This window comes from Saccostrea cucullata, unplaced genomic scaffold (genome assembly GCF_032062105.1).
Source record: "Saccostrea cucullata isolate Sc308-1 unplaced genomic scaffold, CSIRO_AGI_Scuc_v1 ctg1020, whole genome shotgun sequence".
In the NCBI taxonomy this organism is placed as follows: Eukaryota; Metazoa; Mollusca; class Bivalvia; order Ostreida; family Ostreidae; genus Saccostrea; species Saccostrea cuccullata.
In genome coordinates, this window is record NW_026931054.1 from 114876 (window position 1) to 175823 (window position 60948).

The following is a 60948-nucleotide window of genomic DNA, read 5'->3' on the forward strand; positions in this document are numbered from 1 at the left end:
TGCTTGTGATGCTTGTATACTAGACTTGTATGTCTATATATCCTGGTGTTGCAGGAAAAGATGAATGCATGTTATCAGTTAAAATGCATGAACATATATAATTATAATTGATTGCATAAATTTGAATACCTGCCGCAATATAGAAGCAATGTTGCTGCAATAATTTTACTTTGGTAAGGGAGTTTGTTCAAATCATGACCCCTGGGGCAAGGATGGGGTCATAATGTGTGATTAAGGTTTAATATAGAAATACATCAATTAGCAAAAACCTTTAAAAATCTTCTTAAGAACAGCAGAGCCATGACTGGTCATATTTATATGGAAGCATCCTCAGGTAGTGTAGAATCAAATTTTTTTCAAATCATGACCTGGGGGTAGAGTGGGGCCACAATGGTGATCAAAGTTTTATGCAGGAAAACATAGGAAAAATCGTGAAAATTCTTCACAAAAACATCAAACCATAATTGGTCATAAATTATAAAAGCATCAAAAAGTTAAATTACTAAAGATCTAAATTTGGCCAACCAGGTATGGAATTCCATATACGACAGCCAACTGCTCACTGCTTACTGCCAACTGCTCACCGCTTACTGCCAACTGCTCACTGCTTACTACCAACTGCTTACTGTTTACTGCCAACTGCCATACTTTTTTGAATAAATGTTCATATCTATTTTGATATTTGTGTGAATTTTCAAGAAAAAAAAAACAGGCGCGGATCCAGGAGTTTTTTTTTTAGGAGGGTTCCACCCTAGTACGAAAAATTCATCCCAGAAATTTCTTGACAAGAAAAAAATAAATAAAAAAAACGTAAGTTTCCTCCTTTCCTAAACGTGAAAAAATTATTTTGGCGGGGACAGGGGGATGGGTTTGACTTTTTATGCTTCATATCTTCATATCTATGATTTTTCTATGACCATGAGAGGGCGGGGGTCCAATTGTCACCTTTAATTGGTTTTGTTTATACACTACACAACTGTACAAATTCCAACGGGATGGTACGAACACCCCCCCCCCCCCGGATCTGTGCATGTTAAACATTATTTAATTGTATATATAAACAATTAATTAAAGAGACATCAATCTTTAATTTGAGAAAACTTTTCACTTTAGAAATTGACGGAAATGGAAAATTATTTCAAAACATCTTCCCCCGCGAAACAACAATCTTTTTTCAGTTTTTATTCTTTCCAAAGGTTTTGTGTCTAACGAGGAGGGATGGGGGGGGGAGTTAAAGATTAAAACAAGAAATTTAAATTTTCAGATAAAAAATTAAATGTACTAAATATCACGTTTATCAATCTCATATGTTGAATTTAACATAAATGAAAACATACGGTGAGATTTAAGAGTCATTTATCCATTTTCCCGAATATTTAATAACCTGATGACGTTTTCAGCCTGATTTCAATTGCGGATAAAGGAGTTGTAAATAAAAGCAATTGTATCTTTTTGTCTCTGGTTTTTAAAATAAGCACTTAATACTTATGAACTTAATTTTCTTTGCATTCAGATAAGTTGTAATGGCCAAACTGCCATTTATATTTAATCAAATTAAATGAATGGAAAATGTGGGCGGAAATCGAGAGTTAGTACATGTATGCGTAGTTCTCACAATAATAACATTTAATTTTGGAAGATTTAGGAATTTTTAAACTGTAAAGGCGAGGAAGGAGTAAATCGGAAGAAGGAGAACTAGTATTTTCTCTAAAATACAAAATATTTAATTCCTGAATTCCGTTGCAGGCAAATGATTTGTTAGCTTTTTAGCTCACCTGAGCCAAAGGCTCAAGTGAGCTTTTCTGATCACATTTTGTCCGTCGTCCGTCCGTCCGTCCGTCTGTCTGTCTGTAAACTTTTCACATTTTCGACTTCTTCTCAAGAACCACTGGGCCAATTTTGACCAAACTTGGTACAAAGCATCCTTGGGTAAAGGGGAATTTAAATTGTTAAAATGAAGGGCCAAGTCCCCTCAGAAGGGGAGATAATCAAGAAAAGACAAAAATAGGGTTGGGTCATTAAAAAATCTTCTCAAGAACCACTGGGCCAGAAAAGCTGAAACTTATGTGGAAGCATGCTAGGGTAGTGAAGATTCTAAATTGTTCAAATCATAACCCCCGGTGGTTGGGTGGGGCCACAATGGGAATCAAAGTTTACATAGAAATATATAAATAAGAAAAATCTTTGAAAATCTTCTTCTCAAGAACCACTGGGCCAGAAAAGCTGAAACTTATGTTGAAGCATCTTGGATAGTGTAGATTTCAAATTGTTTAAATTATGATCAGTAGGGTAGGGTGGGGTCACAATATGTATTACAAGGGGGAAATCTGGTAAAGAACAGAATGGCCAAAGCTTCTCAGGTGAGCGATGTGGCCCATGGGCCTCTTGTTTTGGAAGCGGGAAAAAGGGAGGAAGTCACAAACGACAAAAGAACAAACTTTTAGAATGGTCTTGGGTAACATTTGTTGGTATATGTATTTATACTAGAAATATTACTGAAAGTTAAAATAATGTATGACTTTTGCTTAATGAAAAATATCTAGTAACATTTTTCGGTGTGTCTTTTTAGCCTAGGAAAAGTACCAATCTTTCTGTATGAACTATGCAATAAAATGTGTTCAAAACAAAAAGTACTTTATATGTTGGAATTCTTATATGTCTTATAAAATCGTTTTAATGGCTAATGTTAGACCTGTAAAAACATTCGTGGTGGTGGTGGGCGTACCCAATACATTTCCAACATGTACTATTTACAGTTGACTAAGTGGTCCCTCAATCAAGACGCCTGTGACCTTTTTTTTTAATTCCTTGTCAAGGGAAATATATACCCAAGATCCTACAAAAATTTTGCCCCTCCCATTTTTTTGACCTATTGAATTATTTGCCTGCAAGGAAAATGTGGGAATTAGATATACTGTATTTAAAAGGGAATACGGTATTCTTTCCTCCTATATTTATTTCTTCCTTGCCTCCACTGTTTGAATCCGCCAATTGGTGTTATTATTGTAATCTAGGGTTTAATAACGTATTAACGATAACAAAACAGGCAATATCATCTACGAGCAGTGGCATTAAGCAGTGAAAAGTTGATAGTAAGCAGTGAGCAGTTGGCAGTAAGCATGGTAAGCAGTTGACTGTCGTATATGTATGGAATGCCATATACGACAGCCAACTGCTTACTGCCAACTGCTGGATGCTTACTGCCAACTGTCAGCTGCTTACTGCCAACTGTCACACATATTTGAATAAATTTTATATTTGCATCGATATATGCATGAATTTTCACAAAAAAAGGGGGAAAAAGACACGGATCCAGGACATTTTTTCCAAGGGGGTCAGCCTGGTAAAATTGATTTGCATAAAGTGACCAATATGTTTTATCTTATGTAATATTCAATATATGCGGTTGATAAAGTACATTGTTTATTATTTTTTTTATTTGTTTTCCTATTCGAAATAGGTAATAAAATTGTTACATTAAAGTTTTAGAATTCAGAGAATTTAAAACTAACTATAACAATCTAAGTCCATTGTGAAAAAATGACTATTTTCTGCTTTTAATCTTTAAAGACCCCCCACCCCCCGGAGACAACAAAACCTTTGAAGAGAGAATTATAATAATGAAAAAGATTCGTTGTAGCGCAGAAAAGGATGTTTTGAAAATAAATTTCCGTTTTCCATTATATTCTATAGTTAAAAATTTCCTCAAATTGAAGATGTATATCTCTGTGTGTTACAATGTTTCACATGCATAGATTTTTTTAGGGGGGGGGGTTAAAATTTGTACAGTCATACGTTAGTAAAACTAAACAAACTACCGGCTGACCTTGGACCCTCCACTTAGAAAACACCGATCAAACATTTATATCTCTTTGTTTGTACAAATAAAATTTGTTTTACATGCATAAATCTAGAGAGAGGGGTTTTGAACACCCCTTTGAAATTTCTGGTAAAGTTATTTAATGCACAAACAAAACCAACTAAAAGTTATTTAATGTACAAAATAAATCAACTAAAAGGGACCTTACACCCCCCCCCCCCCAAACCGAAAATGTGGATTCGTGTTAAGTTGTTATGAAAAAATGTCATACTCATGAAGGTATGACGCATTTAAGAACCCCCTCTCTCGGGCCTAAATAATTTTTCGCATTTAGGAAAGGACTTTATGTTTTTTTTTTCTTGTCATTAAGATATTTCTGGGTTGGATTTTTTTTTTTACAAGAGTGACCCTCTTGGAAAAAATTTCCTATAAATTCGCTCCTTCTTTTAATTGACATAAATATCAATATAAAAATAAAATTTATTCAAATACGGTGGCAGTTGGCAGTAAGCAGCTGACAGTTGGCAGTAAGCAGTCAGCAGTTGGCAGTAAGCAGTTGGCTGTCGTATATGGCATTCCATATATATGGAATTCCTTTTTTCCAAATTAAAATGGCAGTTTCCAGTATGGTTGTCACTCATAATATTCAATCTAAGTTGACGAATAGATTAACAGTAATCTTATATATATTAAGTAAAAATTCTCTTTTGTTCAGAAAAAAGGTGGAGATTTGTTGCAGTAGGCACAACCCATAGCACGTAGAAATTATTTTGATCGGGATCGACATTCAATTTCCCGCAGTACTCTGATAATGAATTGATTTTCACAAAATCCAGCGACAATCGCAGATATCATGACCCTAAATGGATGACAAAAGCCCAGATTGGAAAGAAACTAATCAGACGAACAATATACAGGTATTATATCAAACATAACAGAGTCCAGGTTCACATATATTTAAGTGAGAATTGACGTTTTTCTGCACGTCTGCTCTGCATATTATGATGAGATTTGGATTAGGAATACACAATTTTTAATGTTTATCTTTTGATAATTTTGACACGTTTGACAATTAATGATAAATTGCAATACAAGAAAGAAGATATAGGGATACAGAAGGTTAAATACACACACAGAAAAATTAATTGCGTTTTGATGCTAGATCTGGTTTAAACTAGTCTCTGAAATTAACGGTGACGGGTGGGTTCGCCCTGATTATATGTTCGCGCCGAGTGGTTTCGCGGAGAGTGGTTTTGCCCCCTTTAAACTATAGGTAATAAATTTAATGTTCTTACAAACAGCGGTTATTAGATAATTAAATAACATTCAATGAATTACATGTAAGTTACACTACTAGCCGCGCTTCATAAAAAATCCTTCGTGACAAGTTATTCAGTCTGATTTACACACTAGCAAAATTCATTCCTGACGCATGGAAACACTTTTCTAAATATTTAGAGCGATCTCAATCGACTAACGTGTAAAAACAGAGGAAATTCGGAATGAAATCTGTACGTATACGCCAGGCAAATTTTTATGTGAAACATTCCCAGAATTCCTTTATTACCCAATGTATGGGCAGCGGAAAGGGCAAAAATTACCATAATGAGAAAACAAACAATTATTTTAATGTCAATGACCATAAGACTTAACAAATGATATACTATGCATAATCAACAGACCTATTTGCAGAACAAATATACATTAAAGCAAAACCAACGACCACGTACGTAACAAACATATATGAATGCAAAACCAACGATCATCTTTGCAGAACAAACGTACATAAAAAGAAGACAAACGAAAAAAAATTAACAAACGTGCACGCGGTAAATCTAGTCTTCCCCACATCCGGCTCCCGACGGTCCGGGATTTTTTTTATCCGATTTCTTTTTTGTCGGTGCACAGAAACTCTTCACACTCCTCAGGCACTTTTCTGGGTTCAAATAATATATTTTAATATATAAAAACTTTAACAAATTTGCGTATTTATTACTGAATCAGCAGTATCATCTGCCAAAAAGCGGTATATCTAGTACTTGGCTATAAATGCGAAAACCACTGAAAAAAAGGATACCTATGTTTTGGAGAATTGCAAAAAAACCAAACTGTGGTATATTTTTTAAAATAAATGATAACCCTCATTTATATGCCAGATAATCTGTATGCACAAAAATTCCCCACATATTTTTTTTTCGTATAGAACTCTTTGCCACATCATGTTTATGTTCCCAGGCTCTACAACATGGACGTGGTTCTACCTCGGATCCCCCTTTAAATTTTTCCTTTTTTTGGTTAATTTATCTTAAACATTTCAAATGAAAGAAAAGAATTTCCATAAAATAAAAAATACATATATCTCATTCTCCTGAAGGCCGTTTCGTCATTTTTTTTCCCGTTGTTGTTACCTAAATTGGTTTTCCCCAATTCTTTAAATATTACAAGAATCTATATCTTTTAATTACAGTGAAATCATATGACAGGCACACAGCAACATTTCCCAAAGAATTTACATGTATTTTAGGAAAAAAATGGTACTGAAAGAATTTGAACCTGACCCACCCCCCCTCCTCCCCCCACATAACTTACACACACGAAATAGGAATAGGGCTACATGTATATCATTTTAGTTTCATATCAGCTAGATTGAATTTTTTTCTCTGGTTGACCCCCTCCTTTCAAAAACGATACTACGTCAATGTATAACAAGCAATACTTTCATTTTCCATGGTTTTACCACAAGTACAATGTTAGATTTAAGCTATTTTCATGAAAATTTTGATAAAAATCTTTTTAGAAATCAAATCATTTTGATGATATGAGTTTTTCTCATTCTCCTGAAGGCCGTTTCGTCAGTTTTTTTTTTCCCTATGTCCTATATTGTTAGACATGCATAAATTGTGTTTTCCCCAGGTTAATGTTTTTGGAGCAGGTTCATTTTTTAAATATTACAAGTACATGTGTAACTATTATGATATCTTTTAATTACAGTGATATATCATATGACAGGCACACAGCAACATTTCCCAAATTGAAGAGTAAGGTCAAAAAGGGGTTATGTAGTGCATGTATTTTAGGAAAAAAATGGTACTGAAAGAATTTGAACCTGACCCACCCCCCCTCCTCCCCCCACACACACCCTCACTTACACACACGAAGTAGGATTTTCGAGTTAGGGCTACATGTATATCATTTTAGTTTCCTTTTTGTTTTAGCTTGTCAAGTTTTTAAAATCTTTTTTTCAGCTAGATTGAATTTTTTTCTCTGGTTGACCCCCTCCTTTCAAAAACGATACTACGTCAATGTATAACAAGCAATACTTTCATTTTCCATGGTTTTACCACAAGTACAATGTTAGATTTAAGCTATTTTCATGAAAATTTTGATAAAAATCTTTTTAGAAATCAAATCATTTTGATGATATGAATTTTTATAGAATTCAAATGTTCTTTTTTTTATTAACACCACCAATTTCTACTGAAATACTAATTCCATCTTTTTTAGAGGAAATATCTTCTCAATATCAATATTTTTAATACATGTCTAAAAATTTGAAGTTTTAAGTTTTAATAACTTTTAGATGAAATAAGATTTTTAATATATTTTTGTGTGAAATGCTATTGAAATATATAAGTCGTAATATTATACAGAATACATTAACTTCAAATCTGTGTCCGTTTTTGGTTTTCATATTTATAATGGAGTACTAAATTTAACGCTCTTTGGCAGGTGATACTGCTGACTCAGTAATAAAAGTTTTAACATATCATTGAATTCATTTAAAAAGAAAATGTGCCAATATATATTGATATTTACAAGTAAGATATATGTAGTCACCTAACATGCAAATGTTTGCCCTGCAACAAATTTTCGCGTTTCACGATTGTGAGGTCACAATTATAAAATAAATGTTTTACGGCGTGACCGCAGTTGTACCATCAAAAACACTTGAAAAATTGATCAGCCACTTCAAACATCAAGGTGCACGAGACATCTCGACTAGATGTGACATCACAAGACGTCACGGAGCTTGTCGGACCTTACGGAGAAAGCCGAGCGACTGGTTGAAACTTAATAAGCCTAGTGCAATTTTGGTCGAAAAACATTGTAGAGTTATTTTTTGTTTCTTTGAAAGATTTCTACAAAATGAAAGCCTTTTATGCTGTACGTTATTATTTATTCATTTATTTATTCACGCAAAGGACATTGGTATGGGCAGCGGAAAGGGCAAAAAAATGTTGGCCGTCAGTGTGCATTCAGGCGTGAAATGATTTCCTATTACTTAAAATACATTTTCCCACATTTCTGGGCATTTAGAAAACAAAGGAGAGAATGACCAATTTGGCACAAATTTCTTCTTTCTCAAGATCTGTGTTGAATGTTCTTGCATCTCAATGTTATTGTTATCGTATTCATCTGAATATTATAATGTGCCAAATTGGCCAATTTTGGAGATAATTAGAATTGACATCTGCATTTATGCATGAATCCTCAAACAGGGGTGATTTATATTTTTTTGAACACATCTGCAGTTTCTTTTTTTTTTCCTGCTAAACATTATATCACATAAAAGAACCAAATGATCACAGTTTATTTGATTAAATACATAATTACAGTGGAAATACATACGATTCGGAACGAAATTTTAAAATGTTATTTGTCTTGTTTAACTGGTGATTCAGATATCCAGATGCTTCACATATCCGGACAAATTGACTGGGAACCAAAGCGTCCGGATAAATGAGGGTCCACTGTACTTTTGTCAGTTTTGCATCGTAGTAAAAAACTTGTAGCCATAAGGCCAACATTTTTTTTATTAAATGATTTATGGGATTTTTTTTTAAGTTCAGTCGGGGGATAAATAAAATAAAAAAGAGATGGGAAAAAGTGTTCAATTTTTTTTATTTTCAATTAGTTAATAAAAATTGCCATACACAGTATGCAGTGTGAAGCTTAAAATATGATAAGCGCAACACAAAAATTAAAGTAGGCTATAAAACCTTATGAGAAATGGAGGAAATCTGAGGAATTTTTTTATCAAAATATTCAACACAAGTACATGACCACCACAACATGACAAAAAAGATTCAAAGAATTTTATCTTATATTTGTTTGCCAGGAAACAGAATTGGAGAATCTAGAGAAAGAGGACTTGAGCAGTACAGCTTCCAAAAATGAGGATGTTCTCAGTAATCGCAGCTCCCTTGGAGATCAAAGCAGTGAGCATTCGGTACATGACACCGTCAACTCAGTACTCTACATGCCCCCTGTGGGTCCTCAACAGTCAGACAGCTCTCCTCAGAGCCCTGGCCACTCACCAAGGCCTATCCTGACGTCCCAGCAGTCTATTGTCTCGGGAAGATTTACACGGACCTCCTACATCAGCGGGGACACGGTCAATCAGAGCAGCCCCTCTAGACTCAGTCCAGCACACCTTCATGCTCTGGAAACGGAGGAGGAGGAGGATATCATTGAAAATCATGTATGTATCCCTGTGTTTGAAATGAGTATTACACATTTACTGGTCTAATATTGCTTCTTGTCATGTTAAATGAAAAGAAAAATGGATAGACAATTTGTAGTTTTAAAAGATCATGCCTCACTTTGTATCTAGGTTCAACATTAATTATGTCTAATCTGTACGTAAAGCACCTGTAAATTTCAGATAATATCCATCCTTGTAAATTATTGATTTTTTTCTGTAATTCAGGAATATGCTAGTTCGGATACAACTGTTGATGATTCTACGGAGTATGTTGAGAGTGCACAGCAAACCGTCACCTCCTTTGGGGCAATCTCCACTGACACACAAGACAGTGCTCGATACGATGATGCCCCATTTCCATGTGGAAACATCCATTTCTGGAGCGAAGCTCACCAGCTTGAAGAACACACGGTATAAAACTTACATGTGTTCCAAAATTAAGTTGATAATGTAATGTGCTATCAATTTAAGTCTTTAAGATTATTCAAACCGTATTACACGGTCATTACCTCGACTTTTTCTGCAGTCTTACAATTATTTGTATTTAAGGGTGCATATCCCACAGCAAGAAATAACCGTATAACTGGTTTTTAATGCGGGTGCAAATTTTTGCGATTTGATCCTGAAATAGGTATATTTATTTTTTGCGATTTTAATTTTTGCGATATCACTTTGACAATAAAGTCTATTTTTATTGAATTTTATGACTAGACATTTAAACAATAAAGTCTATTTTTATTTTTTATGGAACAAACCAAAGCAATTTAAAATACAGGTGACTATATAACTAAGCAAATTTACTCCTGATCTCTCGAACTTCTATCTCTCGAAATTCTCGAACCAAAACCTGGGTCCCGTTACACACATTTCATTGAATTTTACTCTCTATCTCTCAAAGTTTTGATTGCGCTTGTATACACGCCAATCAAGCGTAAAATAGATGCAGTCTGAACTTACCTGGAAACAATGAAGGCCTTGGGCTGTTAATTTGGTGTTTACATAGATGACACTACACCTGTGGGTCGTCCGTGTGTTGTTATAATTATTGGGTTATTATTCACAGGGTAAATTAGAAATAAAGTCACAATTATTTTAAAATTGAAACTGAGACGATAATTCTTGAAATTAATTTATAGAAGTTCGTTTCAGTAAGTTCCCATAGACTATAAACTTTCGCAGTATGGGAAATATTACACAAGAAATTCTTTTCTCAAGGACAGAATACCGATTAAGAAAAATCTGGTAAGCACCGGTGAAGGACCCGATCAAGCAGCGGAATAGCGAAACTGACAATTGCTATTCAGGTTTCATATAAATAAATCATGAAATACAATGTAGGAACAAAAAAATATTAAATTTTTAGGAATTCGTTTTATTTATTCGAAAAACAATCATTGTTGTTGATATCAAGTAAATTACCTGTAAAATACGATTGAAAATGTGCAATGGCATTATTTATATACATGTATATACTTCCGGTATCTGTAAAAGTAGAACTTCGATGATCGCAACTGAAAATTCCGGATTTTATTTACGTATTTTTTGCAATTGAATTTTTTGCGATTAAGACTTGATAGCAGAATTTCGCAAAAAATAGCACCCCGTAGAAAAATCCAGTTATACGGTATTACTTTTAAAAGCATCTTCATGTTAATAAGGCTTAAACTGATAAAAGGTTAAACAAAATTAAGTTAACTTGTCATTATTTTTATCATAAGTACATAATTTATAAAGGATTTTCTACAATTTAGCCCAAGAAGCATTATGTGACAGTATCGGCTGACACTCCTAGTGAGGCGGTGGCTCACTTTATGGGGACATACTGGAAAATGAGGAGTCCCAAAATTGTCCTGTCTGTCATATCAGGAGTCAAACATTTCAGGCCATGGAAAAATGCCAGACTTAAGGAACAATTTCAAAAGGGGATAATCAAGGTAGTATTAATCTGAGGGTTATTTCATTTTAAGCTCTTTGAGATGAAAATGTGAATGAGCTTTTTAATCACATTTTGTACGGCATGATCCATCTGTCAAGCTGTCTCTATAAAAAAAAAGTTATAAAGAAGACACAAGCTTGCCTAAGAATCAAAAGAATTTTATCATTTTTGGGTCTTCTTCATAAACTTAGCTGACCTCAAAGGTTCTCAGGAAAAAAGTATTGCCCTATCTTCTGTAAATTACTTTGGTATGGATCAATTTTTTTTTAGGCTGCTGTCACACATTTCGAACGGATTAAAGTTGTTTTTAGGCAGCTTATATAATATTAAGTATGGATTTAACTTGTTGGTTAGGCAGCAAACATTTCGTGATTTATCCGATTTTTAGGCAGCAAACACTACAGAGATGTGGATCATAACAGACGGGGTGGACACTGCTGTGTCTAAGATGATAGGGGAGGCAATCAAGGAGGAACGGGCTCGCAGAGAGTGTAAACAGTTACAGCTTAGTCAACTGGCACACTTCAAGGTCCAGCAATTCCAGAAATTAACCGTCATAGGCATTGTTCCCAAGAATGTTATCACCTACTCACAAGAGTTCCAGGGAAATGTGAGTAGTGAACACACTCAGAAAATCTCGTAGTCAAAAAAGTAATGCAGAACAATCAAAATAGGCATTTTCAGTTCTAGTCACAACATATACAAAAAAAAAAGAGTTGTTTTAAATTATGTAAAGTAAGTTTGATATTCTACTTCTAGAATTTTAAAGATAATGATTTATGAACAATCTTTTGAAAATGGCTTTTCATAACATTATTATTTTTGTACCATCTAGAATAAGGAAATGGGCATTAATATTAAGAATGTGGGCATTCTGCCAAACAGTGACCTTTATGAACTGAATCCAGACCACACCCACTTTATCATCGTGGATGAGGAGGACACGGAACGGATGTTCTTTACAAATATCCGCTGTCAGCTGGAGCAGCAGTTCCAGTATCACGTGGGCAGACGGAGGCGGCTCAGGAGACTATTCAGCTACGGTAAGCTGGATCAGACATGTCATATAAACTCTATAGATTAAGCCATGTTATAGTAGCAGGTTAAGTAGTTCAATATAATGAGGAAAGCTAGAAATGAACACTATTTATCAACATTTATATTAATGAACACATATTGAGATAGGTTTAATTGAAACACACACATCTGTTTGCAGAAAAATCAACTTTAACAACAGACTGTTGATGATATCGGAATGGATTGATTGGTCTAAAAGTACAAAAAACTAAAACTGTTCTCGTAGATATACATGTACTTGTGATGTAAAAGTAACTATGCTATAAAAATTCAAAGGTCTGCTGTTCTTTTATTGAATAAAATCTACACATTTTTCTTTGGTCACAATGTCCGTGATCTTGTCATTTGTCATCTGTAAAACCTTTGTAAGACTCTTACAGGTGATGCCATCATCAGTACACAATCAGTTAAATAAAACTTGAAGTAAATGTATATTTTCTTGATTTATAACACAAGTCACAGGATGTGAAGGAACTTTGAATTAGATCTGTAAATTTTTAGGCCAATTTCTAGAAGGTCAATGTAAGGTCAAGATCATTGAAAGATTTCTAACAGAAGTTCAGTTATCATGTGAATTCCTTATGTTTTACAGGATCAGATGATCAGCATGAATTACCCGAGCCAGTCATAAAGAAGATGGTGCCTGTGGTAGGTTTGTTAGTACAGGGGTCACCAAGGGGAGTAGAACATGTGTTGACCTACTTAACTGACAGAATGCCTGTTGTCATCCTAAAGGGAAGTGGGGGAGTGGCTGATCTTCTGGCCTATGCCTTTGAGGAGCTCGTAGAAAGGTGAGGCAAACTGCCAAATATATTAATGCCACCCTCAACAAATATCAACAAGAATGAGTTAATATTTAGCTTTTGTGTGTTAAATATTTAAATAAAGTAGAGAATTGTTCAATACAGTCAAACCTCATTACCTTGAACTTAATGTGACTGAGGAAAGAAAACTTTGAGATATCTAAGGATGTGAGATATCCAGGGTAAAACATAAAAAGAATATGTTTTGGGACTATCATGCTCAAAATATTGGTTTTCTAGATACCTAAGTTCAACTGTATGTACATCTTAAAAGAATTTTACAAACTTGAAAGAAATAAATAAAATTGAAAGGGAAGCTAAAAAAAAAACCAAATGCGCAATATGCATTGAACATGAAAGAATTTGATTGAATCTGCAGATTGAAAGTTTTTGCTTAAAATTATTTTGAAGGACCGATCCTGACTTTGAAGAGCATTTCCTGAAGCCAGAATTAACAAGAATGATCGCTAAGATTTATCCTGAAGATTTTAAAGACAATGACATTGCTCGCACAGAGTTCAGGAACAAAATCTTACAGTGTTGCCATCTAGCAATAGAGGTAGAGTTTTACAGTTACTTTTTTCTGTTCAAAGTACATTGTAAGATGCAATACATGTATTTATGTAGGGTAATCACATGTTTCTATGTCCACCAAGAGCATTTTGAGTTTTTTGTGTCTTCTTTGTGTCTTCTTCCATCATTCTGTCAATCTGTGTTAAAATTATTTTAGAAAATTATTAGTACCGATAATCAGGGAACAAATGGTTGCTGAACCTTAGATCATTGTACATCTTGATATCCAGTACATCAACAACTTACATCCGAGTCTATTAGCAATCCTAAGTACATCAACTTTGATATGATTATATCTAGATACATGTATTATTTGATAGCCCAATTGTTGTTTAGATACTGAAGATTACCTTAGAAGATGGATTAGGTAAATTACATTGATGCAATTTTTTTTAAATATTTCAGGATGAACAGATATTTTTCACCATAGTGAACACACAAGGATGGGATGCAAATTTAAAAGACCTGGATAAATATCTCCTCAAGGCCTTGTTTAATTGTATATTATCTTTATTTCTCAGTATGAGATGTGTTTTGCTGAAATAATGTTCTTGAAGCATTGGATGGTTATGTGTTGTTTTTTTGTGTGAAGTTGGCTTAGATGCTACTTTTTCATGATTAGGTGAAAGGCAGACCAAAGTGAAATGGAGAGAGAAAGTATTCAAGGACTTACAGCTGATCCTGGATTGGAACCGCCCGGACATGGCTTTATCAATGATCTTCCATAGAGATGACTGGGGGAAGGTCAAGGTGGGTAGTATAATCTATTTTCTAAAAGTCACTCTTCACTTAATCTTTCAAACAATAGATTGATATTTCAAAAATAGTGGCATATGGTATACTTTTTTATGTCATCTGAAATGAAATTTCAGAGAGAGCTTTTCTGATCAAAGCTTGTCTATCAGTTAAAGGATGCTTGAGTTTCTGCCATGAATCCATTCCTATTGATATGTTATAAAAGGGAAATACTTAACATATTGAAGTTGGACGGCAATTTAATTTAGTTTCTTGCTCACCTCGACAAAGTTTTAGAAGGAAGTCCATTCACAAGGGAAGTAACCGTACAGTTCATCTGAAACAATCTATGATGTAGGTCAAAATAAGCTCTGTGATGACTAAACTTGCATAGCTGATGTATCTTGAATAATGTTTTATTTTTCTTATTTTACAGGTTGATAAAAAATTATTTGAGCAGGCTCTCCTGAAGTTAGACAGAGAAGAATTTGTAGAGATTTTTCTGGACCACGGCTTTCTCATTCACAAATACCTTAACCACAAGAAATACAAGCTTCTGTTTGAGAAGGCTGAAGACAGGGAATTTTTTGTCAGTGTTTGTCTGGAAAAGGTCCTGGGGCAGATTGTGGTAAAGACTTGGCTGCTTGAAATTTTAATTTTTTGAATCTACATGTACTTAAGTTGATATTTATCTACCTCACTTTAATGCATTAGCCTTTCTGATCACTCATTATTTGTCTGTCCATCTGTGCATCCAGTCCATCTCTTTCAAATTTTTCAACTTCTGTAACAAAACTCGCAAAGCATCCTTGACTCAAATAAGTATTTAAGCCCATGGATTTCATGTTTATTATTTTGTTTTCTTAATAATCATATTTAAAATCATGGATTTCACTAACTTTGTTTCTGATACAGCTGTAAATGCTTTGTAATTCCAGGATATGGATCAAGAATTGGATGCCAACTTCCTGGTGAATGACCTGAATCGACTTATATTTAAACTGCTAGGACTGGTAGATTTTGTTCAGCCCTATGAGATGTCCATGAACTCAGTGGGACTGTATGTACTAGACCCTGCAGTGGCTGAGAGGAAGGTATGATACCTCCTGTAGAGTAACATTCACATCCCACCATATTGTAAATGTATTGGATTATGCATTTTACGTTAGGAATACATGTGTATTTTACTCTTAGACATCCAGTTGACAAACCACATGCATGATTATAATGCTCTAAGCTAATTTAAAAAATATACATATAAACTCTTTTTGGAAAATAAAAAGATTAAGAATAAGGTGTCCATGGGTCTTTTGTTTGAATATATTGAAATGTTCATATTAAAAAATGAAAGGTGACTTTCAGGCATTAAACTGGTTGACAGTCTGGGCTGTACTAATGAATCGACGTAAGCTGGCCAAAGTACTGTGGAACCGCTGTGATGAACCAATAGCTTTGGCTCTGATTTGCAGTTATCTTTACAAAGAGCTAGCCAGAAATTGTACAGAACTTTATCTACGAACAGAGATGGAAAGGAACGCCAAGTAATTCTGACAATTGATCATTTTGTTTCCAAAACCATGAAAACATGGACAGATATCTAAGTTAATCTATATTTCTTTTATCTCAAGCTTAACAGTAACTTGGTAATGTGTAGCTTTTAAGCTACATGCAAATACTTAACAAGGCTTGATGTTCTTACATAAACGGTTTAAAACTTCAGACATTTTGGAGATAAAGCCCTGGGTGTTTTGGATATTGGGTACATGGACTCCAGTGAACAGACCTACAGTATGCTAAGTACTCCTCTCAAAGATTTCAACAACAAGACCTGCATTGAGATTGCCCATGATGCTGGATACATTGGTTTTATTGCACATCCTTGTTGTCAAAAGTGGTTGACTAGGAAGCTTTTTGGAGCTATTCAAGTCAAAGAACTGGATCTAGGCTTTATATCACTACCCAACTGGTTCAAGGTAAGTAGTTACTGCATAAATCTTACTGGGTATTTGATAATAAATATCAGTACTGTAATACTCTTTTAGTACAAACACGGATATTGTGAATTTATGGATATAGCGAAGATATCATGGATCCCCAGCTATATAAATTCAAGAATTCCATATATGGATATAACGAATTACAAATATTGCAAAGTAATTTGATAGGTCCCAGTGACTTCGTTTTAACCAAGTTTTACTGTACTTTAATGGCAGCAGTTTTCCGTTTGAGTACTTTTATGTACCTGATTGATTAAGGTGGCATGGATGATACTTCTAGTACATTTCTTTGTGCCAGTCAGGTTTCAGATGTTGCATTTTCAGTTAATAAATTCAATAAGGATGACCAGGTTAAAGTCTTAGTAGCAGATCTCATTCCAAAGAACTACATGTTTGTGCCCTTTCTAGACCATAGATTCATGTATGATGCATTTAAAGATACCAGCATAGTGAAAACTAGGCCTGACCTACATTTTTAGGAGCAGGCCTCATTTTAAAATAAATAAAACTTTTTTGGAATTTTTGCATTAAAAGCATTGCCTCCCAAGAACATACTTGTTCCCCTGGTCAGGTTATTTGGATTTGTCAGCTTCTGATGTAAATATTATAACATGTTAAATTCATGTCACAATAACTTTGCTTTTTAGCTCACCTCAACGAAGTTGTCCGCATCCCAGGTTAAGTTTTTTGGAGCAGTTTTCTTTTAAAGTACTTCTATGTCCTATATTGATTAGACATGCATGGAAGATGCTTCAAGTGTGTTTTATTGTACCAGTCAAAATTTCAGATGCTGCAATTTCAGCAAAGGAATGACCAGGTTAAGGTTTTTGGAGCAGGTTAACATTTTTGGTGCAGTTTTCAGTGTTGGTGTCATTTCCAAGGAACTATAAGCCCTATGTTGACCAAACTTACATGGATGATTCTCATTTCCAAGTAACTATGAGCACTATAATGACCAAACTTGCATGGATGATACATCTAAGGACGCATACTACCAGGCTTGCTTCGGATGCTGAATCTGACCTACATTTTCTTGAACAGGTTAAAGTGTTTTCAAGATACTATAGCACTATAATGACCAACCTTGCAGGTTTTACATCTGGATTGGGTTTGTTCCTAAGGCAATAAGATGGAAAAAGAAAAGAGGCATTACATTCAAAGGGGATACAGGTAAGTTAACAGAAGTGTTTTTGTCATCTTTTGTATGATGTAGGCCACTGGAGTCAGTTATTGACGTGTTACTGTGTATTTTTATCCATTTGGAACCATTGTGTCAATTCAGGTGTTAACATGCGCTAAATTAATTAATTAATTTAAACAATTGATAAACAACAATTAAACAATCTTAATTCTTACCAATATTGGATCTCTTCAACTGGACAAGTTATCAGCTGAAAAATATCAACATTACTTTTGTCTTTGTCGACTTTATTGCCCTTTGACAAAGTGGTGCTAAATTAATTAATTTATTTAAACAATTGATACTTAAACAATCTTAATTCTTACCAATAGGTTCTCTAGTTTTAGAGTAGGAAAAGATAATAAACATAAGCTATTAGAGGAAAAAACATCATCTATATAAATGAGCCTTTTGTTGTTGGGTAATTGATTATTTCAATAAAATTTGATAAACAGGTAGTATGGATAGACCTCGTCAAGGTAATTGATTCTATTTGATTGATGAATTGAATTAACTATCACTTTTCAGATTTTGATAAATTCTGATGTGCATACTAAAATAAGTGTAATCTGTAGAAATGGTTCAAGACACTATTTGTCTTCCAAGTTCAGACTGATTTATGTAAAATGTGTAACTTACTACTTCAAAATTGAGTTATATCAAAATCATTTGAAAGCTTAATTAACAAATCAATCATTATGGCTTTTTTCTAGCAAAAGCAGGTTAATCAACGCAAATCATACATCTTGAAACTAAACTGTATCGTTTAATAAACTAATGAGTGGTATTCGGATCTGGCAGTGACTTGACCCAAATTTTTTACAATTTTTACACAAATGTTTTAAAAAAATAATATTGCATTGATGTGTATTCATCAATTCATATAAACATTCCAAGTATACTTAAATATCTTCAAATTAGGGTACACATTTTAGCTCACCTGAGCCAGAGGCTCAAGTAAGCTTTTTTTCCCACCACATCTTATATCTGGCATCTGTTCATCTATGTCTGTTAACTTTTCACATTTTTGATTGTCTCAAAAATGTCTCAAAAATGACTTGACCAATATCAACCAAACTTACCATAAAGTATTCATAAGTAAGTGAGATTCCAGTTTGTTTAAATGAAGGATCACACATTAGTAAAAGAAAATTACGAAATACAATGCAGTGAAAAATAACACTTTAAAAAAAATCTTCTCAAAAACCACTAGATCAGAAACTATAAAACATTTAGAAGTATCCTCAGGCAATGTATGTTCAAACCTTGATCCTGGATGTAGGGAGGGGCCACAATGGATGATGATAGTTTTGGATAAGAATCAGTAGGTTAAATCTTTATAATAAAAATCTTCTTGAGAATAGCAATGCCATATTTAATCATATTTATGTGGAAGCAACTTGAAATTCAAATTTGTTCAATTTATGAACTCCCTTGGATTAAGATGGGACTGGCCTAGACCACAAGATGTGATGGATATATATGGAACATATATAAAATTATTCTTCTCAGGAATGGGAATATTAAATTTCCTGGAAAGGGCTATAATTCCACAGCATTTCTGTAATCCTGCAAAACTCTTAAACAGACATATGCCATGTTAATTTTTATATCACCAATATCAACACTAGGTTATACCCCTTGCATTTGTTACACCTGACTGCTTTATTGTCACAGGTATTGGCGTGAAATGGCAACACATGTTTGTGCTGGTTATCTTGGATTACCATTTTTACATTTTACTTATGTGTATTTGTGTTTGGAATATGCTATAGTGACCTGTGCAAGTGTTGTAAGTTCTCTCCAGGTGTGGAAGAACTTTACAGTTATTTTTTCTCTACTGAATGTTGTACGTACAATAGCTTTGTAGCATACACGTCCATCTATACAGATGACAACTGATTACACTGATTACATTGAACTGTGAGTCACTAAGTGAAAGTTTTATATGGGGACCCTTAGAAATAAGGTCTGAATAAACAAATACGGCAGACAAATTGCATTGATGAATCATGTTCAGCTTTTAACATTTGATCCTTCTTTACTTGAAGATTCCAAAATTCTGGATGATGCTGAATCAGAATCTGAGGATGAGGATGATGAAAATTTACCAACATCTAAATCTCTACTACAGAATGAACTGGAAACGGTAAAATTTCTTATTTACATCTATCGAAATATATTAGACACAATGTGCTGGGGTTTTTTTTGTTGTTTTTTTTTTTTTGTTTACTTGGTTATCTTCAATATAGATTTACTTGGTTATCTTCAATATACAAGCTGTTGTTTACATGGACTTGAGCTATTTGCTATCATTGCTCAAATAACTGAAACACTAATTGACCACACTAGCTTGTGTTTTAGTTTGTTGCATTTCTAATTTGACAGACTTTTCTTGATCACAGTTTTCTTGAATATAGTTTTAATGCTTTTAGCTCTACTGACCAGAGTCAAAAAGAGCTTGTGTGATAGTAAGGTGTCGTTGTCCATCCGTCTGTTTGTAAACAATTTTTCTTAAAATGCTACTTCTCAAATAGTTTTGATCTGATTTCAGTATAGCTTTGCATGCAGCAAGTCTACACTAAGATACATAATTCTTTTATAAGTTTTTGATTTTGATGAATGGTGTTGTCATGATTACTTAAATTAGAAATTTCCATGCCATGAATACTAAAAAAAAAAAAGATAATATTTTGAAATTGTTTCAAAATATTACTGCTACACAAGTTAGAGGTGGTGTCTATTGTACTCTGATGTTACTAAATTTACAAATCTTGATAAATTTTCCTGTGACTTCATGTGATTTTCTTTAATGATTATCAGAGAGTACATGTATGTCCAAATATGTGTTTGTCATGCATATACATATATGTATATGTTTAATTATTAGCATATGAATGTAGAATTATCAGATTATTTTTTTTTTGTTTTAGTTTAAAAAGAGAAAAAAACTAACAGTCAAAAGAAGAATACAGCATGCTTTTCAGAAGCAGGTAGAGAAAGATTTACCTCTGTGGAAGAAAATCTACCTGTTATGGAGTGCTCCCATTACCACATTTTGGGTGACACAGGTAAATTCTCTACTTCTGGTATATATGACACGTGTAAAAAAAGATATTACCTGGTCCCGAGACCATAAACTGAGAATAGACTTAAGTCAAAATTTCAAATCAGTGTAACTTTCAAAATAAATTTGAAAATGAAACAAAATTTTCAAGTTATGTTTGTATTAAAATATTTAGTACTAAACTCTTTTATGTTTTTGTAACTAGTTTTCACTTCTCTCTTTAGACGATGTACTTTGCGTTCCTGGGTCTGTTTTGTGTGGCTGTGTTGTGGCCAACCTGTGGGAACTTTTACCTGGACTTGACATTGTGGTTGTGGACATCTATTATACTGATAGACCTAGTTCAGCGCACTTACAGAAAACATGTAGTATGTAAAAAAACAAACAAACAAAAAACAAAAAAAAAAACAAAAAAATACTACTGAGAGAAAGTGGCTTTAACATGGTTTCACCTTTCAGTTAATTTCTCGAGATTAAAAAAATACCACGTTGGGGGCAAGGTATGTTGGAATCCCAAGAAAATCTTGCTGAACTCAATTTTGAATTTGATTGTTATAAAGAGTCATGTAATGTCCATATTATATCTTGCACACTTGAAGGCCTAGAACCCATATCACCAGGTCGGTCAATGAATTGTGGGGTACAGTTTCACTCTACAAATGTAGGTCACATCATCTCTTTTTGGAATATTGTCATATTGCTTTCAAATATCTTTCTCAGTGTGTAGAGAGGCCTAGGACACAAACCTGGGCAGTTGATGTGTCTTGGTAAATTCTCATTTGATGAAAGGGTAGCCTAAAACTATGATCAGTTAATGCATCTTTGGGTGGGGGTGTGTTGTGATCCAAGTGTAAAAAGAAGGTCACAATGACCTCATTTTCAAATATAATCATGTTGTATCTAAATAATGCACTCTGACCTAGGGCCTTAATCCTGGGTATTGCATATTGAAGAGGGACTAAGGGGTTTGAAAATGTAGCCTTTGCAAACTCATTTTGATATTTTATGGCTATATGTGATCAAACTGTGTAGGGAACATATCTTTCACACTGCAAGGCCTAGAACTTTCAAAGTCATGAGATGCATCTTAAAAAGGAGGGGAAATGATGTATGACCAAGGAGAATGTTAACTGTGCCCTCATTTTGAAATTTCAAAACTATGCAAAGTCAAATCATATCTTGCATATTGCACACCTAAAGTCATCAAATAGTGTTATTTGATGTGTTTTTTGGGCAAGGTATTGTAGGTCACATTAACCCCTTAGTTCTAGACAGCATATTGTGTACTCTGGTGATGGACCGTACTGTAATGTCATATTGCAAATTTTTTTTTCTTTCAAGGCACATGTGAATATTTTTAGATTATGGCCCTAATATTTTATTGTTCATTTTGTAGCAACACAAGGCAGTGCCTCTGCTGAAACCTTGCTGTGAGATATTTCTCATTATGGTATTCCTGGTCCTGTACCTGGTTCTGAGAATTATACCCCACTGGTTTAACTACACCGATATCATCACCAGCAAAGTTGTCATGAGTGTCGCGCTTATCTTCTTCTTCTATCGATTGCTGGGAATATACCTCCCCATATCTACAACGCTTGGACCCATGCTCGTCAGGATGAACCGAATGGTATTTAAGGACATTGTATTTAATACATTGAAGTGATATGGGCTGAAATTACTTTATTTTGGACAATGTGATTTAATCAAACTGTGAACAAATTTTTTTTCTTATTAAGAAAATTCTTATTAGATTTAATGTATAAAATGCATAGCATGAGCACAATCTGTAGTTTCTAGGAAAACTAAATACAGTAAAAAATTAAAACTAGAATGAATTTACTGTTTTCATACATCATTTACATATATTAATGAAGTTTAGATTTGATACACCTTGAAAGAATTGCCTTTTTGTACAAATGAAATACAACAGTAATTATGTTTCAGATCAAGTATGAATTCACTGTTTTCATACATCATTTACATATATTAATGAAGTTCAAATTTCATACACATTGTAAGCATTGTCTTTTTGTACAAATGAAAAACAGCAATGATAATGTTTCAGATCAAGTATGATTTTGTGGACTTTATTCGGATGTTCCTGGTCTTTATGATCTCGGGGGGAGTCACTATACAGGCTATACTGTACCCCAATTATCCACTGGGGGTAGATCTGATCAAGAGAGTCCTAACACGCCCACTCTTTGCCATGTTCCTCACACAGATTGCAGATCTAGATGGTAATTATTTAAGTCTAGAATTTGATCATCTATGAATAGTTTAAGATATTTATTTTATATTTTAATTATTTTTCTGCTGAGATAACTTGCATTTAACTTTTCAATTTTGGCTCTTCATGCAGTGTGAAGTATTTATAATACAGAACAAATTATTTTTACAGAGTTCTGTAATTATGGCTGACAACTCAGCATAACACATCTTTGGAGTGATTTACTTTGGGTGAATGAAATTTGCAGAAAAACTTACTTGCATAAATATATATTTTTCTTTTTTTGTAGGAGATGCAAGCTGTTCACATCATTATAAAAATGTGACAGAAGGTTTCTGTACAGCAGGTAATTTACAGTTTTTGAGTTCTATGCATATTAAAAGTTACCCATATCGAAAATAAATATAAAAATAATAGATTAAAATAATACAAAAATAATACAAAAAAAGTATATTTTTAATGACCAAATTTGGAACCCTTTTTATCTTGGTTCCAAATTAGGTCAAAAATAATACACTTTCTTAGAAATGAAACACAAAAAAATATATTTTTAATATACTTTATTTCTCAGTAAAAATACAAAAATAATACACTTGATGTATTTTTTCTGTACTCTTGTATTTTTTCTGTATTAAATCCTTTATCCAAAGTACAAAAATAATACAATTTAGAGAAGATCTAAAAAATACAAAAATAATATAAAATGTATTAATTTTATATCAGTCTATTATTTCTGTATTATTTGCAGAACCTTGAAAAAAAAATAGGAAAGTAATACAAAATGTATAAATTTTGATCAGTCTATTATTTCTGTATTATTTGGAGCACCTTGAAAAAAAATAGGAAAATAATACAAAATGTATTAATTTTGTATCAGTCTATTATTTCTGTATTATTTGGAGCACCTTGAAAAAAAAAATAGGAAAATAATACAAAATGTATTAATTTTGTATCAGTCTATTATTTCTGTATTATTTGGAGCACCTTGAAAAAAAAAATAGGAAAATAATACAAAATGTATTAATTTTGTATCAGTCTATTATTTCTGTATTATTTGGAGCACCTTGAAAATTAAAATAGGAAAATAATACGAAATGTATTAATTTTGTATCAGTCTATTATTTCTGTATTAGTTGGAGCAACTTGAAAAAAAAAAAATAGGAAAATAATACAAAATGTATTAATTTTGTATCAGTCTATTATTTCTGTATTAAAATCGCATTTAAAACAAAAAAATCTAAAAATAATACATTCTGAAAAATACAAAAAAAAAATACATTTAGGAGTTCAAAAAAGATACAAGAATGATAGACAAAAAGTTCATAAAAAAGCTTTAAATAATACAAAGCCGTGTCTAGAAAAGTACTAAAAACGTGAAAAACTTGTTCTTAAATGCAGCTTTCAATCAGATTTCAAAGAGAAATGGCTTTAGATTACTGATTTAGTTACTTTTTGTGCAATAATCTTGATCTTTTCTGTCTTACATACAGTATTCACTCTTCAATTGTCCTCATTTCTAAGTCATGTTTAATCAATCTTATTGTCTTAGTAAATTGTACATTTATAATGAGATATGAATTCAAAAGTCTAGATCTTCTCTCTGCTTTGGGGTTTCTTTTGCACAGCACTTTACTTTGTTGAAGAAGTACATCTCCAGTTTTCTCACTGTCATCCTGCTTGGTCCTGCATAATCTACAAAATAGAATATCAAAATGTACCGGGGTATATCAAAATTAGATGCACAGACACACACAAAAAGAAATCTTCACATGATTAGCTGATATTGTCAATGTTACACACCTGTAATGCTTCAAGGGGTAGGGTGGGAGGGTGAGTGGGTGTCCTATTCCTCTATAACTAATCAGCTTTTCTTCTATGGCTCTGCAGAGGCACTCAAACTGTAAAAGTAATGATACTGATAAATGTTTTGCAGAACAGGTAGAAATACAGAACATTAAAAAATGAAAATATAAAACTGTCAATACACCTCATTGGAATTTTTCATGGCAAAATATTCTACAAATTGAGCCATTACCCCCCCCCCCTTTTATTGGGGGGGGGGGATTTGATTTGAAATCTTAACATGATATTGGGCAAGGGAAATACAGATCATCATATATTGATATAAAAAATAATTAGTTTGTGCCAAAAAAAAAAAAACTTTCTTACCACCTTCTTCTCAAGTCATTTTTGAAATAAATTATAAGTATGCTAAACCATAAATCCATGAAGCTTAGTTGCAATGATTACCCCCCCCCCCCCCTTTCACATTTCAAAATTTAAATGGTTGTATACCAAGATGATTTTATCCGTTATTATTCCATGTTTAGGCCTGAGGGATAGGGTGAAATTAATTTTTAAGTCATTTTGGTCCATGTAAATAATATCATTTGCCATTGAAAGCCCGTAATTATCCATACAATTCAGGATAGAAAGTAGCATAACAAAACTCTCTTTTGTCACAAATCCAATATATCTGCATTTAATTTGACCTACTATGAATTGGTTATAAAAGATAACATTTATTAATTTACATTTCACATTTTAAAATTTGAAACTACTGTGCTATTTTATGTAAATTCTTACCGCATATGGCGTTGTTTACACCAGGAAAGCCAGGGCATGATGCTTGAAAAACGCCAGCCTCCTTCCGTTTTCGCATTTCTTTGTTTATAAATGTGATCCATGCTAACATGCTGTAGCTTAACATCTATTTTCTACCAATTTCATCGGCGAATATTAGCTAAATTTTATTAAACATCACCAACTCGCTCAATTCGGTTCGTCGATCTATTTTTCAAAATGGCGTGGGTAAATTACCGTTAACCAATCAGAGAAAAGCAAAGAAAAATTTTAAAATCTGACCAATCAAATAGCTCCTTATTTACGAAGATTGCAGATTTTTAAATATAAAATATTTTTAACAGTCTAAGGAAATTATGTACGAAGTCTAATAAGTAATAAAGAATCAATTTAATAAACCCTTGATCATTACTAGAATAATTATTAAGAATCATTTCTTATAATCGTTATTTTTGTTTTTAAGAAATTTTCCGATTACAGATGAGAAAGATTTCTGGTCAGCCCAGGGACCTATATATTAATATAATAGTATATAGGTCCCTGGTCAGCCATATTGTTTTGTTTTTGTTTTTTTAATTATACAAGTTGACCTGTAAAATAGACCATAAAGTTCAAGAAGAAGGATCAATTTAGTGTTAAATCTGAAGCAAAATACATAGCAAGGCACAGAGCCATGCCCCCTTTTCTCGGTGCCATGTCCTTTTTTTCCTAACAAAAAATTAATAAATATTCCCAGTGTAGGCAATATTCCTTAGCTGTTCTGTTTATTCAGTGCATACTGATAATCTCTTGTTTACATAACGCAACCAAGTGTGAATTCACGACAGGAAATCACTTCACGCTTGAACGCAACACACAGCCACCTGGCTAATTAACATGCCTCAGGCTGTTAGGGTAGAAGATTTAACTTGAGAAACTGTCATTTGATTGCATTGATTATGCAAGAATTAGCCCAAGATCAAAGATAATTAACTTGTAAATTATTAACTTATTAAAATCAGGATCGTTTTTTTTTAAAACTGAGAGTAGAATTAAACACAGAGTTGAAGAAAAACTGATATTTTATCTGAATAAAAACGACTTACATTGTACCAAAAACTGAATGTAATGTGACAAAAGGCTAGAAAACAACAAACTAAGTTAGTTATGAACTGATAAATTTGACAAGCTGAGGGTCAATGTTTCTTATTTAAGCCATTTTTTTTTTCAAAACAAATTTATACATGGCATTAATTTTTTTTTTTGGGGGGGGGGGGGGGGGGAGATCAATTTTCACTTGATAATGTTGGTAGAATAATTTTCAAGTAAAGAGAATAGTCTCTACATGTATTTTCCAAAATGCCCCCTCCCCCTCCCTCCTTCCCTGGAAAAAAGTATTTTCGTTTAATGTTTAATTAAATTGACTGTACTACTACACAAATAACACAGTCCAAGCAGGTTCAAAAAATTAATACTTCCAAACTTTAATAATTTTTGCACATGTTTCAGCTAACTTTCTCTAGTGTAAATATCTATCTTAAACACACTGATAATTTAATTAGGAAACCTACTACTTGCACATCCCTTTCTAGACTTGAACACTTAATTGAAATTTATTTAGGATAATTTGAATATGATTCCTTCTCTGAGTGAAAAAAATGCACATATATACTAAAATCTGAAGAAAACATCGTATGCATGGTAATAGCTAGTTGGGACTTTCCATGTGCACAGGTAAATCACGTAATTTCTGAATTGTAGTATGATGCAATCATTTGTTAGCCTGCAAGACCACTTGTTGTGTGATAGATGTAAACACGTGAAAGATGTAAACCCGCTGAAAAGTCAATGTAAACCCGCTGTAAAATCTTCATGCTCAAGATGGAAATATTTCTCTGGATTACCACTGATTGAGATTAACATAAATTTTAGTACCAATTAATTATTTAAGTTCTAGATAATCGGATACCAAGATTCCTGAAAAAAATATATAATAAAAATTTTCTAAGTACCGGGTATGCTATAAACTTATAAAAAAAGCAGCAGACATTTTGCAAGGAATTTCTCTAAAATTTATAAAGTTCATAAAGACAAATGTAAATAGAAAATATGTCTAAATTTACCCCCCCCCCCCTAACAACAAAAAGAAATAGAGACCAAATATATGGAATTTTCTGTAAATGTACTAAAATCAAATTTGATACAAAAAATACTGACCGTCTTTCTGTAAAATTACCAAGTCCAAATTTAATATAAAAATAATACAGTCTAACTGTTAGGTCTTTTCTATAAATTTACAAAGTCCAATTTTAATATAAAAATAATACAGACAAACTCTGAAAAATTACTAAGTCTAAATTTGATATAAAAATAATACAGACAAACTGTCTGTAAATTATTAAGTCCAAATTTAATACAGAAATGATACAGTCTAACTGTATAGACTTCTCTGTAAAATTACTAAGTTCAAATTTGATACAGAAAAAATACATCTGGAAAAAACTAAGTCCTGAAAAAATACAAAAATAATACACTGAAAATAATCTAAGTCCAAAAAAATACAAAAATAATACACTGAAAATAATCTAAGTCCAAAAAAATACAAAAATAATACACTGTACAAAATCAAAGTCAAATTTTAATACAAAAATGATATACTGAATTTTCTGTGATAGGAAAATAATAAATTTTTTCTGTATTATTTTAAGAAAGTACAAAAATGAATGTATTAAAAATATATTAAAAATATACTTTTCTGTATTATTTTTTGATATGGGTATAAACAGAGATATTTACTTAGATTTATTGGAAACTTAAGCTCTCCCAAATGAAAGGCTTGTTTTAAATTTTTTTATCAAATAGTTCTCAATGTCCATCAGCCTTTTATTTGTTGTCTTGAAACTTGACATATTTCTCAGAACCACTGTGATTGTTCATCACCTTATAGTATAGATTTAGTATATAGGAAAGTAAAGTAATTGAAGTATTATCTATAGAAACATTTCTTCATAACTGAGGTGAGTAATGTGGCCCAAGGAACTCTGGATGGGTTTTAACCTCACTGCATCATACATTTTTTATTTTTTTAAGACTTTGAAACAGACAGAGTTTGCAAAGAAAATTCCTTGAACCGTTGTAGTCATTCATGTATTTATGTATCTGATTCAGGGGAATCTATTTAGTATTAGTTTCTACACTAAATACTTTAGTATCTAATTAGTTAAGAGCACAAAACAAAACCAAATTAGAAATAACTTTATTCAAGTTTGTAAGCTTAAATTATATGTATCTTTTACTTTTTCAGATGTGAATTTCAGAGGATCCCATTATGCCAATCCAGGTAATACAAGAAATTTTAAAAGATACATGTATATAAAGAATATTTCTCTATATAAGAATTTTTGACATCTATATAGCTTTAACAGACCTAAAGGAGGGACTGCGTCAGATTTTTATATAATTTTATTGTAATTTTTTAATTTGTAGAAGCTTTAATAGTCCCCATTCAGAAATGCCCGTATTCCAGTTTGTTTGGTTACCTCATTACTATACAGTACCTGCTGATCTGTAAACTGGTTCTCGTCACCCTGCTGTTTGCCATGTTTGCGTAAGTTGATTGTAAGGGCTGTAAGGTGCATCAGTAGAGCCAGTAGTTACCCTCTAGAGTAGAGAGAGCCTACACTAATAAGACTAGTAGAGCATGAGTTCATTAGTACTATAGGGCTCATGGAGCATGTATCATAGGACTTGTAGAGCATGTGCCCCCTGTTAGTACTCTTTAGAGTTCTCTGTTAATATGCTTTTAAATTAATAGAGCATGTGGCCCTATCAGTACACTTTAGGGTGTCCATACATACGTTATGATAGGGGGTAGCCATCCCCTATACCCATCCTCTGCTTTAGAAGAATGTTTTAGAATCTTTAACAAATAAAAAGCAGCTCATATTTTTAGTGTGTAATAATTTTATAGTTAAATTCAAAGAAATTTAACTCTTACCTCCAATCAATTGTTTATCAATATTAGATTTTTGCAATCTTGACACTTGCTAATATTGCCAAAACTGAATGTTCACAAAAATTTCTGCTTATACAATGTATCCATTTTGCATTAGCATCACTTAATAACTTATGTGAGATATGTCTGCACCTTGACCAGACTGAACAGTACTTCAACATCATCATATGTTGACTTATTGAAATAGTTGAATATGTTTATTGTTACAATCATTTCCAAGGAATTTCTTCTATACATGTATAATAAATTTTTAAAAATATTACATACTTTACATAGCTGTTCATCATGTCAAGTTCCATTCATAATTTTAAAAAGCTTTTTTTTTTATATTTCATGAGGCATCATTACTTATTGAAATCAAATTTTCACAATGAAGTGTCCGTCATTCCACCAGAGGTGATGATCAGAAAGCAGGTAAAAGTGGCTAGAGTTTGGAAAGTAATCATCTACCAGGCAGCTTAACAATTTGTCCATCATATTTCACTTAGCATATGATATTACAGTAAAACACAGTTATAGCAAACATATGTATTTAATGAAATCTTGCTTACAGCAAAGTTATTTTCATTCCCCGTTGTTTTAAAATAAAGCATTAACTTTGGGATCCTCTCTATACACTGACAAAAAATGTTTGGGATTTGAGAAAATAATAATGTAGCGTAAAAGATAGAAATTGATATTTTTTCAAGTTAATTTTAAAATAGGGTGCATGTCTTTTTCACCCAATAGCGTGAAAAATCTTCAAAGACAACAAAGCACTGGTACAGAAAAATCATGTTTACTTACTCAAATGGAGAAAATACTTGCACATAAAGTTTTCAATTGCTCTTTCATGGATCAATATTTATAGAATACAATTATAAGATACATTTCAGCCTGCAATTTATTCTAGACTATTTTGTGTTGGATCACTTTTACAACACTAAGGTACATGTACCTTTAAATCAACATAGCGTAAAGAGAGGGTCCTGAATGAGTATAACAAATTATGATGTTATTACGAATAAAGTGATCAAAATTGCTTTATCCTAAGACTTTATCACAGGCGTGTTTTACTGTAGCTTAAAATCACCAATTGTTCTTACCAAATAATAAAGGTTACAGGTCACATGGTTCCAAAGTAAATAATCAGTATCCTGCATGTTTTTTAAGCATGTTTATTAACAGGTGCCATAATATTGTTAATATTTTGTTTATGAATGTAATCAGAACACATAATACAGATGTTTCAATATTTTTTACCACTCAAGTGAGCTGTTTTGATCACATTTTGTCTGGTGTCTGTCAGTCTGCAGAACCATGGGGCCAATATATCAACCAAACTTGCCACAAAGTAAAAGGGGGAGGAGGGGGTCCTCAGTTAGTGTAGATTCAAATTTGATCAAATTATGACCTCCCAGGGGTAGGTTGGTGCCACAATTGATGATCAAAGTTTAATATAGGGGTAAATAGGAAAAATATTCTTCTCAAGAACAGTAAAGCCTTGATTGATTTTTAGTGTTGATTCAGATTTTTCAAATCATGACCCAAAGGGGGCAGGATGTGGCCACAATGAATGAGAAAATTTTTTTTCACAGACTTTTTAAAAAAAAATATTTTTAAGAACAGCAAAACAAAAAATTGGTCATATTCATATGGAAGGATACTCAGGTAGAGTTCATTCAGATTTGTTTAAATCCTGACTCTTCGTAGGGTGGGACCACAATGAAAGTTCAAATCTACAGGGAAAATGCCACAGTAAGTCAAAAAATATGTAAACATTTTTACTTGCGTAGATTCAAGTTTGTTTAAATCATACCCCACCCTTAGGGGTAGGTGGGGACCATTTGTGCATTTAAACTTTTCAATACTGAATTGATTTTTGCTATTTTCCTTGTCACAGTGCTTAGGTAAGCAATGTGCCCCATGGGCCTCTTGTTGTATATATAAAAATGTATTATGAAGTATTTTCACTAAACACAAATAAGACATCTTTTTATTTTTTCAAGTGAATTTATTTTATTATTTACCCTATCCATTATTGTCTATGGTATCATATGATGCGTTACACATTTACTCTGATTTCTAACTGAAGAAATATCTCATCCATTTCTTCTTGCTTCAGTCTAACCATCACAAAAGTTGACAACGAAGCCAGTGAGATCTGGAAGTTCCAGAGGTATGCCCTGATTGTTGACTTTGAGGAGAGACTTAATCTTCCCCCACCTCTGGTCATCATCAGCTATATCTGTATACTGGTCAGGAAGATCTACAACAAACTGATGGGCTGTAAAAGGAACTGTAGAAATATCTGCTGCTGTAGAAAGAAAGCCAAGGTAGAGGAAAGCTGTGTTATTGTAAAGCAATCTCTCACCAGAGGGCTCCAACACCTCTTTTATTGTCTAAATGACAAGAATCTTGTAAAACAAAAGTAAATTATATATTTTCACCTACTCGGTGATTTTTAAAAAGGAAAATAAAAATATCAATAGGTAGAATTTTTTTTTCAAAATCTGGATATATATATATTAAAATAAATCTATATAATTATATGGAACTATTTTGTTTTGATTTTTAACACTCACTTTTATTTTGAAATCAAGTAGACAAAGAAAATATTTACTATCAGAGAGCTTAAAACACGTAACATCTTTGGCAGAACATGCAAAACAATGTTTACATTTTTACTTTGCCAAACTACTTTTAAGATGACCACAGAGGTGTAAGTGAAGTGCGCCCTCTGGTGAGAGATTGATTGTAAAGCTGTAGAGAGTGAATGTTGTTCATTTCTGCCAATTTTATACTAGGATAAAATTTCTAGGAAGTCTTTTAAAAAATTTATGGTAGATTACATTTTAAACTTATTAAAGTTGTGATTTTTTTCCAAAACAAAACTTAATTGTCTTTAAATAAAAACAAAAATTTAGACAAGTTCCAGATATGGCAAAGATTTCAGTAGTTAAAGAATCCATTTGACAGAGAAAAAAATTATATCCAAGGATTCGAAATATCAAGGGTGAAGTACCCGTACTTAAGGAATAAGGGTATTCTAGATGGGTGGTGTAGGAAAAACTCAAAGTTTAACGGTCATTCAATCTCACTTATCTAATGCCATTAAAGATACATTTGTCTGCAGTTTGTGTAATCACGAGGAATGCAAGTCCTTATAGAACAGTTCTATTTTATTATCATTTAACTACAAAAGACAATTTTTCAGATTACATTAGTCATACCATAAAAAAAGCACCAAATTCTGTTTATTTTAGTGAAATATATGGAACGCCATAGCTGCCTTAAGGTATGGTACATAATGTTACATTGTGTGTTCCATATAATAAAGGGTTAAATCAATATAATAAAGGGTCATCACTCCTTGTTAAAGGGTGAAGCGCACATAATACATGGTGTGTTCAATATAATAAAAGGTCTGTTCTTTATGTTGAATGGTCACCACTCCTTGTTATACAGTGAAAGATACAAAATAAATGGTATGTTTAATATAATAAAGGGTCAGTTTAATGTGTTATATGGTCACCACTTCTTGTTATGGGGTGATAGGTGTATAAATGGTGCATTCGATATAATAAAGGTTCTGTTTACTATGTTAAATGGTCGCAGCTACTTGTTATTGGATGAAGTATACAAATTAAATTGTGCATTCGATATAATAACGGGTCGGTTTAATATGTTAAATGGTCGCCGCTACTTGTTATGGGGTGAAGTATACAAATTAAATGGTGCATTCGATATAATAACGGGTAGGTTTAATATGTTAAATGGTCGACGCTACTTGTTATGGGGTGAAGTATACAAATTAAATGGTGCATTCAATATAACAACGAGTCGGTTTGATATAACAACGGGTCGGTTTAATATAACAACGAGTCGGTTTGATATAACAACGGGTCGGTTTAATATAACAACGGGTCGGTTTGATATAACAACGGATCAGTTTAATATAACAACGGGTCGGTTTAACATAATAACGGGTCGGTTTAATATAATAAAGGGTCGGTTTGATATAACAACGGGTCGGTTTAATATAACAACGAGTCGGTTTGATATAACAATGGGTCGGTTTGATATAACAACGGGTCGATTTAATATAACAACGAGTCGGTTTGATATAACAACGGGTCGGTTTGATATAACAATGGGTCGGTTTAATATAACAACGAGTCGGTTTGATATAACAACGGGTCGGTTTAATATAACAACGGGTCGGTTTGATATAAAAACGGATTGGTTTAATATAACAACGGGTCGGTTTTACATAATAACGGGTCTGTTTAATATAATAACGGGTCGGTTTGATATAACAACGGGTCGGTTTAATATAACAACGAGTCGGTTTGATATAACAACGGGTCGGTTTAATATAACAACGGGTCAGTTTGATATAACAACGGGTCGGTTTGATATAACAACGGGTCGGTTTAATATAATAACGGGTCGGTTTAATATAACAACGGGTCGGTTTGATATAACAACGGGTCGGTTTAATATAACAACGAGTCGGTTTAAGGCAGGTCCACCCTTTTACGGATCCGGTTTCAATTTTACACACCGATATAAAATTTTGATTATCCATGTCTATAGAAATAAAATCTTTTTGGATGATTGAAAATAATTTAGCAAGTATATATTTGTTTATTATAGTGTCATTGTGCACACAAAGCATATAAGTTAATGTACATTATTTATAGGAATAACCAATTTGCATTCTGTCCATAGGATTTATATATGTAATGTAGTACATACACAGACAGAGGATTCTTGATTGCCTTATGAACCTAAAGCTTTTAATTTTTTTTAAACAAACTAACTTGAGATCTACTCAGTATTTATCTTTCATTTTAAGCTTTTGTCGTCTTTTTAAATTTACTTTTTTATAAGTTTTGCGAAGAACGATTGAAAAAAATAGATATTCCAAACATGGGGGTATGGGTGTTCAAAAGGCTCTTTTGTAAAAATTTTCTGGTCAACCACAATAAAGTATGTTTTTCTGCTAACCTAAGATATAATTCTAAATAATTGTGAAGAAAAAATAGCATATAAACATAAAAGATTTTGAGAAATATTTAAGATAAAGATATTTTGAGCATTTTCTCTGAAAGATTTTGACACAATCAACATCAATTTTTTAGTGTTTTCAAATAGAAGTTTCAAATATTTCCTTGACAAATGAATATTTATAATTTTCCTAAGTTTTAACAATAATTGGATGTGATTTGGTACATAGCTAAATAAAATATGATGTTACAATTCTATATGTCGAATTTTGACTGTTGAATTTTTAGAGGTATATACTCCGAGACATGTTTCATGAAAATTAACTTGCAAAGATATATTTTTTTTATGGGTATTTTAGTTAGATAATGACTCATTCAAGATTTTCAAATAAAAAAATAAACAGTTTGACAGAAAATTCTGAAAGTACGGACCTACCTTAATATAACAATGAGTCGGTTTAATATGTTAAATGGTCGACGCTACTTGTTTTTAGAGTCAATGGCAGATAAATTGTGTGTCCTACAAAGTAAATGGTTTGTTTACCATGTTAAATTGTTATTGCTATTTGTAATAGGATAAAAGGCAGATTATAATAAATATTTAAAATGAGTCAAATAACACATTAAGAATGCGTCTTGAGTACAATTATCATTGTTCAGCTAATTTAACATGGTTTCAAAAAATGCACATTAAATATTAGCTGATAAATTAATTAACTGATGATATAGATGGATATCAATGACACAGTTCTCCTTTAGTATTCTTATATAAATCCGTAATTGGTTTTTTTTTCAATTTGATTCTAATATTTTATTAATTTATAATCTTTGTTGTTACTTCTTGTTTTAAATTCATTTTTTTTTGTAAAAATGTAAAATAAAAAAAAAGATTAAAAAAAAGGAAGAAGGAAATTAAGAATGAGTAATACGGATGAAATTTTACAAAGAAGATTGGATGTACTTATCCTTTGTAGAACTGTCTTATGGAATAAAAATATCTCGTATTTTTAAATTTTTATCACTATCAAGTACCATATATTATAAGAAGGGCTAATAATGGTAAGGGAGGGAGAGCTAAGTGTCAGGCGCGGATCCGGTCCAGGATTTTTTTCCCATGGTAGGGGTCCATTCCAGTAAAAGAAACATTCATTCCTGACATACCTTGACAAGCAAAAAAAAAAAAACAAAACTGTTTTTCAAATGTAAAAAAAAACTATTTCGGGGGGGGGGGGGGGCGGGGGCACCTCTAGACCCGCGCATGAGTGTTACATATCTTTTTGCCGTACGTAATGTTTAATATTTTGAGGAACATCACAGTCACTTATTTTGTAATTTAACCTCCTCTGTTAAGATATTATTCCTTTATATTGTAAAATTGTATAAAACTGTTTATAGAAAGACCATACATCTCCAAAGTTTTATTTGCACTTTTTTGTCATTTGCATTATATGTGGAATTTGGAGAAGGTGTTATGCCTAAACGACATAACGCTTTTAACTTGTTACATGTACATACTATGATAGGCCCAACGTTTTTAAACGGAGGGGGGGGGGGGTTAAAATTCAAAGGCGTCAATGATTTACAGGTGTTACAGATTTTCCCCTTACCTAAAACAACCCACGAGATTGGATCACCCAATTTATGCCCTAGACATTAAATCTGTATGTCGTAATTTTGTTTGTATATATCATGGGAATATCACCAATCATCGTATGTTATTAATGTATGCTTTATAATTCATCGTATATGTTTATTTCATGAATATTGTTTGGTTATATATAGTACAAACCCGAATTTCCTCCATTGATCAGCCATATCGTAATAACAAATGGCCACCCGGCATTGTTATTCGACTCATGTAACTCAAATACACTTGGCACCATCTCCAAAGTAATTCCCAACCAATTACTCATCATTTTCCAGCGTTTGTAATACTTTTTAGAGCCATGTTTACTTGGTGCAAAGTTGTTGACAAATGTCGCGCGAATAATGGCGGCACCGCACGTTATTCGCGCGTGGAGTATTTCGCACCTACCAACCAAAAGGTATATAACAGACGTTCTGAGAGACAATCGCCAGTAGTGCTTGCGCTGCTCAACCAGGCATGGTGCCTTCAGTGCCCATCAGACTGGTACTCTACCCATAGGTACATTTTGTACCATTGGTTTGGGTAGGCTGATGCCATTACAAACCCAGTGATTTTGGGTCCCCATCCTTTTTCTGGGTAAACTCACCATTTTGTGAGTAAAACACCCATTTTCCCCAGTATTTGCCACTTTTTGTTGATTTTGGCCACATTTTAGTAAATTCCTGACTTTTTAGCTGTTTTTCTTGATTTTTAATAAATTTATAGAAAGTTGACCATCTTTTCTTATTGTTGGGTAAATTTCAGAAATAAGAGACCCACATATAATTTCTGTAACGGGGTAAACCACAGAGTGGTAAAAGAATACAAAGTATTCAAAAACCACCACTATACCCAGAAACGTTACAATTGGTGTCAGAAGTGGGATTTTCTCTTATCTTATTTTTGTTTACCCATAATTAAGAAATAGATAGAAATTATTTTATACTTAGGTACAACTTTATTAATTCAATACATTTTATTGAAATTGTCCTTTTTTTTTTTTTTTTTACAACATGGAAATCGAAGAAAGTTTTGAAGTAACTTGTAAGTCCCGTCCATCTTCACCCAACAACTTGGAGAATGATAGGGTGACCACACCCATTTCCAATCCTCCTTCTCCATCAAAGGCATCAGATCTTGCCCAACCTGTGAATGAAAAGCAATTAGACGCTATCATGTCTATTATGCAAAATGTAAACCAACAATTGTTGGGAATGACAAATGAGTACCAAAGGTTGAGAGAGCATGTTGATAATTTGGAAAAAGAAATTAAGAGTCCTATGCAAGATAGGGGAGACAATCATTACTTTCCAAATTTTATATCCAGACCCATTCACCCGGTCAATTCCTATGACAATTTTCCTCCCCGCAATCATTCAAACCCTGTCTATGGGCAAAGGGAATTTAACCCCCGTACAATGTCGGGTACCCATTATTCCCCCTTACCTGAAATTAACAGGAATGAAAACAGAATGCCTTCCCCATTCCTGCCCAAACCCCATGTAACCATAAAACCCCAAACATTTGATGGCTCAGAGGACTTTGAAGAGTACCTCGCCCAATTTGAAATTTTAGTTGACTTACATGGGTGGGACTATAAAACAAAATCTCTGTACCTTGCCAGTAGTCTGACGGGTGGTGCCCGGGCTCTACTGAGCGAATTGAATGAAAATCAGAGAAGAGATTTTAACTCCCTTGTAAAAATCCTAAATAGGAGATATGGCTCCATTGAGAGATCTGAAATGTACCGTGCCCAACTCAAGACCAAAACTAGGGGTACAAATGAATCATTACCCGAATTGGCCCAATCTATTAAAAAATTGACCCGTCAAGCATACCCAACAGCTGACCCAACCATTATAAGCATTCTGGCACTCGATCAATTTATTGATGCCCTACCAGACCCAGATATGCGATTAAGGTTGAGGGAAGCTAAACCAAAAGACATAAACGAAGCAGAAATTTTGGCCATTCGATTAGAAACTTATAGATTGGCAGATGCCCAGAGAAATAAAACTGTCAATGTCATTCGTGACACTGACCCTATCTCATCATTAAAGCAAGATAATCAAAACTTGCGGGATGACATACAATCCCTTACCCAAGAAATCAGAGCCCTTATAAGAAATGGTCCAAGGCCGACCCATAATTTTGGGCAAACCCCCTATGAAAATTATTACAATATGGGCTCTTATGAAAACCCAGTCAGACCTGAATACGAAGGGCATGAACCCACAAATTATGAACCAAGACCCCAGGGTCCATCCTACCAAGGAAATTCAAACAAAGGGAGCAAATACCCCAAAAACCCAAAACAAAATCCTTTCCGACCTCAAGGACAGGGAAACTACCCAGAGTCGAATTCGGGGGTCGGAAGTCGACAGGTTCAAGGGGTAGGCCCCAACACTTGCCATTAAATATGGCTCAACCACTCTCACTAAAGCCCAAACCCAATATTGAAAATAAAACAGAATTTGAATGTGAGAAAGAAATCTCTTGTACTGCCCCCAAAGAAATTTTAGTGAGAGATATAAAAGGGGGAAATGATGGAATTTATGTATTTGGGAAAATTGGAAATAAAGAGACAAATATACTAGTAGATACAGGTGCTAGTATGACTATTGTCAGTACCCAGTTCTTTGAAAATTTACATACTGAGGAAAAGCCCCAAATTACTCCCGTATCTATCAAACTTACATCTGCAAGTGGTGATGCAATCCCAGTTAAGGGAGAATGCCCAATCAAAATATCCCTTGAAAATTTTCAAGTTACCCATAAAGTACTTGTGGCTGATATACAAAATCCATGCATATTGGGATTTGATTTTATGAGCAAGAATTCATGTGAACTTTTTGTAAAACAGATGAAACTAAAGGTACAGGGTCTAGACATTCCCTGCTTTAGTACATCTTGTGTAAAAGTTGTGTCTTGTGGCAAGATAAGTCTTGCTGAGGATATTGAAAATCCTCCCCATTGTGATAATGTTGCTCCTACAAAGGTAGATAACCCTTTATATAAGGATGAGGTTGAAATAATAGAACCTATCCCAAGTTTTGTTGAGAAAAATGAATTGATGATTCCCCAAACCCCTGAAACTGTAGACAGAGAAGTCACAGTTTGTCACATGAATTTGAAAGATGAAAGAAGCAATTTTTATGAAAATACTCAAAATGCCACAGTCAAGTATGTTGACAAAGTACTAGGTAAATGGGAAGACCTAAACAATACCCAAACTCTTGATGCTCCTAGCCCAGAGCTCAAACCCCAATTTCTAGACCACTTGCTATGTTCTAATATTGAGACTCTACCCAAAGAAATTGCAAATGAACCAAAACAAGAGTTTCATTTGAATGAAAATTGTCATGTAGCTTATGACAAACTCAAAAGAGCCCTCACAAGTTCCCCGGCCATGTCCTACCCTGACCATGAAGGATTATCTATCCCTGATACTGATAACTCTAATAGTGTGTTAGACACTATACCCTCTCCAGGACAAAGTGATGTAGAAAAATCATTTGTACCATACCAATCACCTAAGCAAGCCATCTCTAGTTCATACTTTGACTTGAAGAAGCCTTCCAGGCCTAGTGATGTAATTCCGGACATGGATCCTGAACATTTCTCGGTGATGTAGAATTCATGGACATATGCTGGACCATTTGGATGTTTTGAAGGAATATATTATGTAACTGTGTTAACTGTATAAAAAATGTGGATATTTGTGAAATCAGGACACTGGTGGTATGCAGATTTGTGATTCGTCCCTGTCGTGACTTTTCCATTTCAGTGGATCCAGGAAGTGATGACAGATGAACTGTGATAAATAAAAACATTGTTTTATATAATATTTTGGTAAAAGTTAAGTATTGATATTTGACTAACTGTTATTCATATTATTGTTATTCATGTCTATGATTATAACTTGTTGACCACATTGTGTTTATTGATAATGATATTTGTGGCCCATGATTATGTGTATTGCAAACTTTACTCATTGACTATGTTTCACTTACATGGCGATATTCCCATGAAAACTAGTCACCAAAATGAGATTTGATAAAACGATCCAACATTCGGGACGAATGTTTTCATGGAAGGGGGGCTGTGTTACAGATTTTCCCCTTACCTAAAACAACCCACGAGATTGGATCACCCAATTTATGCCCTAGACATTAAATCTGTATGTCGTAATTTTGTTTGTATATATCATGGGAATATCACCAATCATCGTATGTTATTAATGTATGCTTTATAATTCATCGTATATGTTTATTTCATGAATATTGTTTGGTTATATATAGTACAAACCCGAATTTCCTCCATTGATCAGCCATATCGTAATAACAAATGGCCACCCGGCATTGTTATTCGACTCATGTAACTCAAATACACTTGGCACCATCTCCAAAGTAATTCCCAACCAATTACTCATCATTTTCCAGCGTTTGTAATACTTTTTAGAGCCATGTTTACTTGGTGCAAAGTTGTTGACAAATGTCGCGCGAATAATGGCGGCACCGCACGTTATTCGCGCGTGGAGTATTTCGCACCTACCAACCAAAAGGTATATAACAGACGTTCTGAGAGACAATCGCCAGTAGTGCTTGCGCTGCTCAACCAGGCATGGTGCCTTCAGTGCCCATCAGACTGGTACTCTACCCATAGGTACATTTTGTACCATTGGTTTGGGTAGGCTGATGCCATTACAAACCCAGTGATTTTGGGTCCCCATCCTTTTTCTGGGTAAACTCACCATTTTGTGAGTAAAACACCCATTTTCCCCAGTATTTGCCACTTTTTGTTGATTTTGGCCACATTTTAGTAAATTCCTGACTTTTTAGCTGTTTTTATTGATTTTTAATAAATTTATAGAAAATTACAATCTTTTCTTATTAATTGGGTAAATTTCAGAAATAAGAGACCCACGTATAATTTCTGTAACGGGGTAAACCATTGAGTGGTAAAAGAATTCACTGTATTCAAAAACCACCACTATACCCAGAAACGTTACACAGGCTTAAAATTTACAACTTATTGGTGGATTTAGGATCTTTCTCTAACTTTTAGAAATATTCTTAATTAAACACATTAAATTGGGACAAACATAACTTCAATCAAGCTGCAACAAAAACTGTGTGTGTGGAGGGGGGGGGGATTTAAATGAAAAATTTCAATTTCAATATTAAATCAAATCGATGCGCTTTCCCCCTCGTACCACTGTATTACTTAGATATCTTTATATTTTATTGTTTCAGATTAATTTTACTAATTCTGAAATGTGATGGGGGTGGGGGGTGTTTGCTTGTTTATTTTTCTCTATTTTCATTGTTTGCTTTTTTTCTTTTGAAACTTTGTAAAATTATACAATGTAGCTACACAATTTGAAACATCTTTAACCTTTTTTGTATACTGGTATGTCACCCTATAAAAGGTAGCACTGATCATTTAACATGACAAACCGACCCTTTACTACATTGAATACACCATTTAATTTGTATATGTATATTTTAACCTATAATAAGTAATGACGACCATTTAACATATTAATTATACCCGTTATTATATCGAATGCACCATTCAATTTTTATGCTTCACGCCGTAACAAGTAGCGTCGACCATTTAACATATCAAACCGACCCGTTGTTATATAAAACCGACCCGATATTATATCGAATACACCATTTAATTTGCATACTTCACCCTATAGCAAGTAGCGGCAACCATTTAACATATCAAACCGACCCGTTGTTATATCAAACCGACCCGTTGTTATATCGAATGCACCATTTAATTTGTATACTTCACCCTATAACAAGTAGCGGCGACCATTTAACATATCAAACCGACCCGTTGTTATATAAAACCGACCCGATATTATATCGAATACACCATTTAATTTGCATACTTCACCCTATAGCAAGTAGCGGCAACCATTTAACATATCAAACCGACCCGTTGTTATATCAAACCGACCCGTTGTTATATCGAATGCACCATTTAATTTGTATACTTCACCCTATAACAAGTAGCGGCGACCATTTAACATATTAAACCGATCCGTTGTTATTTCAAACCGACCCGTTGTTATATCGAATGCACCATTTAATTTGTATACTACACCCTATAACAAGTAGCGGCGACCATTTAACATCTTAAACCGACCTGTTGTTATATCAAACCGACCCGTTATTATATTGAATGCACCATTTAATTCGTATACTTCACCCTATAACAAGTAGCGTCGACCATTGAACATATTAAACCAACTCTGTATTATATTGAATGCACCATTTATTTTGAATCTTTCACAGTATAATAAGAAGAGGTGACCATTTAACATAGTAAACAGACCCTTTATTATATTTTACACACTATTTATAATGTATCTTTCACCGTATAACAAGGAGTGGTGACCATTTAACATAAAGAACCGACCCTTTATTATATTAAATACACCATGTATTATGTGCGCTTAACCCTTAAACAATGTGTGGCGACCATTTATTATATTGATTCAACCCTTTATTATATAGAACACACCATGTAACATAATGTACCATACCTTAAGGCAGCTATGGCGTTCCATAGAAATACATCTTATTTCAGCTTGTTATTTTACTGCCCTTTTCTATGTTACAAAAGTGCATGCGTCTTTCACAGACTAAAAATCAGAATTTAAAGTTTTTATTTCATATTTCTTTTTCTATCTAGTATACACCAGCAGGCAATGCCGTAAGTGAATTAAACTTAACTGTAATGATGTAATATTAATTGTTTAAATGTGATTTTGTAACGTATGTACTTAAATAAAGTGACCATTGGCATCTCAACATCAGATATCAGCCATCGACATGAAATTGATACGTTAACATCTGTCGTGGGTCCTGATAGGATTAACTGCATTGTAACTAAAACACAGGGATAAAATCATCACTAATCTTTAGTATCCTCCTTACATCTCCGTGTTATTTCTCAAGTACTGGGGGTAAAAAATAACCTCATACTGATATATGTCAACATTGTTACAATGTTCATATCTGTTAAAAAGACTTTCAAATAAATGGTCACTAGTGAGCAGAGATAAATACACTCATGTTCTTTTAGTTTAAAAACATCAGAAATTTTTTGGAGGACCATTTTTGCCTCAAAGTTGGTCTGAAGTTTGGTGACAATGAGTGGTACAGGGACAAATTTAACAAAGGCACTGCTTAGCAATGCATTTTCTTAAAATGAGGCTTGTTTAAAGCTCACTGCAAATAATTGAAGTCTACTGTTTGTAAAAAGAAAATATTAAACAAAGCAAAAAAAAATTCTAACCGATAGGCAGTCACTAATTTCTGTCACAGCAAGTCGCACAATTAGCACAAAAGCAAAAATATTTTATACATGTATTTGGTGATATTGTTCATAAATGAGGCATATAAAAAGTTACTTTCACTTTTATGATTTATGTTTAGTAGCAGTTCAAAGTTGTAATGCCACTTTAATGTTCTGAGGAATATTATCAATAGTTATATGAATACTTGATGCTTGCTTATGCTTAAGACTTACACTTTCAATAATTAGATGGAGTTCATTCATATAGATTGGCTGTTCAAAACTATTAATTATGACTAAATTTTGATAGCTTTTCATATAAAGGTAAAAATATAAAGTAATTTTTAGCTCTACTGGTCAGAGACCAGAAGAGTTTATGCGATAGTAATGCGTCCAGTGTCCGTCTGTCTGTCTAGCTGTCTGTCTGTAAACAATTTTTCAAAATGCTACTCCTCCTACAGTTTTGGTCTGATTTCAATATAGCTTGGCACACAAGTAAACTACACTATGATACATAATTCTGTTTATCGGTTTTTGATTTCGATGAATGGTGTTGCCATGGTTACTAAAAATAGAACTTTCTGTGAAAATCATTCAAAATGCTACTCCTCCGACAGTTTTGGTCTGATTTCAATATAGCCTGGCACACAAGTAAACTACACTATGATACATAATTCTGTGTATCGGTTTTTTGATTTCAGTGAACGGTGTTGCCATGGTTACTAAAAATAGAACTTTCTGTGAAAATCATTCAAAATGCTACTCCTTCTACAGTTTTGATCTGAATTCAGTATAACTTGGCACACAAGTAGACTACACTAAGATACATAATTCTATGTATCGGTTTTTGATTTCAATGAACGGTGTTGCCATTGTTACTAAAAATAGAATTTTTTTTCAAATACATTCAAAATGTTACTCCTCCTACAGTTTTGATCTGAATTCAGTATTACTTGGCACACAAGAAGACTACACTAAGATACATAATTCTGTTTATCAGTTTTTGATTTCAATGAACGGTGTTGCCGTTGTTACTAAGTATAGAAATTTTTTTGAAATACATTCAAAATGCTACTCCTCCTACAGTTTTGATCTGAATTCAATATTACTTGGCACACAAGTAGACTACACTAAGATACATAATTCTGTTTATTGGTTTTTGATTTCATTGAACTGTGCTGCCGTTGTTACTTTAAATAGAAACTTCTGTGAAAATCATTCAAAATGCTACTCCTCCTACAGTTTTGGTCTGAATTCAATATAACTTGGCACACAAGTAGACTATACACTAAGATACATAATTCTGTGTATCGATTTTTGATTTTTGATTAATGGTGTTGCCTTGGTTACTAAAAATAGAAATATCTGTGAAATACTTTCAAAATGCTTCTCCAAATACAGTTTGAGTCTGATTATAATATGATTTGGCATGCAAGCAGACTACACTGAGATACATAATTAACAGTTTTGTGTTTTTGATTTTGCTGATTTATGTTTCCATAGTAATTTAAATTGATAATTCAGTAAAATTTTATTAAAAGCTACTCCTACAGCTGTAGTCTTATTGCAATCTTGCCTCAAAAAGAGACTTAATCAAGGATCATTATTCTGTTTATTGCTTTTGTAATTTTTAAGTCCCAACTGCTACTTTTCTTTTCTTTATTATACCGGTAAGTACAAACCAGTAGAGCTACAGTCTCGACAGAGACTTCTGGTTTGATTTAATTATTTATAATAATTGTTAATAAAAAGTTTTGCCATATTTTATATTGTAAATGATTAATTAATGGGAATTTACGAAATACTCAACCTGATGTTATTTTTAATGGAAATTTTCAAATTTTCTTAGTTCCGTGTTTTTCAGAAGACACTCTGATTTTGAGATACCAAGGTTTGAACATTGTTTTTAAGACCACAATATTATGAGTACAGAATGTTTTTCAATTTCACTGTTGTTTTACCGGTGAATTTAAATACCTCTGTGTGTTTTGTGGGTTATGTCTCGAAGTAAGTTATAGTTTTCTTATAAGCTTACCATATCTGTTTTCACTATGTAAATTCTTTTTGAATCTTCAGTCCTACTAGAAAAAAAATATAATGGATTAATACATTGGTAGGTGTCTAACCATCTGGCATGTTGTCTGCTCATCTACAATTTACAACATTACTACATACTTCTACACCCAAAAGTAATAACTTTTAAGATCAAGATCTAGTAAATGAATTAAGACTACTTTTTAGTGCTAGATCCATTATGACGTCATAATTGATTTTAGTGGGTTGTGGTTTTGCCCCTGTACCCCAGGAGGGGGCTTAAGGAAACCTCCATACTATTTCCAACCATAACTTATCAACCAAAATTTATCATAGATGGCTAAGGGGTAAATTAGAAGAAAAAAAATTTAAGCCAAGGTGCATCAGATTCCATTATCCTTTATTAAAAACCAACAGAGTTGCAGTATCTTCAACAGGGCTCAACATTAACTATTCAACAAACTAGACCAATTGAACAACTACCATACAATTTTGCCAGACTTACCCAAATGGTAGACATAATTTTTTTTTCCCACTTTAATATTCTAGGAATTCTACTTTCAGTAATCCATGGATATAAGCTCAGGTCTAGTAAAGGCAAGGATTAGTCTCCAAAGTAATATTTTCCAGGTACTAGTCCAATTGGTCTAGTTTGTTTTTTGAAGTAAATATAGAGCCCTGTTCAGGGACATTGATGGATGTGAACAGCTCCCAGCACTATCCTGTGATCCCAAACGGAAAAGATTTTTAACAAACTACTATCAAACCATCAACAAACTACCAACAAACTATATTTTCGTGGTTTGTTAAAATAGCTTGATAGTATAGCATTTAATGAAACACAAACAAACCACTATTTCTAAAAATAAGTATAGTGGTTTGTTAGTCTTTCATTTCGGCTGATTGTGGTTTCTTTATAGTTTGTTAGACTTTGTATCTTGCAACAGTGTTTTATTAGTATAGCATTTGCATCTAACCACATGGGAAATTAATTTACAGACATGTTTAGGGTTGAATTATCTAGAATTGTTGAAGTTTCCAAGAACAGCTTAATCTTTACATCCGGTGTTAGCTATTTGCGCCAATTTTCAAACCACCAAGCAGGTCAGAAACAAAGGAACTGGTGAAGGGACATTCAAATTGTTAGTATCATTCTATAAGATCCCTGACTGGAAAAAGCAGCAATTAACATTATTAAAAGATGGATCTGGATACAGAAGAGGTATTTAATGCATGTCATAAAGTTCCTTTTTACCTAAAATAAGGCTGGACTACAGTAATTAACCTTCTGTGAATGTGGATGTGTATGCTTTTACTAGCTTTGGGATTTTAATTTATTTATTTTCAGATTGACCTATAATTCCTATACTAGTTTAGATCAGTTATGCATTGAATTATGGGAAGTATGCTTGAAAATAAGACAAAAACAGATGTCTTTCAACGTTGCAATAAGGTGCCAGAACAATTAAAGGAAATATTGCAGCATTTTCCATGCCAGATGAAGCAGGGAATATTTAAATGTCAGCTTGAAGAACATTTTTTTGGTGATAAATGAAGATGTGCACAACATGAAGGAGAATATGTGATAAGTACATGGACATTGGCTTGGAATTGCATCGCCTAAACAAAAGGGAACATGTTGGAATGTTGCACTTGCATTGGCTAAACTTGTGAATCCTGGATTTTAAAATACTCTGAAACAAGACTTTTTGAATATTTCAAAATGTGACTGTTTTAGATGTTTTCAAAGACTTGTGGAGTTGTAAAGGTTAAGGAAAATTCAAATCTTAAGTGTTTTGCTGAGGGATATTTGTTACCAGTGATTTGTTAGTAGTTTGTTAGAGTGGTTTGATAGTAGTTTGTTGAGTGGTTTGATAGTAGTTTGTTAGAATGGTTTGATAGTAGTTTGTTAGAGTGGTTTGAAAGTAGTTTGTTAGAGTAGTTTGATAGTAGTTTGTTAAGAGTGGTTTGATAGTAGTTTGTTAGAGTATAGTTTGTTAGCTCATTTGCATGTGATTTGCTATACTATTAAACTACTTTCAAACCATAGTGGTTTGTTAGTCATTTGTTATAGTAGTTTGTTTGCCCTTTTTTTCCGTATGGGATGTTTTAACTCTAGTTTGGTCTATTGATGTAGATGCATGTTCTCCTGTAGGATAAAAGTCTAATGAATTGTTTTCTTTTTTTATCTATGGATATAGATTCTTTCATTGTCTTTTTTCATTGCATTAATGAGTGCTGTTTTAGCTCACACGAGTCACTATGCAGCTTTAAGGAATTGTTGTAATGGAAGTTTCTCCTATGCAAGATGTGTATGAATGTATTTCTTGAGTAAAAATTTTACATTTCCTGTACCACATGAAAATTTTTATAAGCTATCTAGTAACAAAGTATTCCTGGTGAAGGTAATTTACTTAAGTTTAAATGATGAACAACATCAGTAAATTAAGATATATTTTCTAGATAAGTTCACTGCAATACTAACTTCCTTGCTTAAGCTGCTGATGGGTATTTTTGAGTTGTTTTTTGAAGGGCTTATAATGATGATCTTACATTAATTTATGGTTCCTACCGAATGTTCAAGCAGTATGCAAGACTTTGGCTTAAATTTCTTTTAGATTTTTTTAAAGGTGAACTGTGTAATTTTTGATTATCTTTGTTTCGGTGATAAGCTTTAACCAAATCATAAGCTTTGAAAGCTTTCCAGTTTTTCATACTCTAGCTAAGTAAGCTTTTAAAGGTACATATACATTTCTTTCTTCTATTATTATAAGTAGGCATTTTATCTGTGAAATATACATAGCTTAGTTTGTCCTTGTAGGCTGATGAGGAGATGAGTCACAAAGTACAGAAGAACCGAAGATCAGAAGACTATAACTACTGGAAGAAATGCTCCATCGAGTTTCTCAGGTCTCAGGAATTCAAGGAGAAAAAGGAGAAAATGGCAGCACTACATGCTGAAATGTAGGCAGTCTTTTCTTGTTTGAATATAGTTTTCCCATTGTTTTAAATTGTTTCCTTTTTCCAGCAAAATGATGACATACTTTTTCTTTGATGTTTTAACCATAGGGAACATTTAATTGACTCCTTTGATGTCATAAGGCTGTTAAAGTTTTGTTGTTTTTTTTTTTTTTGTATATGGATTCCTTAACTTTATGTATCAACCCAAGAATTATTTTTGTAAAAACTGGAAATTGCACATCTCTTAAGTTTTCCTCCAAGTCTGATGGTTTATAGATCATAGAGTCACTTTTTATGAGCAATTTATTTGGTAAAAAAATTAAATCTTGAAGAAGAGAGCTTTAAATTGAATTGTTTTATTTAAATGTACTTCAAAGTTATGTAATAATGTTAAAAAAAATTAAAACAAGGTCTGAGAATAAAGTTTTGGATGGATAAGTTGACTTGAAAAAATGAATACATGTACTTTTTCTGTTACCCTTAACTTTGTTAAACTGCATTCAACTGCACTTTATATTATAGAGACATTACTCACTGTAACCTTTTTAATATTATGTAGAATCACCAACCTGCAGGAAGACATGAGATTGCAGAAAAAGAACATGAAAAGAATAAGTGACAGAATTGTGGAGTTAGAGAGAAGTCTGGGAACCAGCAGGATGTACCTAGAAAATATCTACCACAAACTAGATAAACAAGGTCAGATAATTTAAAACCACAAATTAGATAAACAATGTCAGATAATATAGAAAATATCTACCACAAACTAGATAATCAAAGTCAGATAATATAGAAATATCTACCACAAACTAGATTAACAAGGTCAGATAATATAGAAATATCTAGATAAACAACGTCAGATGATCAAAAATATCTACCACAAACTACATTAAAAAACAAGGTCAGATAATAATATAGAAAATATCGACCAATAACTTGATAAACAAGGTCCAATTATAAAGGAAATATATGAATCCACAATATAAATGGCAGCAAAACCATTTATTTTGCTTTGTTTTTGTAGAAAATGTTTCCCAAGTCATGAAAATTAATTGTCTTGGATTGATTTAAAAGTAATGAATCGTGAAAAAAGATGATGTGAATAATAGTTGGTTTACAGTATTAAAGAAAATATCTGCCACAAACTAGATACACTTTAACTTTTTATCATAATCTTCAAAACACAGAGAGATAATGTAGGAAAAAATTTATAATAGAGAAAATATAGTGATGATGTTCTGAAAATATCTTTCTTCAGGTAAACAGAAGAAATGAAAATTCATTTATTATTCCCTAAAAATTAAAGCATCAAAAGGCATTGTGATTTGTCAAAATGTGCAACTTATGTTTAATTGTCATGATATTTTCTAAAAGGCTTTCTTACTAAAAGAGAGGTTATTTTGTGAAATTCCTCCCAATCACTAATTCAGAAATTACTCCAATCAGTTTGTGATGACAAGTCCACATCAAACATTAATTTCTTCTAATACATGTATCTTTATAGATGTCCATGGTATGGCCAACAGGAAGGGGCAGATAATTCATATAGCAGCTCGACAGTCCCCTTACCCAGGCACTTCTATAGCCAGGTTCCCCGTATTTGACAAATATGTACCATGGGAGGTGACTGCATGTTATTTATTTTTCTCTATTTAGATTCATATATTTATACCCCAGCTTCGAAGGAGAGGGGTATACTGTTTTACCCTTGTATGTGTGTCTGTCCATAACAAATTTTTTTGCCACAGTTTTCTAAGCAACTATTCATCTTAAATGCTTTAAATTTTACCACACTCTTTGTTGAGGCATGCAATATGGTGGGATTCATTTTTATAGAAATATGATGTCAACTTCCTGTTTATTCATGTATCTGTCTGTACGAGGGGTGATCAAAAAGTTCGCCAACTATCTCTATATCTACAAAACCACAATTCAGATTAGAATGAAATTTGGTACACACATAGCCATACACAAGGTCTATAAATAGCATATGCTGAATAAAGTTTCTCTCCTTGTTTGTGACGTCACAATGTGAAAATACGTCACTATTTAGGTCACTTATACGATATATAATATATATATCTAATTTTTTCAATAAACGACTGTACAATTTATTGTAATATCTTAGAAATTCCTCTGCAGTATCATATAATAATTTGTACACAGTTTATAGAGATAAATGAGTTCCTATAAATTCAATTAATGATTGGATTAATTGTTTTAGTGAAGGAAGGCTGATGGTTAAAAATGATACTTGTCATCTTGCGCAGTGAAAGCAAGTTTGAAAAGATATGTATTTTTAATTAAGCAATTTGCTATCAAAGACCTCCAATTAGCACTTTGAAAAATAGTTGAATATTTGAACAATGATATAAGTATTAAATATCCAAGATATCGTTTACTTTAGATTTTAAACATATTAGACATGATAAAAAGGATGCACCCAATGATTATCCACCTTGAATAAAGGTCTCTCCTGAGAAAGAAGATTTGTGTTTTAATGGTCGCCATGCTTATTTTTGGAAAGGATGTTATTATCCACCCATTCTGTTGCCGAGATATGACCATTTCTGACAAATGAACTGTTCTTGTCATAAAAATTAACTCACATGGAAAGAAATATAAAACTCGGAAAAATCTTTCAACTTATGTGACAAACGCTAGAAAATACCGCCAATATCACGTGATTCGCGCATGCGCAGAACGGTGGTTGATGTGCATTAAAATCGGGGAGGATCAATTTAAAATATAATCAACATTAAAACCAAATATTGTTTCTTGTATGGAAGTTATTCAATTAGTTTGCGAACTTTTTGATCACCCCTCGTAACTATGTATACATATATTCACATCAGAGTGTATAGTCACATCAGAGTGGGGGTATTACTAGTTAGCCTTGGCTCACATATTTCTTGTTCATTCAATTTGTCAAATCTTGTACATAGAATATCTATAATATAGAATATATAATATATATCTAATTTTTTCTGTCTAGACATCATACGATGTTTATGATCCAAAGATTTATACCTTGGCCACTGAAAAGTTTTCTGATGAGGAGAGAATGTATGTGGATCTGGACATAATATTGTAAGTAAATCAATATGTGTATGATATATTGCTCTTTATGTTTCCAAAGATATGGTCTGTATTTTACATACAATCTGACTGAAAAGTACATACATTCAAAATAGAGATCAAAATTTATTTATGATAAAAATTTGTTGATGACGTGATGTATTGGAGAATAATATGGCCATGGCATCTCTTTGATCTTTTCAATATCCTTAGTAGAATCAACCTTAAGTACCGTGATGATTTCAACATTTATACATTGGATCCTAAATGTGTATTTTGAGCTTAATTAAGAATAAAGAAATAAAAATTTTATGATCAGAAATAAACAATAAGGAGACCCCACTGTGATAGACAATAGGTAGAAAATATTACTACTATATTACACTGCTCTTTACTGAATCCCTGTTGAAGCCCTTTCTATCGTATCTTCAAGAGTGAGGAAACAAAAGGAGGAATATGCCAAAATGACAGAAGAGGAGTTGGTAGGATTACCTCCCTTACCGTCCATTCCCAACATGAAGTGGAATTCTATTCTCACTGTTGTTCATCATACAAATGGAGGAAGGAAACAAATCATCGACCGGAGGTCCTGGATCTCTAAGGACGACCAGCCCTGTAGATATCAACTGGACCCTAATGGACTTCCCCTGTAATAATATATGTGGTGTTTTTTTGCATATTGTTTTCATTGATAACAAAATTGAATTTTTATTTGGTGAGCATGACATCAATTAAATATTTTTTAAGGGATGAACAAAATTGATTTTTAGTTCATCATCTTAGCCAGATGTTTTACTTAATTAAGTAAGCCTATTTGATTAACAAGTGTCACCTGTCTGTATGTGAACATTTCACCTTACGCATGGGGCTAGTTTTAATGGAACTTCCCAGAAAGCATTCTTGGTTAAAGGGATTTGAATTTAGATAAAGGGAGTGGAAAGGGGTATCCAGGAAAACTGAAAATTATCCCCACTTTCAAAATATGGTGGTTCCATAGTACAAAATTCAAAATACTTTCCAGGAGTTTGTACACTAAATGAATGTTATTTTGATTACCAACCATAAAAGCTACAATACCATCAGGGGCTGGTTTGAAAATTCAGTGGACATGTGTATGTTCATCTTGTATCATTGAATGTAGTCAATTAATTTGTGTAATACATTCTGGCACTTCTCTTTTACTTTTTTCATCTAGGAATCCTATGGGACGAACTGGAATTACAGGAAAAGGAAACCTATGGCGCTGGGGACCAAATCATGTGATTAAGGCCGTGTGTACTCGATGGAGACAGAAGTATAATCAGGAGAACCAGCCCAGTGGTTATCTGTATGTGGAGGGAAAGCGAGTCCTGGAGTTTATAGCCACTCAGAGGGACGGGGATAATCTAGAAACTGTGTATGAACTACCAGGGGTAAGTGTTCATTCTGGATGTATTTGTTTCTGTTTAATGTTTCAGCCAACTTTCTTGAAATAATTAATGGCCCTATCAAATGGTCTAGGAGCAAAAGAATTTTGATTTGGGCTATGGCTTTTTAGAGAGTTTGTGCCCTTGGGACCATTGTTTTTTTTTTTTTTTACATTTTTATCATGTAACAAAATATCTCTCAAGATTTCTGGGGCATGACATTGTTTACAGTAGTGACAATCCAACGATTCCAATAATTTTATGCACAATGGTAATAATATGTTTTACGGTGTGACCGTTATCATCAAAAACACTTAGCCGCTACTGCTCTGTTCATACGACGTCACAAAGGGGAGCTGACAGCCGAGCGTCTGTTTGAAACTATAGAACAAGTGCAATTTTTGTCGAAAAACATTGCATCTCTCTTTGAAAGATTTCTACAAACTGAAAGTCTGATATATGCTTTACATTTATTTATTTATTCGGCAATATTCGCGCAAAGGACATTGGGTACATTGGGAATGTTGACAGAGAAATTTCCAACGATTCCAATAATTTTATGCACAATGGTAATATAATGAAAATGTGTAACATAAATCTTTCAAAAAAGGGATTTGTTTTGCTTTGAATATTCTATATCATCAAAAAGATTTGTTTAATGCTGAGGCAGGAGATTTGTCAAGTTGATAACAATGTATTTCTCACCAAATGTGCAGTGAATATCAAGAATCAGAGAGGGTCATGCAAGAGTCTAAACATGGCACAACTAGAATGATTTAGAATTTTGTGTAAGGATTTTAATAAAACGTAGGTATAATTGTGATTTTTGTAGGGAGTTCTTCATGGTCTATCCTCTCCATATTCTGTTGTCTGCGAGTCTTTCCTGAAATCTGTGTTTGATGAGAATGAAGTTGAATCAAAACCAACTCTGGACCAGGGAGATATGATTCAGGTATAGTGAAAAAAAATATTGAAAAGCTTTTATAAAAAAAAGTTACAGACTGAAAATTTAAATTTTAAAAATGTAAATAAGAGTTATTTTTGAGAACAGTAAGATTTTATACCCTGCCATGATTATGACTTGGGCATATTGTTTATGTCATGTCTTTTGTAGCTGTCCTTTTGTCTAACTTACTTTGCTTTTGCTCAGTTTCAAAATAGTCCTACAATGATAAAATTGGTTGAGAACCATTTTCTGACATTACTTCATAAAACAACATACACAGGTATATTTCTGTAAGGGCATTTTAACCATAATATTTCTTAAAATATCCCAAGTTATGCATATAAGAAAAAAAAATTGAAATAATGAGATTTCATTTAGCTGTAAAGGGGTAAATCAACACTTCATACTGCATGCTATAAAAGAAAACAGCTATATTGAAATTATCAGTCCTGTGTATAAACAAAAATTATTCTCATAATTTTACTAATTAGCTCAGACCAGATGAACAAGGAACTTTTCTTGTCTTGTTGCAATTAAACATTCTCAAGTCCTATGCACATATTTCTAGTATCAACATCTATATCCTTACTTTTTTGCAGTTTTTTGCACAGTTTGCAACTCTGAATGTCAATGTTAAGACATCTTTCTCCATGGGAAATCCTGAACTTTCCACTTCTCAGTTGTTTTCTGGAGTTCATGGTTCCCGCACCAGTTCCCGCACCAGTCTAAGAACAGAGGCAGACTCCCAGGGCTTCTCGGCCTCCCTGTTATACAAAGGTTACCTGGATGATCCACGTAACACGGATAACGCATGGATGGAGGCAGAAGTCTGGAATTTTCATTATGACCTTGGAGATAACTTTGAGTTAAGAATGTCAGAGGTAAGATTATAAAAATGTCATATTTGTAAGGGTAACATGTGAAATTTTTATCCCACAAATACCATTGCTGGCCATGGAGCATAGGACCAAAAAATAAAATTAGCTTTGTTTGGCGTTGCCGTCCGACTCAAGTAAATCGGTACAGTCAGAAGAATTTTTTTCAACTGATACGAATCGTAATTTTTTTATGGTATATTTATCCGGATTTAGGTGTCTGCACGTTTGAGTAGTATACAAAATAGGAAAGAATTATTTAAACGCTTGATTGATCGAACAGCTTTCATTAAAAAGCATCTATGTGATGTTGATTATGCGTATCACAAATCCAAGCATGGCTGTCAAAAGCGGTAATGTAAACTTGGTACAAAGATGTTGACGGCATGACTCTCCACGGTCATGTGTTTTAGAATGGCATAAATATACTGACGAATCAATTACCGGGTATACCTGTTTAAAATAGAAATTTCCAAGGTACAATGTCCTAGGCCAAGCTGTCTGATTTGCTAGATGAATCTAGTGGCCATTCTTGGATTCATGCATATGAAAACGACTTGTTTATGCCAATTCAATGTAGGCGATTTTTTAATTAATACCATGTATATTAAAGGTTTAAAACTAATAGGGTTTGAAAATAAATAACAACTGGGAATCAATTCGGACTGCAGTTGTTGTTAAGCAAACAAAAACCCATGACACCCGGATCCTAAAAACATTTCTGAAATTGAAAAAAAAATATATTTTCCCTACCTACCGACCCAAACGTATAAAGTCTGAGTCGGCAATGCCAAACCAACAATATTTTAATTGTGGCCTTGGTCAGCAATGATTTCAAAGGGATAAAAATTTTACATTAATGTAAATTATAATTTTCTGTTTTTTATACTGAATTTGGAATAATTATTTAGAATGCATTTCAAGGAAAATTTCATGGTGAACTTTACATGCAAGCAGTCTGCACAGTTAATTATTTATACTATTACCCATCGACATGCATTTTCAACCATTGCAGTATTATGTTACCCGGAGGACATGGATTATGCATGTGGAATGGGTAATTGTACTGTGTACTTGATTTTTAAAGCAAATCAAATTTGACTATTTAAAGTGAAAGGATAACAATATAAATGTATACATATATCATGACAAAATGCTTTTAATACCATTTTCAGGCACACAGCAGGGTACGTTCTGGGTACAGTATAGCTAGTTAAATCCTAGCTTATGTGCTAGTTATTAAGTGCACACCACATCTCAGCAATTTTTACTAAAATTTGACAATCCAGCCAGTTTATATATATTTCCATTGTTTTTGTTTAGCTGACTTGTGCTTTTAAATCAAGGCAAATGAGAAAATTATAACTAACAAAAGATCCTGCATATAATTTATTCTGTTTGAAAACAGCAAAATAAAGTATTAAGGAGATTTAAGTTGAAAAGAATGAATTTTCAAATATGTTTTTCTGAAAGAAGTATGGTTTCTATTAGGGAGCATGGGGTGTGTTACTAACAGTAACATGCTAGTACAGTAAAACTCATTTAGTACAAGCACAGATATTGCAAATTCACGGATATAGCTAAGTTTTCTTGGATCCCCAGCTATATAAATTTAACAAATTCCTTAAATGGATATAACAAATTATGGATATAGTGAAGTAATTTCATAGGTCCCAGGACTTCGTTATAACAGATTTTTACTGTATATAAATGTCAATTTTTTTCTCTATTTCTTCTTCAGGAAAATGGTACAACTTGGAAGGAAGTGCTGCCGAATGTCAAGTTGTTTGGAAATGAGGGTGCCATAATTCAGGAGGCAGCCAAAATCCAGGATGCCTACTGTTAACCCTCGCTGTAAAACAGGAGGAAAACGAGGCCAAAGATGTATCTACTTGTATTGGCATAAACTGTATATGCTTTAATATTATGAATGTATCAACATGTTTGTTAACTTTTTTTTGTTTTGGTTGTTTTTATGCCACCCTTCGAAGAAGAGTGGGCATATTGCTTTGTTGCTATCTGTTGGTCAATCTGTCCGTCCACCAAGTTTCCGTTCATTTTCTTCACAGTGGTTGCACATAAAGAAATGAATTTTGGTATACAGATTTTCATAAGAATATCTAGGTCAAGTTCTGTTTTGGGTACGATTGAGCCATTTTTGACAAAGTTATGCCCTTAGACTTAGAAGAATTTCTATTATGAGGAGGGGCGGGGGCATAAGTGTTTCACAAACATCTCTTGTTTTTTTTTTCTTGACTATTAGTTTAATTTTAGTTGATTTACATTTATGTACATTTAAAGAAACATTAAATAGTTTTATTTTTTTTTCATTATTTAAATAATCAAATAGATACAATTTATATGCATAATGATATTTTATTTTCAGTAAAATTGCTACTTTTTGATTTATTTTTAATAATAAAGTGTTTATTCAAATTGTGTATGCTATGAATGTATATGAATATATACTTTTTACTTATATATGGATGTATTTGAATACTTAAACCTGATGTTAATTTTATTTTTGTTTGTTTCCAAAAGGAGAAAAGATCTCATCAGCTGATACTGTCATGCTGAGCTTAAACCTCTTTAATGGCTCTTGATATTATTTTAGAATAAATTGTCTTTATATGTTTGTGCTGTTTTTATAAATCTGTATCCTAATTGCTTGATTGATTTATTTTACTGCTTTTATATTTGTTCAATATTTTCAGTTTGGAGAGGGATATAACTATTGGTTTGTTGCTGTTTTGTTTTGTTTTTTAAAATAATTTGGACTAACTTTTTATTGCTTTAAATATTATTAAGAATAAAATGAGCATCTATCTCATTAAATTATTATTATCGGCTATATTTTATTTGTGCATTGATAAGAAATTTAGATCTTCAGATACATTATATCATGTTCATGCTAAAAATGTCCAATATAGAGTTTTGGTGCTCTTTAGGTTTTATATGTTTGTGGTCATAATGAACATTTGACACATTTAGATTTAATCTTGTCAATTTTTTATTTTGTTTATGTTGAGGTTTAATTCTTAATATCAAATATACCTACATGTATATATACATTATTGTCAAAGTTATGATGAATGGATTTTATTATGTTTATTTTGAAGGAATGAAAAGCAAAAAATAGCTGATAAATATAGTGTTATTCCCTCTCGCTATTATAGTGTTATTCCCTCTTGCTATTGTTATAGATTGATGTATTCAAAATTTTATGCAGTCACTAAGTATTGAGTAGTTGGCTTAATCATGAATAAGTGTTGGACACATCCACACCATGTATTGTATTTATTTATGGTTTATTAGCAGTGTTCATGAATTGGCACATTGTTGTGTGTGCCAAAACCACTAAAATATGAAACTCCCATTTGGCCATTTCAGTTTGGTGGAGCCATTGCATGTGTTTGTAGGAAAGTTTTTCTTCTCTGTATAATTTGTTGAGATTGATGCATGTACATGTGCTAGTATTTTTCAGGAATGATAACCCCAGACGTGTAGTTAAACCAGGGTATTGAATAATGTCTCTCTTTTTTAAAATCAACTTTTTACAGTATTGTTGAAATGTTATGAGGCTGCACTTATTTTTCACATCTTGCCATTACACATTTTCAGCTACATTCCACTTTATCCAGCTACACAACTTCAAATTAAACGACTAGCATGCATTTACAATTTATACAACAGTTAACAGTTTGAAATTGTGAACAAATAAAGAATGCTTGCTTGAACATTAAAAATGAAATGCTTTGGGTGATTTCTTATTTTTTTAAATTTGTAAAAAAAAAATATCTGTTGTGGATGAAGAGTCCTATAACCACTAGACTAAATATGATATAGCCCTGGATTTTTGGAGGACATTATCCTGGTATTTAAAGCTGGATACTGGTTCAGTTTGCATATAAATAGAAAAAGTTTCAATGCCTTAAATATTAGGAAATTTAAAACTTTAATTTATTCAATTTTTTTTGAATGACTAACAAGACTGCTTTGTATTGGTAGTTTGTCCACTAAATATCTTGTGGACCTTTCTTTAGACAAACTTACTTTGAAATACCATACTTGTACTTCTCTTTCTTCCAATAAAGTGCAGGTCCTTGTGGGCATCATCACACTTTACTATTTTAAGATCTGAGGACATGTTTCTCAAAAATAGTTAAAACGCTATTTTCCCCAAGAATTTGTCAATGAATTATAGATGCTTAAGGAGGCTGGGACAAAGAAAAAAAATCATACATTTTAGTTTTAAAATATGGAGCTCTTCTTCTAAAGGAGGTCAAAATAGTCTAGAAATGGCCATAACACCCCCCGCCCCCTTTAAGCAAGTTTCCTCACAAAAAATGAGATACCTTACCAGGCATTTGGAAAAGATACCAGAGGGTGATATTTCTTAAACAATCCATCTGGGTAATCGTCTGAATAGCCTAAATTAGAGGTTTTGGTGTACTTGTATGTTCAAAAAAACATAGTGAAAACAACGTAGAAATCAAGAAAATGGCAGTTGTAAAATAATTATACCACGAGATATGAAACATAAATTTGAGGAATGGCAATTGTAAAATAATTATACCACGAGATATGAAACATAAATTTGAGGATTGTGTCATCTGACTTTGAAGAGGACGTAGGCATAGTGGAGAGTCCTCTACTTTCAATTAAAAGCTTGATAAAATAGTACTGTCACTTTTAAATATTAAACAATTTTTTTCCAGCCAGTTTCTCGCAAAAGGAACTTGCAGTCTTTGTTGACTCTTTCGTTTTCTAGTAGCTACACCAATAGATGGAGAAAAGGTGAGGATGGAATGGCTACTAGAGAGTGTAAGATCTTACACATCATAACTGCTTTGGCTGCCTGTCTATGATGTTGCAGTGGTTCCCACCTCAGCTGCTGAATCATTGAGATGACGACACTGCTGGTGGTCTGCTAGTCGGCCAGCATGTATCTTGCAGCTTGGCGCTGTACATTTTCAACCTTGTTGATGTTCTAGGTAGAAGGGTCCCGCACAGTACAAACATATTCATGGAGAAAGGCTGTGGTCATGATTGAATTCCATCAACCAATTTCTTTTCCATTCTTGGAGGCTATCTAGGTCCTGTTGTAGCACTGCTGTGTTTTCTGGTCTGCTCATCTTCCTACGCAGGAGGAGGAGTCTGCAAACAGACGAGCTTTCGAATTCACTTGCACTGGTAGGTCATTGATCTACACATGGAAAAGCAGTGGACATAACACTGTCCCTTGAGGTACTCCAGAGGTTCTTGATGCTGATTCTAACATAATGCCTTCCACTTCAACACACTGGGATCTGTTGCTTAGGAAGGACTCAATGCAAGACAAAGTTGAGTGGCAGATTCCATATTGGTGTAGTTTTTTTCGCCAACGGCTGGTGTGGCTTATAGCCGAAAGCCTTGAAGTTTGGATGTTCTCGTTTAGCCCTTCTACCAGGTCTTGGATGGTGAGTGTAAGTTGAGATTCGCAAAATCGTGATTTGCAGAATCCATGCTTCAGATGATGTGTTTGCAAAGCATCCATAATGCTTCAGCCACTTTATCAGACAAAATTTTCAAGAATGTGTTGGTCAAAGCATATTTTCCCAGCATAATGGAGCTATATATATTTACAGTATAATGTGTTCCAGGACTTTGTAGCATACAGAAGTTAAAGACACTGGACGATAGTTGGATGGCTTCTCTTTTCTCTCTTGAAGATTGGTGTATCTCTGGCTGTATTCCAGTCTGAAGGTGTTCTGCCTTGATGTACTGAGGCCTGAAAGACAAGTGTGAGTGCAGGTATTACTTGTATACATCTTGATAGAAAGATGCATGGTTCCATCCTTAGGTGGATCCTCCTTCATCGTTTGTTTTGACACAGTCCACTACAGCTGATTGTGGTGTCCAGCCTAAAACCAAGTGGCTCTACGTCACTGCTGTTCTATTTTACTGTCTATCTCACTTCTGTTTATTTATTATATTTCCACTTCTCTGCTCTTCAATCTCCTTCTCCCTGCTCCCCTTATGCCAAAGCTCTCAGTGCCCTCCACATGGACTGTCCCACGAATCCTATACAATCCACCAGACCTTCCATCCATTCTGCTGATAGTCCTTCAGAAGGTCTTAGTACTTTAGATTTTTCCTTTCGTACTCATCCTCCTTCCCATGGAACTGTTAATTCCAAAATATTTGTCTGTCTTGTAGCCACTGACCAAATGACTACATCCGGCCTCTTG

General features: G+C 33.2%; 1 protein-coding gene and 1 long non-coding RNA gene across 2 annotated transcripts; one reads left to right on the plus strand and one right to left on the minus strand.

Annotated features, from left to right (window-relative positions):
- Positions 1–4627: 4627 nt before the first annotated feature.
- Positions 4628–58474, plus strand: LOC134231196 (transient receptor potential cation channel subfamily M member 2-like). The gene is made up of 36 exons (XM_062713115.1): positions 4628–4737; positions 8940–9302; positions 9531–9716; positions 11057–11239; positions 11630–11851; positions 12077–12284; positions 12911–13109; positions 13533–13680; positions 14100–14193; positions 14317–14444; positions 14866–15057; positions 15368–15523; positions 15792–15970; positions 16150–16402; positions 16729–16847; positions 17517–17596; positions 19658–19755; positions 20540–20677; positions 20898–21041; positions 22070–22303; positions 22742–22916; positions 23196–23252; positions 28773–28808; positions 28955–29075; positions 31588–31798; positions 42813–42833; positions 48274–48416; positions 48973–49112; positions 49918–50036; positions 51409–51503; positions 51925–52140; positions 52687–52903; positions 53730–53849; positions 54443–54724; positions 55894–55905; positions 56460–58474. Exons 1-36 carry the CDS (start codon positions 4684–4686, stop codon positions 56562–56564), a joined length of 5448 nt encoding a protein of 1815 aa, XP_062569099.1. The 5' UTR covers positions 4628–4683; the 3' UTR covers positions 56565–58474.
- Positions 24300–25821, minus strand: LOC134231192 (uncharacterized). Its single transcript, XR_009984518.1, has 3 exons — positions 25493–25821; positions 24707–24804; positions 24300–24598 (listed from the first exon to the last, which is right to left on the minus strand). It is a non-coding gene; the product is annotated as an uncharacterized LOC134231192 (long non-coding RNA).
- Positions 58475–60948: the final 2474 nt, after the last annotated feature.

Coding starts and splice junctions, on each gene's coding strand:
- LOC134231196 (XM_062713115.1), top strand. CDS start 4,684: ATGGATGACAAAAGCCCAGATTGGAAAGAAACTAATCAGACGAACAAT. Junction 9,717..11,056: donor ACCAGCTTGAAGAACACACG/GTATAAAACTTA, acceptor TCTACAATTTAG/CCCAAGAAGCATTATGTGAC. Junction 17,597..19,657: donor TACATTCAAAGGGGATACAG/GTAAGTTAACAG, acceptor CTTTACTTGAAG/ATTCCAAAATTCTGGATGAT.